At 36.0% G+C, this 61665-nt stretch overlaps 1 protein-coding gene and 1 long non-coding RNA gene across 5 annotated transcripts; one reads left to right on the forward strand and one right to left on the reverse strand.

Moving 5' to 3' along the window:
* Window positions 1-7758: 7758 nt before the first annotated feature.
* LOC147846462 (uncharacterized) lies at window positions 7759-12081 on the reverse strand. 2 transcript variants are annotated; one of them, XR_015478789.1, is made up of 6 exons: window positions 12027-12081; window positions 10672-10777; window positions 10477-10547; window positions 8888-9072; window positions 8520-8724; window positions 7759-8117 (listed from the first exon to the last, which is right to left on the reverse strand). It is a non-coding gene; the product is annotated as an uncharacterized LOC147846462 (long non-coding RNA). The 2 variants fall into 2 exon arrangements; XR_015478790.1 differs by lacking the exon at window positions 12027-12081 and adding an exon at window positions 10868-11006.
* Window positions 12082-12936: 855 nt separating this feature from the next.
* Window positions 12937-56954, forward strand: crlf1a (cytokine receptor-like factor 1a). Of its 3 annotated transcripts, none has more exons than XM_087239249.1 (8): window positions 12937-13261; window positions 18009-18287; window positions 26940-27069; window positions 28496-28665; window positions 41374-41531; window positions 42804-42972; window positions 47271-47456; window positions 55883-56950. In XM_087239249.1, the coding sequence occupies exons 1-8, from the start codon at window positions 13204-13206 to the stop codon at window positions 55897-55899; spliced, it is 1167 nt and encodes a 388-aa protein (XP_087095375.1). In that variant the 5' UTR covers window positions 12937-13203; the 3' UTR covers window positions 55900-56950. The 3 variants fall into 3 exon arrangements, 2 of the variants coding, with proteins under 2 accessions (XP_087095375.1, NP_001002650.1); NM_001002650.1 differs by having other exon boundaries at window positions 12959-13261; window positions 47271-47452; window positions 55883-56954; XR_015477685.1 differs by lacking the exons at window positions 41374-41531; window positions 42804-42972; window positions 47271-47456; window positions 55883-56950 and adding an exon at window positions 36713-37512 and having other exon boundaries at window positions 28496-30041.
* Window positions 56955-61665: the final 4711 nt, after the last annotated feature.

The raw sequence follows: 61665 nt of genomic DNA on the forward strand, positions 1-61665 counted from the left end.
ACAGTACATAGTGAATACACTTTCATTTTGGGTGAACTATCCCTTTAACACGTTACCATATGAAACCCATTGTGCTTGACTACTTCACAGATTAATTTGTAATATAGACTATATTAAAGCAGTTTTTTCATTTATTTGGTCAAAAACAATATTTAATTGTTTTGAATTTGTTTTTCGTCCAGTTACAGTTAAAATATTTTTACATCTTTTTTATGTGATATCTGAGGCTGATAACTGTAGAGAGTGCACTGAGAGTGTTTCTCATTTTTGTCATTTTTAACCCTGGAAACCTTGTCCAATTGAGGTAAATACATTGTGTTTGTGCTCCCTCTAATGGTTGCCACTGCATAGCACACAACTCAGTTGCTACAGATTTGATACTTTATGTACACACTGTTACTTTGTAGCTGTTGTTGTGCTTTTCAAAAATTTAACCTTTTGAATAGTACAAAACATAATGCTTTAGTTTTGTACTTTTTAAAAGATTAAGTCAGTTGAAAGCTTAACAACAGCTACAAAATAACTGTACAGAAAGCAAATCAGTCTAATCAACTGTGTTACACTCTCAGAAATAAAGATACAAAAGCTTTCACTGTTTCCTCCTCATTTTTTACCATAAATGTACATATTAATATCTAAAAGGTAAAGTATAGTAAGATTTTTAGATACACTCTTAAAATGAGGTTTGCTGCTATTTATTTCTTATGTAAAATGAGCTGAATCGACACAATTCTTGTTTTTTTCTAGACAACTTAGTAGTTTTATGTTCAATCCACTTTGTAAATTAATAACTTAATTCCTTCATGTTATCCCAACACAAATTGATTGTGTGGAATCCAGCATTTTTTACAGTGTACTAATGTGTATTTTTATACTACTATGGACCCTTTGTGTGAAGAAATTTTAAAAGGTGCCGCCCCAGTGACCGATTTTATGTCTGAGACTACATCTGTCAATATTACACATTAACATTTAGGACTGTAATTCATGGATTTGAAGTGAACATCAATGCATTTCCCTACATATTTATGACTTCACCAAAGCCAGGTGCACACTGTACTATTAATAATAGACATATAATAGCTTTTCAGATTGTACAAACATGTTCCCATACAGCTTCAAGCCATGCAACACTGTAGGGATTTCATTACAGAGGAAAAAATGATGGTGATGGTAATTAATGTAGTGATCAGAGTCTACAGATTTTAGCCTAGAATTATAAGAATCAAGTTCCACCCTGGTTGAACTTAGATGTGAATGTTTACCTGTCACCTTAGAGATAGAAGTACATTTAACTTTGTTTTAACTCACAGTCAAGATAATGGTTTACTCTAATTTACATTTTTTAAATATTTTAAATAACTTTAAAATCCAAAACTTGTCACAATCAAAATAAAACTGAATAAATAAGGCAGGCTATCATGTTTTACATACACTACCTGACAAAAGTCTTGTTGCCTATCAAAGTTTTAGGTAAAACAAATAAAAACTTGACTTCTAGTTGATCATTTGATGTCAGTTGTGGCTTCTATGAAAGGCAAAGGTCTCTTACATTTGTTTTACTTGAACAAAATATGATCATGCCTTGATTTTTAATTATTTAATTAGGACAGTAAGGTCTGACTTTGCTTTGACAAAAGTCTTGTCACTTAACAGAAATAATGTACAGTATAGAATATAAAGTCATGGTGCAGTGAGAAAAGAATTAATATTGTGTATGACTCCCACAAGCTTGGAGGACTGCATTCATACATCTCTGCAATGAATTAAATAACTTAATAAATTCATCTGGAATGGCAAAGAAAGCGTTCTTGCAGGACTCCCAGAGTTCATCGAGATTCTTTGGATTCATCTTCAATGCCTCCTCCTTCATCTTACCCCAGACATGCTCCATAATGTTCAATGGTGACTGGGCTGGCCAATCCTGGAGCACCTTGACCTTCTTTGCTTTCAGGAACTTTGATGTGGAGGCTGAAGTATGAGGAGCGCTGTCCTGCAGAGGAATTTGCCCTCTCCTGTGGTTTATAATGTAAGGGGCAGCACAAATGTCTTGATACCTCAGACTGTTGATGTTGTCATCCACTCTGCAAATTTCTTACATGCCCCCATACTGAATGTAACCCCAAACCATGATTTTTTCTTAACCAAACTTGACTGATTTCTGTGAGACTCTTGGGTCCATTTGGTTTCCAGGTCTTCTACAGCAGGGGTTCCCAAACTTTTCAGCCCGCGACCCCCAAAATAACAATGCCAGTGACTCGCGACCCCCAATATCCTCTGAGGTGGTTATAAATACAGAAACCTTGCATACAATGATGCAGACACACCAATTAAATTTGTGTCAGTGCTTTAAATGTGCCAGAAAGTATAATCTGATGTTATAAAATCAAAATGCATCTGACGCCATTGCTGCCTTTAATATAATGTAATTACCCCAGGGGTCGCAATCCAATAGAACTAGTAACTATAAGCTACTATAGTAACTAGTATATAATAACTATAAACGACTATTTTTATTTTCAGTATAGTTATGGATAAAATATGTTAATTCTTATGGTTTAATAAAAATAAATAGATTTTTGGAAATCACCAGGCGACCCCCCTTCATTGCCCCGCGACCCCTACTTTGAGAACCACTGTTCTACAGGATTTGTGATGATTGGGATGTAGTTCAATATATGATTAATCAGTAAAAATCTACCTTCTGCCACTTTTCCAAATGATCAACTAGAAATCAAGTTGTTATTCATTGCTCTTACATCTGAGATTGACAACAAGTCTTTTGTTAGATGTGTGACTGAAATACTGGAACTTCTGCATGATTTACATAACGTAAAGAGGATAGAGGAAGCACAGCTTATGAGAAATGAATAAAGAATTGAGAAAAAAAGAGAATAAAGCATGGATATATTTGCTTTACCTATATTCTTGTTTGATTGCTGATGCTTTTCACCCAGTACATTGAATCCAGATGGAATGAGGAGAAAGAGCAAGTTAACAAGTCAGAGTCCCGTGGGGATTTTGGCTACACATTTGCTAGATCTTGCCATCACTGAGAGTATGGTTGATATACATCTGTCATGCATTATTTGGGAGGGGGGGGGTGCTTTTCCAAAGGTGCTTTTCTGGCTTTAGAAACTATGTCAGGGGTATCAGTCAGAAATGATGATCTGAATTGTCTTTCTCTGACCGTTCATTCCATGTTAATTCCCATTAAGCCGTTCTTTAAAAGCTAATAGGCCGCAACATACAGCGCAATATAAACAAAGCTTAACCAAGTCTGGAAAGGCTTTGACCCTACTTCAAACAAACATTTTCTCCCAATCAGTGAGGATTGTACCGCTGGGGTCAGTGACTGTCTCTGTGTATTAAGAGGAAATTGCTTGATTTACAGTGATTTCAGCACATGTTTTTCCAGAGCTGGAGCCTCTCCCAGCTTTTCAGACGTTTTTAAGAGGGTTTCCGTGTCGGCCAAGTTGATTGGACGTAAAATGCTGAGGTGTGTGGGACTGAGGTTTAACCTCCCCCTTGGGTAATCATCATTATATTACTGCCTGTCCAATTTGAGTTCCTTGGAGTGCTTCAAAACAAAGCAGCCAATGCTTTCACACTCCGCTTGAACGCTGCGAGTCCAAGCCTCTATCCCGAAGAGAATTCCTCCTGAAATCTTTATGGTGGGATAATTTGTTCCACATGCCAGAGCTCACCCACTAAATCACAAGGTCCCAGTAATCAATGCTTCCCTGTCTCATTATGGTGTGTTGTACTGTCTCAGAGCAGGCTTCTGGAGGATAAATGTCCTCTTAGATACAGACAATTCCTCGAAGTGTAAGTCATGTTCTGGATAGGCATCATCACCTAGTTTAGGGTATATTCATGTGTCCAATAAGACGCGGTCAGCGAATCGGCTGAGAGATTTACGCTGTAATTCATTCGCCGGGAGGAAGTTCTTGTTTGCGTTTCTGTTTCTAACTATCTTTGTTGTGCCGTCTCCAAAGCAGAACTCTTTTAACACATTAGTCAGATACGCTACTAGAGGGAAGAAAAAACACACATTTCTTCTTCTTCCTCTGCTCTAGTTTGATCTGCATAGCTAATGTTTTGGATTATTTCCCCATCTTTTAGGATTTAGTGAAAAGCGTAATCACTTTTGGCCTTCAAGTTGATCCAAAGTCGTTTAAAGGACTGGATTAAATTGCTAAAGATCTGAGGCGGAGGATAGTAAGGCCATTTCCTCTGAAATCTGGAGGTTGTTTTCGGTGCAAAATGACCATGCGTGTTGCTTCCGCTAGTCTTGTGTTCTCAGGAACAGCTACTATACTTCATTCACAGATAATTATACCTTGTTGATATGTTTGTGCCACTGAGGTTGTTGTGATTACAAAACATTGCGATTTGTAAATGTACGTTTCCTGAGGTGAGCTATTTATATGGCTTAACATTCTTAAGCACGCATTGACTCCCACAAGGCATACGCATGCATGAATAAACAGTTTGGAATATATTTACTTCTCTTTTAAATAACAGTTTAGATCAAATGCATGAAGTTGAAGGAGAAGGGCAGGATTAATGAATGTGGTGGGAGCTCTGGCTTGAGGGCTCTGGCTCTGGGAGATGAATGGTCTTTGTCTCCAATCACAGACTTTGGATAACATCCCTCTTGTTATGGCATTGTTTGGTGATAACTGGAAAGGAAGTCCACTCACTCGCTTACGAGACAGAAGCAGCGTGGGGCTAACGGTAAACCCGTCTTTAACAAGCATTTATTTTCTACACCAGATAAAGCACTGCTTTGTGGCTTGCTGACCCATGGGCGAACTGACTGTCATGGTTATTGTTTCAAAATATACATTCTCACCGAGCGAGTGACTCAGTGACTAGGACTTCGTCTCTAACTGCTCATAAGGATCATTAGTCAAGCGTTAGTCAAGTCATGACAATGTTGAGGCGTTGGTATTGAATTGATATTAATTTTCCATTCATTTAAATTTACACACGCACACACACACACACAAAAAAAACTTTCCAAATCTTTTATCTATCTTTCAAAACTAATCTTATTATTTTTTTTTAATGATGAGTATATTACATATATTATCATATTGTTTTTTCATAGGAGCGGCACTCAGTGGTTAGCACTGTTGTCTCACAGCAAGAAGGTTGCTGGTTTGAGTCCCAGCTGGGCCAGTTGGCATTTCTTTGTGGAGTTTGCATGTTCTCCCCGTATTGGCGTGGGTTTCCTCTAGGTTCTCCAGTTTCCCCCACAGTCCAAAGACATGCGTTATAGGTGAATTGAACACACTAAATTGGCTGTAGTGAATGAGTGTGTGTATAGATGTTTTCCAGTACTGGGTTACGGCAGGAAGAGCATTCGCTACTTAAAAACATACGCTGGAATAGTTGGCGGTTCATTCCGATGTGGCAACCTCTGAAATAAAGACTAAGCCGAAGGAAAATGAATTAATGAATGTTATTTAACTATTTTATTGTGTAATTATTTTACATTTGCATTTAATTACATTTGGCTTATCAAAGATAAGATGTGCCATTTTGGTTTCCCCATCAAATTTAATTTAATTTAGCAAAACTGAGATATTTATGCAAAACTAAACAGCATATTATTATGAACTGCACTTAATTAAAGTCCAAAACAGTAATCATACCAAACTTTATTAGATTTAAATAATTTAAAAAGTGTCTTGCTAATTCATATTTTGGGACTCCACTGTAATTCTGAAATGTTCTGTTGGGGATATTTTCATCTCTTCTGGGGGGATTTTAATTATTAATTGGCCAGAACCTTTTTTGTGTTTCAGCTTGCCGAATGTTTTTTAGTGACAAATATTATTTTGACCCATATTTTGAAAAAAATATTTTGAATTTGTCCAAGACTGTGATAAAAAAGTAAAAGAAAATCAGTCCATACAGTAATTGAAAATATGTAGTTTTGTGTGTGTGTTTTTCACCAAAACAGTGACATAATTTGTGAACTTGGCAATTAAAGAGTTATAATCCTGTAATTCTCTAAACAACTTCGTAGTTTTGATCAGGACTGAGGCTATTTAATAGATTTATGCAAAACAAATTGTAAAAAAAAAATATCTGATGCATTTTTACAGCAGTTAATTTTAGTGGATGTTATTACATAACAACAGGGTAGACATTTTGAACAGTGCACGAGGGTTATTACATCATAATATGATTGTTATTGTAAATATGCATTTACTAATACATTATTAAAATCGAAATCTGTGTTTGTTAAAGCCAATTAATAAATTAATTGATATATAAATACTCTAATAAATGTATTGTTCATTGTTTGTACATCTTAGTAAATATTTTATATATCATTACTAAAGGACTGTTATTTTAAAATGTTACCTTGTTGTAACTATTGTTGCACTTAATGACTTTGTAGTGTGTGCCCTCTGTAAATCATGGTAAAAATGTGTGAAAATCCTTATTTTTGCTCAGAAATTTTCAAATTAACTGTACTGTAACTGTACAGCACACATACCAAAAAAAAAAACATTTATTATTGGGTACATGTGTTTAAAAAGACTTTTAATTTTTTCATTGATTTACATTTCCAAAAACAACAGATTAAATAAATGAAATGAAATGATGGTACACATTGACTCTACTTTTGACAAAAAAAAAATTCTGCCCTATTTTGAGTAAAAAAATATTTTAATATAGGATCACAAAACCATCTTTATGTTTCACAAACATATAAATATAAATATATATATATATATATATATATATATATATATATATATATATATATATATATATATATATATATATATATATATATATATATATATATATATATATATATAAACCATAAATACTTTGTTTGGATGAAAATTATCGCTTTTCTTTTATGCCACAAATTATTGGAATATTAAATAAAGATGTTCCATGAAGTTATTTTGTACATTACTGTTAACATTAATATAACTTAAGAACTAGGCAAATTTTCTCAGTATATTTTTATATACTGAATATAAATATTTTAAACAATCATATTCCAGCTTTTCAGATTGTGGTATATCAGCCTAATATTGTCAGCTTATTTATTCATATTTTTTTTAGCTTTCATGGAATGCATAAATACATTTATGACAATTATGGTTTTGCTTTTCAGGGTCACATTTTGTTTCTGGCTTTTTGAGGCACATTTATGTCTGTTTATTTAGCTTTAATCATGCTTATGGTAGTATTCAAATTCAATTTTTATGCTAGTCAAAAATTCATATTGTAAAAAAGGGGTGGCAGACATTACATATTCATTCCAGCAAAATGTCCCAGAATGTACCCAGATAGCAAAATACACTCGGGCCAGTTCCGGCTAGATTGTCGCCTGCCGGAGACTAACCCCTCGGCCCAACTTCGGCTGCCGGACTCGGGCCGGATGCCTGTGGACTCACTGCCCGATTCCGGCCCGAATCAAGCGGGCCAGATGCGGCCGCCGTAAGCGAGCCGACGCTGCGCATCCGCGCCGGAATCGGCGCGAGGGTAATGTGCGCTGCGGCCCGGAGCTGGCGCGACTCCATATTTATACACCTTATAAAACCTTTTGGTATTACATTGGTACTTGATATATGGTATTACAACCATTTGAATTTATATAACAGCAAACACAGGCTATAATGTAAACACAAAGTGTAAGCACTGCGTTTAACCTTTGAATAAAGTGCAAACTGCATACATATTCTGTAACGAAAATAATCAGACAAATGACAAAATAAATAAATGTTAAACGTTTATTGATTGCATGAAAAAAATAGTACAAAAATTTTATAAATAATTTTGTAGTGCACAAGAATATCAATATAAAAACAACAATAAAACAACACAATAAAGACACACAGAAAGATTTAAACAAAAACTCTAAAAATTACACACAAACACAGATGTTTTTTTAAAACAACCCTGTTTTCCCAATAGACTTGAATTAAAAATTTGTAAAAAACAGCTAAATTTTATATAAACCTAAATATAGAAACCAATTTAAGATATAGCAAGAAACATCTTAAAAATACCAATGACAATCCGTAAAATATCCAAGTCAAACTTGTAAAAAGTACAGCAGAATTCTGAAGAAACATCTTGAAACATTTTTTAATAAAACATTAAAATAATAATAATAAACAAACAAATATATATATATATATATATATATATATATATATATATATGAATAATTGCAGAAGTATAAAGTCAAACTTTTTTTTTAAATAAACTTGAACAAAAGCAATTGCACAAACAGCAAGACATGAGTGAGATGATTATACATTTCATATATATACACGTCTTGTGCAATTTTATATTTATAATTTTATTTGTATTACGTTTATTAAAAATGTATCAAGATGTTTCTTCAGAATTTGGCGCACACACATACATACATACATACCATACATATATACACACACACACATATATATATATATATACATATACATATATATATATATATATATATATATATAAATGCAAATGAAAGAAACAAATTGTTCAAGTATCAGGGAACATCCTAATACACATAAAATGTTGTTTAAAAAATAAAACAAAATAGTGATGTAGACATTTGACACATTAGCTTTCTCTTCTTTCTTCCTCCATCCCTGTCAGGGGCAAGTTGTAGCTACCTTGTAATGCATTTTTACCACTTCTTTATCAGTGGCGTGGTAAGGACATTTGTCCTCACTCCATCTGTGATTAAAAGATAAACAGATAATTAGTAGTGAACAAGTACTAATGTAAAAAAAAAAGAAAAAATTAGGAAAAAAGTAGGCTACCTACGAAGCAAAAAAACTATAAAAAAAAAAACAAATAAACTTAAAACACTTTGAAATTAGCAAGAGCTTGAACTTACCAGTTTCTTCATTTGTTCGGGCTGCTCCTTTAGTTGATTTTCAAGCTTTTCCAAATCAAATTGGCCAAAGGAAGGTCAAATGTGTTTACATCTGGAATTTCATCACGTCTGTTTTGGTTTTGTGAGAATCAGGCCCAGCTGCTGCTTTATGACGTTGCATGATTTTAAAACTTCAGTCAGTCGTGCTAAAAAAGAAAAATAACAGATTAGTATAAATCAACCTGTAGCTTATTCTCATACAACTTCTGTAAATACAACAGTGGGTTAGACACTGCTGATATTCTCTAGTTGATCTTTACTTTCTAGCTGCATTAAACCTTAACAAATTTAGTGATGTCTTCAATTCTTACAAAGACATGACGAGTTGCAATAAGTTCTGTCTTGATCTCAAACTGCACTAGAACAAAGACTGTAAATGTTCATAGGTGTACTGCAGGAGTGTCCAAACTTTTTGGGCCGAGGGCCAGATGCAAAAAAACAAACGTTGTCGCGGGCCAAATTTTACACATATATATATATATATATATATATATATATATATATATATATATATATATATATATATATATATATATATATATATATATATATATACATCTATACAGTTGAAGTCAGAATTGTTAGCCCCCCTAAATTATTAGCCACCGTTTATTTTTTCCCCAATTTCTGTTTAACGGAGTTAAACATTTTTTTCCACACATTTCTAAACATATTAGTTTTAGTAACTCATTTCTAATAACTGATTTATTTTATCTTTGCCATGATGACAGTAAATAATATTTGACTAGATATTTTTAAGACACTTCTATACAGCTTAAAGTGACATTTAAAGGCTTAACTAGGTTAATCAAGTTAACTAGTCAAGGTAATTAGGCAAGTTATTTTATAACAATGGTTTGTTCTGAAGACTTAAGGGGCTAATAATTTTGACCTTAAAATGGTTCATAAAAAAAATTCAACCGCTTTTTATTCTAGCCGAAATAAAACATAAGTCTTTCTCCAAAAGAAAAAATATTATCAGACATACTGTAAAAATGTTCTTGCTCTGTTAAACATCATTTGGGAAATATTTAAAAAAGATGAAATAAATCAATGAGGGGCTAATAATTCAGACTTCAACTGTGTGTAGATAGATAGATAGATAGATAGATAGATAGATAGATAGATAGATAGATAGATAGATAGATAGATAGATAGATAGATAGATAGATAGATAGATACAAACAGACAGACAGACACAGACAGACAGACAGACAGACAGACAGACAGACAGATAGATAGATAGATAGATAGATAGATAGATAGATAGATAGATAGATAGATAGATAGATCATAACAAGAACTGCTGCTTAATTGAATGCATGTAATAGCGACACCCGGTGGTTATTTATTGAATTACGTTCATTTTTGTATAGCGGGCCAGATTCTATTGATATTTATAAAAAGCCTCGCGGGCCGTAGTTTGGACACGCCTGGTGTACTGGAATGTACAGTATCTGTGCATGTTGATGGTGGTCTTAAGATTTCTGCCATAGTCATTGATGGTGATGGTACTTGTGGTGCTGCATTGATTTCTGAAATCTTCATACCTGCCTTTTATCCAGCCTCTTTGTTCCAAGTAATTTTTCTTCATCATGGTATAGATGTGTCCATACTGTCCCTTAATCAGATACATTTACAAAACAAAACATCACTTTAGTATAGTGCCAGGGCAAAACTCACAGGTTGTAATAGATCAAGGACATAATGTTGACAGTATGTGTTTAAAATAATTGCAAACAAACCTGTTCTGTCTTTAGATGTATGACAGGCGATCATCATCTTCATCTGTCTACCAGTCAGAAATCACAGTTGCGTGTGGATGTTTGAGTCGAGCTTCCTCATATGCATCTATAATAAAACATCCCATTGTTGTTAACCTCCCGTAAAGAAAAGTTCAAATCCTGAAATACTATCAAAGTTAATTAATGCATATAATACCTATAGTGTAAATAATCAGTACACAGAAGGTTGCACAAGATTTATTCGGAGATTCATGCAGAGTGACAGCCTTATGAATCTGAGACATAGATTTGTAAGATGGTCAAGCACATGCATTATTCTGTACCCATGAAGATTAACCTACCATTGTGAAAAATGTTTGATGATGATAGCCAATAACAATAAACCATTTCAGCTGTTTGTGAAGCAATTAGTAATGTAATGTCTGAAAAGCTCAATCTATGTTGAAAATATATCAGCAGTTTACAGCTTATAATGGACTTTTAGCACACAACTATAGCATGCCTATTCACGTTCAAAAGAGTGTGCCATTGACTTCTTTGGTCGTGATGTGCTGCAAAATGATCTCACTAACCTTTGTTAAACAAGAACAATGAGACTTAACCAACAAATATTGTTACCCATTCATTTAAATCAGAATTTATCACTGTCAATAACATAAAAAAAAACAAAAAAAAAACATCAAAATCTGCTTTAAGACGTTCAGTTTTACATTAACTGATCATTACAGCTTGAACAAAAGATATAATTGATTCACATAGGCTAACACATATGAATTAAAGTGCACACTAATATATTTCTCTTGGATAGTTTAAAGAGAATAGTAAACAGTCGAGTTTCCATCATTTTTCGTGACTAACTGCATAAACAAGATAAACAATAATATTTTATTAATCCAAAACGATTAGTTTTTATTTACACATAATCACAGAATTAATACTGTTGGATAAGTATACGCCTGTACAATGATTTTTTCAACATCCACAGTACTTTATAATGTTAAATCAGGAAAAAAACACGTTTTGCCAAGTTAGTTAATGGATTCGTCTACAGAAACTTTCTTTAACGCAGTTAGCATACACACAAATTCGTTTCATGTTTCTTTAAAATAATTAAAATAGTTTTCAGTTACTACACACGTTACAATCTAACATTGTGTAAAAGGAAAAGGAACTTTTAGACGTGTTGGTAACTGTTAGCGTTAGCATACATTAGCTCCAGTCGTGTTTCTTAAAGCAAGTTACATTTCGTATCAAACTGTTTTAAATTACTAAACGCTGTTACAACCAAACACCGTGGAAATGTTTTAAGCTCTAAATTCGCTAATTATACAGTACACAAGCAGTAAAAAGCTTACCTTTCTGACCGGACTCCACGTGAAATGTTTGAAAAACCAAACTTTTTCTTCTTGTGATCTTCGTGCCATGGTGGTTGACAACCAGCTTTTTGGAGCATTACCGCCACCGTCTGGATTGGAGTTTGGATCATGAGTTTAGTCACGCATGTGTTTATTATGAAACCAACTTCTGCTTTATAAAAAAACAGTCAGCACAGGAGCGTGCTATCTCAAAAATAAGCGAATTTTACATAGTTTTTCTCTAGATGACATGTATAATCTATTTATAAATAATATTGTTTTGTTTGCGTCTAAACATTGCGACCATCCACACTAAATATTCTTTTTTTTTTTGCTATCGTACCATGAATATGTTCTCAAATTATCATTAAACGTGGAGCTAACAGATTACTAGATAAAATAAGAACTTAATCGGTTGCCATCAGCCGAGTCCTTGCCAGAAGCGGCCAGGACTCTACAGACAGACTCGGGCCGGATATGGTTGACCGGAATCGGGCCAGTGCTTTACAGCCGCATCACAACCGCATGTGCGCGAGCGAGCTGCGGGCCGCACTCGGCCCGGATAACACTCGCCGATGCCGAGTCGGAGCCGGAGGCACCGGAGGGCAGCCGAGCTCGGGCCGATTACTGCCTGCTATCTGGGTAATTACTCAACTTCAAAATAGCTTCACATAATAAAGGCAGAAGTGGAAAGGCTTCCAATTAAGAGATTGCTCTAACCCACAGACTGAAGCTGACTGATTCAAAGACACAAGAACTTCTCCAGACCTGCTTAAGAGACAAGAGGAGGGCACATACAGAAGGAAGGGAGGAATAAAACGAAAGAAAGAGGCAAAAATGACTTGGAGCTGTGTGGGAAGTAATGGGAGGAGCTTGCGAAGTATAAACTTGGATGTTTCCTAGCAGTGGAGAGCCTCGGCACGGTAAACGATGCCAAAAGTAAATGAAGAGGACGAATGCACCGTCGCGTTAACAGAACATTTGGCGGCTCTTATGTAAAGTTCAGTGTTGTGGAAGATCCGCGGGACGTGAGCAGCTCAGGAACCGACGCTGGGATCAACTGTTCGGGTGCACTGGAGCTGGACTCGGTGTGGCATGCGTGGATCTTCAGACACTCCTGCATACGCCAATAACACGCTGTCGTGCTAATAGAAAGAAAGCGAACATTCCTCGTAAGATGATCTGCTTATTGTTTTTGCACCTCTGTGCTGCCGGCGTGTTGTCGTCTTCCACCCGTGAGTACATTTATAGCTCTCTGTTTGTGTGTGTATGTATGTGTGTGTGTTACATGTGTTCTTACGTACCTTCACTAGTTTCCGAACTTGACGCGTTGGTAGACAGAATAGGCTAGTTCAAATAGAAACTTAACGTTATTATAATAATATGAATGAAGTTAGTGGATACTTCATAAGTATCTTCAAAGCACAATATATTGTTTGTGTGTTTATTAATAACAAGGGAGAATGTGCCAGGTTGTCATGTACCTATTTTATAAATATTGGTTTGAATTTATAAGCTTCATAAATGTTGCATTTGCATTTTTTATCAACAAAACAGCTTAAATTTTAAGTGTATTTTATTAAACAAATATAATAGTAGTAATATTTTGGAAAAAATCCTGCAGTTTTGATGGCTCGCCTCTTTAGCCTATTTAATTTCTGAACTTAATTTGGTAAAAACTTGTAATAGAAAAAAAAAAGCCTCTAGAAATTTTATATTTCTTGTTTAATATTTAACACAATTCATATTTTTGACCAGTATTTTATAATAATAAACACATAATTTAGTAATTACTAATTTGATAATAATAGTAATATTTTTATAGTCATCTGAAAGTTTTTATCAAAGATGCTGAGCCGAAATTTTCTGGATTGTCTTAATTTTAATTTTAAACTGAGTAATTTAAAACATTTTTGAGCATCTTTAAATTGTATTTAGCAGGTTTAATAAATCTAGGATTGTAGAAGTTAGTAAACACCATTAAATGCTTTATTATTATTGTTATTTATAGTGCTCAGCATATAGAAGTACAACCCCTAACGCATTTTAATATGAAGCTATACAATATTATATTTGTGCATATACATTAGATTAGTCAGCACTGAAGCCAAATCTGGAGCTAATCTACCAAAATAACTTAGGATTACGGTCCTAAAACTAGTACAGTAGTACAGTTTATATATTAGAAAATTATTAAATACAAATTTAAAAACAGGAAAAATCAAATCAATGAAATTTTGTAGGTTGTAATTTATTTTTGCAATATTTTTCTTGAATTTAATTGTATAACCTTTCAGTTTCTAAGTTTGTTTGGTGACCAAAATATTATTAAAATAAATAGATCTGTTTAATAAATCTGTTTTGTTTAAATGCACCAAAATACATTGCCTATATTCACGGATAAAATTTTTCATTTTCAAATTGTGGTGTACTCACTGTATGCATTGCAATGCTGATGATATTGCTATCAATGCATGATATTGCACTGCATTGAAAAGCCTATTGTTGATTAAAAAAAATCCAAAAGGTCAGAGCTTAATTCATTTAACACATGGAGACTTCAGCCCTGTAACCCACGGCAAAAACCCGGACATCATATTTCTTAAGCTTGTTTTTGTAAAAGTTCACCTCAATTCAACACAATCGCTGTGGCTGAGCGTTCTGTTCGTAGTACGTTTCGGTGTTGGTGAAATATAGGTGTTTGTGAAAGTTTAATTTGCTTTTAATGAATCACAGAGAACAATGTATAACAGGATCAAAAGGCAACATTGTGTTGCAAATAACAAAGGGCTAAATTATTAATAGCCATTGTGAAACGCATTTACAATGCAAGCGTTTAGGACATTCCCCTTACGTGACATTCACAGGTGTTGGTGGAGGGGAAGATTGAGACTAATTACACCTAATTAAGTATTGCCTCATTCACACCCTCAGTGCCAGGCAGGGGATTAAGAAAGTGAAGTGCGTTACGTCCACTGATGATGGTAAACTACACTTCCCTCTCCTCTTGTCACACAGTTCACATTAAACGCAAAAGCGTCAGGCGGACTTTTTCTGGGCCTCAGTGAAATATAAACAGAGTTAAAAGGAGGACAAAAATGTGCCGGCAGAAGTAACCTTTTAAAAGATCATCGCGGTTTGACAAAACGGGAAGGAATGTCCAAAGGGTGGTCCCGCTGTTCAGCATCTCAGCTGTGAGATACTTTACTGCGTTTCCCTCGCCTTGATGACAAGATGAACAAGCTTACCTCATGGCTCGAAACCCTCTGATCTGAAACCAAATATCTTTCTGCTGATTTCCTATTCAGGTAAAAAATTATTTCTAGTGTCATTAAATGCACTGAAAAAAGGGATTCACTTGATTTACTACGGTAAATTTATATGGGTTGAATCTAAACAATCAAATTGAGTTGAACAATACTAAATTTAATTTGTTTGTTAAAATTTAGCCCATATAAATGGTTTCCAACCACTTACCTTAAAAGAATTTAGAAAATTCAATGAATCTTTTTTCCAGTGTGGTTTCAGTCTTAAAATTCTACTTAAAGGAAACAGCACCAATCAAAATTAAAAAACATATAGTGAGCCTTGTCATGAGATGAAATAACTGATTTGAATCTTTCCTTCTTTGATAATGATAGAGGATTTCAACCTTTCTGCTTGTTTTTTTTTTGTGCCGAATATGTAATCTCTGTCTTTTAAGGTTAGTCTGTCTATCCATCTTGATGTAATTACATGTAATCACATGGCAGATCACTCATCACTTACATTACCCAATTGCACTTTTTTTTTAAAAGGGATTCCACACTGTCACATTACAAGGGTGATAATGAACTCCAACAGGGTTTTTGAAATGACATTTGTGTGCGAGATCCTGTTGTGGAATTTTATATGCTAATTTAATGGAAGCGTTCAGTGCAGTGATAGATGCTGTTAGAAGTTTTGATGTGTGTGAATGTGTGTGTGATGTGTGTGATGTGTGTCTCCCGTGTAAAACGTACGTTGGAATAGTTGGCAGGTTCATTCCGCTGTGGTGACCTCTGATAAATAATGGACTAAGCTGAAGGAGAATGAATGAACGACACTGGAAATGTTCATTTAAATACTGACTATTATTAATTAAGGGGAAATCAGCAGCCATTGACATCTATAGTATAAACGAAAATACTATGGAAATATCTTCTTTTGTGTTAAACAGAGGGAAGAGAGTTGAATAGGTTTGGAATAAGTGGAAGATGAGAAAAAGATGACAGCATTTTCATTTTTGGGTGAACTATGCCTTTAGCAACATTTCTTGTTCTAAAAGTGCAAGCGTAATTTAATTAATGATTAAATGTAGCATGTTAGAAGGACATTTAAATAAAGTGTTACATCTTTTATTCCAAGTAACAAAAATTATTTTAACTGCACGGTTTTAATTTTTTGAAAGCTGATACTGATTGGTCTTTCACAGCTTTGTGTGGTCAATGTAAACGCTAAACTTGGTGAACAATATTTTCTACAATATAGTTTATAGTTCTATAATTTATTTTACATTTATTGGTTTATTTTAAAAGGTGGCACAGTGGCTTAGTGGTTAGCACTTTCACCTCACAGCAAGATGGTCGCTGGTTTGAGTCCCGGCTGGGCCAATTGGTATTTCTGAGTGGAGTTTGCATGTTCTCCTCTTGTTCACATGGGTTTCCCCCATAGTCATAAGACTAAATTGGCCGCAGTGTACTGTATGGTGAATGAGAGAGTCTATAGTGTTTCCCAGTATGTTGCTGCTGGAAGGGCATCTGCTGCATAAAACATATGCTAGAATAGTTGGTGGTTCATTGCGCTGTGGCGACCCCTGATAAATTAGGGACTAAGCTGAAGGAAAATGAAAAAAGTTCATTTGTTTTGTTTTAATCATGCTTAATTTAGCTAGCAAATAGGTTTCACTTTACATTGATGCTCATATTAAAACATGCATTTGATCATAAATATCTTTGCAACTTGATGTCAACTATTATTAGAGAATCAGCAGAGGTTATAATATGATAAGTTGACATTAAAATACATGCCAAGTTACTTATAGGTCCTCTTGTACCTTATATTGTCATGCATTTACAGTGATCCAGTCAAGACGCTGTACAGTTCCATCTCTTATTATTAACATGCATTCAGATGCATCTCTTATGATCACTTGTGTTGGGATTACTCACAGTTAGTTTTATGATTTAAATAGCCGCATTGCAAAATTAATGTCAGTTTGTTTTATTTCACCCTCTACTCTTATTTATAATGTATGTTTCATATTTTTTATGCCACTGTGTGAGTGATCGGTTTTGGAACTGGCTGTGACTGCATAGACAATGGAAGGGGTGGTCTAGTTGAATATTTTAGACCCCATTTACACCCGTATTCAGTGCCATCTGCTTGTGGTTGAATTGACAAAAGCACATCTTAATACCAGATGTAAAACATCAGTTAGGCAACCATAAAAACATTAACCATTAAATATCCATCTTTGTGAAATAGATAGAAAATCTCTCATCTGAATATCCATATGTAACCGTGGAAAACAAAAACAGTCATAAGTGTATTTTGAGATCTGAAAGCTGAATAAATAATCTTTCTATTGATGTATAAGTGTTAAGATTGGATTATATTTGGCCGAAATAAAACTATTTAAAAATCCGGAATCAAACTAATCAAAAAACTGAGAAAATTATCTTTAAATATGTCTAGTTATAGTGCTTAGCAATGCACATTACTAACCAAAAATTGAGCCTTGATATATTTATAGTAGATCATTCTCAAAATATCATTATGGAACATGATTTTCACTTAATGATTTTTGACTTCAAAGAAAAATTAATAATTTTGACACCCTCTATTTTTAGCTATTTAAATATATCCATGCAACATAATGTTGTATTTGTGGTCAATGAGCTAACTATGTCTCCTCCCTAAGCGTTAAACCCGTAATAACCAAACTGCCTCTTTCCCTCTCAGAGGTGGCTACAATCTACCCTCAAGACCCCGCCCTGCTCATCGGCTCCAGCCTGACAGCAACGTGTTCGGTCAATCCAGACCACGGCATCCATGCAGGCTCGCTCTACTGGACGCTGAACGGCAAGCGTCTTCCCAGCAGCACCTACAGCATCTTAAGCCCCACTGTGATCAGTGTCACCCTGCCCAGGCTCTCAGGGTCCCGTCAGCGCTCTGGAGACAACCTTGTATGCCATAACGGTGGAGGTCATGTGCTGGCCGGCTCCTGCATCTACGTTGGCAGTGAGTCCTGTCTACCATATTGTTCCTATTTACTACAGAGTGCGCTTAATTGGTGAATGTGCACGCAGTCCAACTTAAATACGATTAAATGGATTCTGTGGGTAAGCCTGGGGCCTTGGGGGAATATGGGTGAGACTAATAGACGGTCTTCATGCATTGACCCCCTGCCACTGAGCTGTAGTTTTTGCAGTGTTTAAAGCTGACATATATCATGAAAATCTGACTGTTTCTGTGGTTAAGTGCTGTAATCTACCAACAGAGAAAACATGAAAAAGGACAACCCAGTACTTTTGTTTTGTAAGACTTTTTCTGGGAGCATGAGAAAAAATGTGCTGCTTTAGCGACTTAAGGCTTGTTCACAAAAAGCGGGATAACTGTTTATATAAATAAAATGATCAACTTTACTCTGATGAATGATTAATGTTTAGTTTTAGTTTGTGCTTTTCTTTCTGTGTTAAATCCTAGGGCTGTCACAATAATTCGTAACACTTTACTTGAAGGGGTGTTCATAAGACGAAGTATCATTTGCTCAGTTATGACAAAGATGACATTGTTGTTATGTCACCTAAACATAAACAAATGCATCACAACCTGTTTTTGTCTTTTTTTTGTTATGACAACTTGTCATAAATCTGTCATAAACATGATTGTCGTGAAGCCATTGTCATTCATGAAATTGTCATGAATTTTTTAACACCCTCATTAATATATGTATTTATTTCCTCAACTACAGTTGTAAAAGCTACATTTTCCCTTAAAATGTCATTAAATATTATTGACGCTGTTAAACATTATTTGACTCAGTAATTACACTTTTATTGAGACATTTCAATGACAAATAAAGTTTGTTCTACGAATATCAGAAAAATATTCATGACACAATTATAATGCCTTATGACAATCATGTTTATGACAGATTTATGACAAGTTATGTTGTCTTTGTAATGTATTTGTCATAACAAACAGTGTCATCTTTGCATTTAAAATGACATAACTGAGCAAATGACACTTAATAACAGTTGTCAGTTATGCAATAAGCGTAATAATATTACTTTTCTAAGTAACGAGTAAAGTAACGCATTACTTAAAAAAAATAAGTAATAATAGTTGAGTTACTTTTTTGAAAATGTAACACAAGTTACTTTTTAGGTTAATTAATTAGGTTAGCTTTTAAAAATAAATTGCTGAATTAAAATAAGGTAGCCACAATGAATGACGTAGTCAATGAGAAAATGTTTTGAATGCATTGAAGAAAAGGAAAAGGGTATTGTCTGAATAGATAGTGATTTTACTTAAAACAAATAGTTCAAAAGTAGCAAACACATTGCTTTGAACTTTCAATAATCTGTATTAGAGCTGCACAATTAATCGGAAAAAGATCACAATCTCGATTCGACCCCCATAGACGATCTTAATCCAGCATTTCTACGATTCTGTTAATCATATTTTCAAGTTCAGGAGAGAAGCAAAGGCGGCTGCACGAGTCTTTTCATTGTTTCACACACGTTGCTCAGCGACATGGACACCTCCAAATGATGTTAAAAGATATAATTCCCCTAAAAACGTCATTTTTTTCTTCATATAATGATGTATTCGCGGCTGGGAAATCACAGGTGACGTGAGCTGCTGACTGTGCAGGCGCGCCCTACTTAATGATAGCATGTCTACTTTAGTAAACAGAACCTTCATATGCTGTAAATAACATGTAATAAAGTTGTAAATAATATTCAGTTTGTGGCACAGAGTGATCGTTTGAAAGCCGCGTTCGAAGTATGAACAGCACTTAGTGAAAATGAAAGCATGCACATTATTTAAATAATCACACAATTTAGAGTTATAACTGCAACAAGCATTTAATAAGTTTTTTCTTCTTATAGCGAACAAAGAGTTGTGCATGAAAATAAATGTTTACAGTGTCAGTATAACTACTCTAGCCTATATAATGTTGATTAAATGGTCTAAAAATGTTTTCAATGACAAATTGCGAGCATACATCACAAACCTAATTTAACATCAGAATTATTATAAGTAGAATAGAATTATTTATTGAAACCAGTAGACCTACACATAATATTAATATTGTTGTTTTACCATATGTTTGAGAAAAAACAATAATCTCATATTAAGCTTTATTTTACATCTACAGAATCGTGAGAAAATTGTGATCTTTATTTTAAGCAAAAAAATCGCGATTCACATTTTAGCCAGAAAATGTAAGTACAGGTAAGCCCTGAGAACATATAACACTTCACGCAGGAGGTGCCACAGCAATGATTGCAAATAGAAATGATCTAAGTTACAGTGAGAAGCTTCATTTTATCCAAAATGAAACATAATTAATGAAATCAGACCTGGCCCGTGACACATTTCATAAGTGTAAGTGAATGGCTGTCTCCTTGTTTTCTCTAGCTGGCAAATGATCTATTTAATTGTGTTTTGTTACTTGTAACCGCTTGTACTGTAACAGGTTAACTCATTATATTTTCATATCGCGTCTAATGCCACATTGAAACGCGACGCGTGCTGCTTTGTTTACAGATTTAAACGTGTTTGTGAGCTTGTGTTGCACTGCCGTTATTCATTGCTATGGCCACCGTCAGCTGTTCCTACACACGTGCTGTGGTCAAGGTTCAGAATACTTCAGCTTTTGCTGGTGTGTGGATTAATATTGAATGTGTTTCATAGTTAAGAATGGAGCAATATGCAGGTGTTTGACTACACTGGTTTTGGTGGTAAGGTGTCTGAATAACAGTGTTGAGTAAGTTTTACTATGAAGTGTGTTTCGGCGTCCGATGCGATTGCTATACCAATGTTGGCGACCCGGGGGCTTGACAAACCACCCTGGGCATTTGTCTGGCGCTGAACGCTGTCGACCAATCTAAACAGGCTGTCATAGGTCCAATCAGCGCAGATTAGCTTCGCGCTAAAGAGGGGTTTTGGAACAAATGAATCGCTGAATCGACATCTTTATCGATATAGCTTGGGTCTGTTGTTGTTTTACATTCCCAATTTTTTTTTTAACTCTGTCTTTACCGTTATCGTGCTTGGTGTGAACGGATCTTTAACATGCTTCTTGTGCAATGATCAGTTCAATGCTGTTTCTGGAAAAGTCAATACCAGTGTTTCGTGTTCTAACTCTATTTACAAAACAGGTATGTTAATTCATATTTTGAGAATGTTATCATTGTCCTACACTCTGTTCACAGACATTTCAAAGCCATGTCATTTGATCTTGCTGAAAACATGCCAGCGTAATTCATTCACACACATTTATTATACAATGTATAGTTAGATTTTCTGTGAGGACAAGAGAATTGAACTAATAGTGTAATGTTTATTTACAAATGAAAAGCAGGGGAACAAAGATACTGAATCAACTTCACAACAACTACATAAATGAATCCACTAAGCATTCAGAAATGTCCTGGTGCAGTCTAGACGTTGTAAATACTTCCTTTTTTTTATCATTGTCCAACTGACATGTTGGCTTCGTGAGAATTCTCTCGTTTTGTTGTTTCTGTGAGAACATGGTGTAAAGGCTGTGCCCTCTTTAGAAAGCAGCAGCTTATATGCTATTGATGAGATGTGTAAAAAACAAAATAGGATGTTGGTAATTAAACACAAATAGGGGCTAATTTGACAAGCTATAATAACAGATCTATGGTGTATTTCCAACTATTTGCATTACACACTGCAAATGAAATGCTTTTCTTTGAGTTTTTGTTTCGTTTCTAGTCTAAATTAAAGGTGTGAACCTACACTGGTCTCACGGTTCAGTTACGATTATCATGCCGTTGATTCAATTCAATTCAATATCTCTGTGCATCATGGTGCATGAATGATGCTTTCTATACACAGTTTTTTTTCCCCAGCAGCAATTCTTGTATTAAATGTATAAATATATTTAAATTTATGTAATCTTTGTAATACAATTTAGTTCTTTAATACAAACAGTCAGATAAATAAACTGTACCTTTAAACAACACAAGCATTTATAACAAATAAACAAACATAAATATCCCGCTCGCTTTCTGAGCCTTGTTCTTTCTTACACCCCTTTGATTGGTCACATGCTCAACAGAAAGGGCAGCAATTGGCTCTATCCCGCTGGCTCTCCTTACAGAAGAGTGACACTGATAAACGGCAGCGTCGATCACAGCTGATCCATGATAGACACGGTGGAGAAAAATCTGAAGTATCGCTGTTACAGCCGAGAGGAGAGGAAAAGTCCTGCCAGTTAGTCAAATGGGCCACAGTGCGAGAGAGAGAGAAATGGAGTCTACTTTCATTCACTCAATCGCAGTGAAATAGGGGCTTCTGCTTTAAGTGTCAGTGAAAGATTGTCCAGCAAACACACAGGCAAATTGAAACACATTGTGCACAGTTTCTGCATTTTAAGTAGTTGGAGCATTGTAAAATACTCACGCTCGCTTCCCTGGCCATAGTAAGCTACCGCGACATGGCGCATATGAGATAAAGGATATCAGTACATAATAACCGATTATGAAAATTACTAAACCGATACCAAATTGTCTGCATCTGCATCGCAGTGCATAGAGGATATGATTCATTTTGAATTCATTTTGAATTTTGAAATATTTTTAATAAAGTTTAAATTTTTATTTTTTAACAATTATTTTTTTCAGAAGAAACAATTAATTTAACAATTTAATTTTACACCCCTAATCTAAATATCTAAAATTTCTAATTTTAAATTTATAAATTTTTAATCGGCTTGCCAAGCAGGAAAAAAACTGCAGACGCTTGAGACCCGTCGACAGAGCTTAAATCCTCTCCTCTTTCAATGAAGTCACCGGTGTGGAAGTATTTTGGATTTCCAGTTAGTTATGTTGACAACGTTCGTGTTGTCGACAAAAAAAAAACAGTTTGCAAGTTCTGCTATGCTACAGTTGGGATAATAGACGATGGGCGCATCGCGATCCTCCGCCCCGCACCCGTTGCAAATCCACTCGCGAAAAATAAACACTCAGGCCCTGTTTACACTAAAATGTCTTTGTTTTTAAATGGCATTTTAGAACAACAGCGATCCACATCCACACAGGCGTGTAGCGTTTCTGAGCAGCCCTCCTTCCTCACTAAAAACGCACATCACGTGACCACACACACTCATTCACACACAGACGCACACACATTGTCATGCGCTCGAGACAGCGAGTCAAGGCCGTCAGCGGGTCTGTAGACTGCTTCCATCTTTTACTTTCACACAAGTACTTAGTCATTTTAGCGAACACCTCAGATACTGTTGGCTGGTTTCTGTTGGTTGTGCACCTTTTTTACCGACGCCATTATAACGACACAGATCACTGCCTATTCACGAGTCCCGCAGAAAAAAGTGATTGACAGGTTTTAATTATTTGTGTTACTTACCTTTATTCATTTACTGTATGATTTGTTTATGGGTAAAACAAAGACCATGCAAGTCAGGTAGTTTAAACGGTAGGCTACAAATAATTAATTCGAAAATCGAATCGAATCGTGACTTTAGAATCGAAAATGTAATCGAATCGAGGATTTGGAGGATCGTGACACCCCTAATTTGCAGTATATTATTTTTGAAAACAAGACCATATTTTTTGCTTGTCTACTCTAGAAAATGTGTCTTAATTTAAGAATTGTTTTAGATATTTGGACTAGTAACAAGACCAAAACTCTTTATTTTTTTTGCAGTGCAGATAACAAAATTTTTGAAATGATGGTCACCTTGTTTTCCCCCTATCCGCCAATGAACTTGAGAGTGGTTTTAGCCGCTTAAGATAGCTATCTGTTCCACTGTTATGCTTTTAACACCTGTGTGGTCCATTATAGACGCTTTTCCTCGACAGACACAAATGTGCCGCATTTGTCAAGTTGCATGGAATGGTGGCAGTATGGAAAATTACAAACGCAGACACACGTGGAAATTGAGGGAGCGAGACAAAGGCAAGGAAGCCAGTGTCTGTCTGGTCATTTGGTAAAAAGATTGAATGCCAGAAATGGAGAGACGTGGTTATGATAAGTGTGTGTGTGTGATTTAAGTGCTGTGTTGACTCAAGCTCTCTGTGTCTCTGAGGTCTTCTCTGTAAGGTTTGGTTCATATAATCACAGTCTTACACTTAGACGCAGTGTCTTTTGTGCTCAGCTGAATGGAATCTTGGCCCCATTCCTGAACTTAAATGAGGATGACAGCTGAAGACACTCATCCATTATTGAAAATGTTTTAAGTCAACACAAAGTCGAAATTGACCCTATTTACTTTCTTAATGCACGTTCCTCTGCTTATTGTGACTGATCCATTGGTGCGCGTTATTCCAAAAAAGGCAGCATTTATTATCTTTCATCAAAACTTAATAAGGCTTTTACTTTTGGAATGAGTTCTTTTTAAAGGTCTTCTGGTAAACAATACTGAATGCATTTGATAAAGGGAACAAAGTCGGAAATATTACAGTACTAACCACATCATTTGAATAGAATTATAAATGAGCCGACTTGATGCGTATTTTTATGCTCAAGCATAAACAAATAAATAAATACATTTCTCATTATTATCTAAAAAAATGGTTGTTTGTAATATTTTGTGAAAATTATGATACAGTTCTTTCAGGACTCTGCAAATAATAGAATTTTCAAAACAACAGCTTTTTAAATGTAAACAAAAACCGGCCCGGATTAAGAATTCAGAGGCCCCTGGGCACAATGTCTTGTAGGCTACCTAGCTGCACCCCTATAGTTGAATTAAAAAATAGATTAATATAATATTTTAAATAAACTTAATCTATAGCGTATTGCCTGCATTTTTAAAATAGAAATAAGTTACATTTTTGTATACTAGAAATATATGTACTGTATATTATTTAAATCATACTTTCAAAAAAAAATACTAATACAACTATTTAAAATGAATGGATTTTAATATACTTGTTTAAGTTAACACCTCTGCAATTCAGTTCTATGAATCTGAGTCTTCTATAATACACACACTTATTGATGATTCCTACTTGTCTTCCTCGTGATGAAGAGTAGGCAAAATCTGATATGTTGTGGGGAGAAAAATAAAAATATGTTCATCAGACACTGGATTCAAACCGGGTTCATGATCGATCGTGTCAAAATATGTTGCCATGCACTTTGCTATGCCACTCACGTTGCTGTTAGTTGCGCCCTTTAGTTATGTTGTCTTTTGTCAATCTAACGGAAATAGGCGTGAATCGCTCAACTAGCTTCATCCAACAAGTTGTGCTATTTGCACTTAGCCTAAATAGACACAATCAGCATTTTTTCCTCCCTCTTTTAGGGGCCCCAAGTGCGCACGGGCCCCTGGGCCTGTGCCCATAATGGCCATTGGTTAATCCGTACCCGAAAAAAACGTATGTGTTTACTAATATGAATTGATAGAAAGACATTATAATATCTGCACAATGGTGCTGTAACAACGGTAAATAAAAGGTTATTTTCAAACTCGGTCAACATTTAGAATGACTAATATTGGCTGAGCTAATAAACACAAATCCAATCCAGTGTTTAATATTATCAACCTTTTTTATATAATTCAAGTAATATTTTCAAGAGTGAAATCGTGTGAACATAAAAACATCCGTGGAAATAGCTACTGAAAAATATTCATTCCTTTATTAATTTTCCTTCAACTAAGTCCCTTATTTATCAGGGGTTTCCACCGAGGAATGAACCGCCAACTATTCTAGCATATGTTTTACTCAGCGGAGGCCCTTCCAGCCGCAACCCTTTACTGGAAAACACCCATAAACTCTCGCATTCACATACACACTCATACACTATGGCCAATTTTGTTTACCCCATTCACCTCTAGGGCATGTCTTTGTGGGGGAAACCAGAGCACCAGGGAGAACAGGCAAACTCCACAGAAATGCCAACCAGTTACCTTCTTACAATAAGGTGACAATGCTAACCACTGAGCCACCATGCTGCCCCTACTAAATAATATATACTTTTGTTTTTACAGTAAAATTAGATGGGTGTCAGATTTTTTTTATTAAAGAAAGAAAAGGAAAAAAACGATAAAAAAAGGAACAATGCTGTTATCATAGGGGTTGCAGTATGAAATCACAATACAGTTGATGCTCATTTTCACATATCATTTGCATTGGCATACTCAGTCAATTTTTTCCTTGTCACACTTTTTTAAGTCTCTTCATGTTAAACTTAAAAGTATCTCCTTTACAGTTCCTACCCATTGGGTCCTTGCTTGAGGAACCTGAAACCATTTTTGAGTTATGGCTTTTCTTCTTCTTGCTTACAAAAGTATTTTTATTAGGTATTTTTCATTGGCTGGAACAGTTTCTGGCATTTTCCCAAGGTATAATGAAATGAAGGAACAGTCCAATTCTTCTCCAGATGTTAATATTATTTTCATTTTTAATTGCTATTTTTCACCAAATGTGCTGTAAGCCACTGTTTTCTGACATTCTGTTCATGAAGCTTTTAACAGATTTTCTCCCGTATGCGTCTACGTACAGCATTTGGTCTTGTAAGTAGTGGAAACCATCATGGGTTATTAGTGTGCCTCTAATAAGGTGTTATAAGAGGCATGAGTCATGTTCCACTAACTCACTTTGACAGCTCTGTGAAAAGTCATTGACCTTGTCTGTTTTTTTTTTTTTTTTGGTGATTTTTTAGTGCCTCCTGAGAAGCCTGTGAATCTTACCTGCTGGTCCAGGAACACTAAAGACCTCACCTGTAGATGGGCCCCTGGGGGCCAGGGGGAAACCTTCATCAAGACAAAATACACACTCAAATATAAGCTCAGGTCAGTGCTTCTTCCCAAATTCACGCCTTATCTTGTTTGTATGTTTCATGTTGTCACATGCCCATTCTCTGGAGGACAGTGGAGGGATGTTTAAGGGTGTCTCAAAACCAATCTGTGCTAATCCTTCCTGATGAGCAGATGCTGTACACATTTTTTTTTTTTTTTGGTCACAGGGAAAATTCTGTAAAATTGCAATTACTTTAAACACCAGTATAATTTTTCATTTGTAATTTTAAATTTTTTTGCATTTTATCAGAATTATTAGCACCCCTGAATTATCAGCCATCCTGTTTATTTTTCCCCAATTTCTGTTTAACGGAGAGATTTCTTCAACACATTCCTAAACATAATAGTTTTAATAACTCATCTTTAATAACTGATTTATTTTATCTTTGCCATGATGACAGTAAATAATAGTTTACTAGATATATTCAAGACACTTCTATACAGCCTAAAGTGACAGTTAAAGGCTTAACTAGGTTAATTAGGTTAACTAGGGAGGTTAGGGTAATTAGGCAAGTTTTAATAAAAATATAGCTTAAAGGGGCTAATAATTTTGACCCTAAAATGCGTTTAAAGAAATTAAAAACTGCTTTTATTCTAGCCGAAATAAAACAAATAAGACTTCCTCCAGAAGAAAAATATTACCAGACACACTATGAAAATTTTTAAAAGGGAAATATTTAAAAAAGAAAAAAAATCAAAGGGGGGCTAATAATCCTGACTTCAACTGTAGCTAGGTTTAAGGGTGGGTTAAAGTGTAATGGATGGTCAACAGTGTTATTAAATATGTAATTACAGGAATTAATTACATGTGTAATTACATGCATGTATTTAATCAATTATAAGTACAATTTAAAAGCATGTATTTACACAATAATTACATTGTAACTAATTATTAATTTCATTGTAAGTACATATTAGTTAAGGCCACTTAATAAGAAGTGGGACCAAAAAATAAATAAAAATAGGACGACTCAACCAGTTATTGATTTCTTAACTCTTCTGAAGTTGGTATTGGTATACATTGGTATTGTGTTGTCTAAAATGAATATAAACAATATAATGTAAAAATATGGAACCTTTACAGAAAACCTTTTTTATTTAATATTTTTTAAATGGTTCCAGAATAAAATTAAAACAATGTTTTAATTCAACACAAAGCTGTAAATCGTAAATATAGAAAAAAATGCTGTCTTCATTTTTTGCCATAACATTATATAACTTCATGCCCAGTGAGCATACAGAATGCTGATTCCAGACAGCAATTATCATATCCTCATTCCCTCAAGGAATATGCAATAATTAAGGAATCATAACCAGAGACCATATTGCTGTCTTTACGATCGCATCACCACAAAACTGCTTTATCCAACCATTTATTGGTCCATTTGATAATAAATAAGCCTTATGTGTGCATCTATAGGTGGTACGGACGGGAGAAGGAGTGTGAGGACTACAGCACGGGAGAACCATACACGTGCTACATCCCCCGCGACCTCGCCCTCTTCACGCCCTATGAGATATGGGTGGAGGCGTCCAACCAACTCGGAACCGCAACGTCTGACGTCATCTACCTGGATATCTTAGACGTGGGTGAGTGTGCCTGACCTTTGACCCTTTTTTCAGGCACAAGCCCCAGGTGTTCTCCTTGTGGGCAGCACGCAATCCGAGAGGACCACGAGCAACGTGAGAGCGCCACTCCTTGGAAAACAGGGTGGAGGCATGACAAATCGCAGCGGTCCATCCAAGCGTCATCAGTATCTCTCTGTATACTGTATATCTACCCACCTACTCACACATACCTGCGGAGCCGTGCAACCCCCTCCTACACAGACCAGTGGAATTTTTACGAAGTTTCTTGCTAATCCTTGTACCGTGACCTGCCCGGGGCTACCGTTTAGCAGTGTGACTGGAAGAGGGTGAAGTCTGTTTTGTTGAGTCCTTAAGATCTTATGAGCTTTGAGTGCAGGCCAAGCTCGCACGTAATCTCTTCAAACAGACACTTTAAACTACAAGCATGTTCATAAAAATGGAATTAGCATTGTTTGGACTTGAGTCGGAGGGCCTTTTGTCTTGGCAAGACTTTAGAAAGCGTTTGAGATTGAAGTGTAATAGCCTGAACGCAAACGAAAACCCCATGTCCTTAAAGAGGAGATGAGAAAGGTTATAAACTTGGGACATCCTGCGTGGGTAACTGCACCTGTAGGGGGAGGCAGGGCGATTTTGAATGGAAAGTGCAGTGAGAGGAAGGTGGGTGCACCTCCAAACATGCCAGAGTTATGACACAGCAACCACACCTAATGCCTGCACCTCCTTAGCAACAGAGACAATGCTCATCTATGTTAGCACTTAATTAAACAACAGCTCAGGGATCCAGGCAAACTACAATTTCATGGAATTTTGAAGCATGTTTAAAGGGATGGTTCACTAAAAATGACATTTCTGTCACCGTTCACTCGCTGTCTCTCTTAATGCATACAATGAGCTCTTTTGTAAGGTTGGTGGCATCAAAAGTTAGTTTGATTTGTTGTGAAATAGCAAGTCAGCTAGATATCTAAGAGATCAGAAGCGTATACTAAAATGATTGGAGAAAGAATAATAGGTTTAAAACCAATCTGCTGTGTGTTTTATGAACCATTGTTTGTTGAGAGTGGCGTGACATTATTTGAACCAGCTTGTCTGTGCCACTTGTTCCATACAAGTTTTTGTTCTGTTGAGCAGCAAGGAATATTTAATGTAAGAATGTTGGAAAACTGTAACCACTGACTTGCGTAGTAGGATGAACAAATACTATGGAATTCAGTGGTTTCTGACTTTTGTGTTACGCAGAACAAAAAAAATTAAACTGGTATCAAACTGGGGTGCGTTTTCGAAAATCATCATTAGCCAGCTAAGGTCGCAAGTTGCGTCGTTACAAACATAGTTTGTTGACATTCACAAACTGCATCGCAAACTACACCTCTGGAGCTGTAGTCAGAAGCATAGTTACTGACTGTATTCTATTCCCATTTATCCCCCCTATGCCCTATTCCTTTAGAATGTTCTAACATTTAGACTTTAATTAGCAAAAAAAATAAAGTCATCTCTCTTGGGTGTAATTTGCTTTCAAAGTATTTTTAAAGTTCAGTTTTAGCGATTTTTTTTTTTTTTATGTTGCCTTCGCAGTGCACTTTGAAAACATTGATGTCATTTTGAACACAGCCATGGCTCATGACGAAAGCTATAGGTGACCTGTTATTTAAAAGCGGAATTTATGTCAAGTCTCCAAAGCTTGTGAAAACAAAGATATATAGCATATGTCAGTGGTTCTCAAACTGTGGTACGCGTACCACTAGTGGTACGCGGGCTTCCTCCTAGTGGTACGCGGAGGAATCGCTGAATAATGAAAGAAGCAATTAACACTTTTAATCCTTTAATGCGTAATATAACATTGATGTGATCGGCATTGGCTGTTTTGTGAAGCGTACGATCACAGCGATGTGCTTGGAGTGTTTATTTTAGTGCATTGTGTCATAAGCTGCTGAAAATCAGTTTCCGAATTGATTCTGAAGCGTGATTTGACTGACATGAAAAGTGGCCAATCACAGTCGACCTTGTCTAGTTGCGTGAAACGTAAGGGCGGGACAAAGGCTTTCTGTGTTGCAGAGACAGAAAAAACAACTTAAAAACAAATGTTTTGTTGGAATAATGCTTCTCGGATGTTTTCACTATAGAGATGTCTAGCAGAGTAATTAAACCGCGGACATATTTCCTGCCTATTTGATGATCTTCATACACGTTTCGCTCTCCGACAGCCAGTCGACTCGCCTCTGACCTGTCACTCCTCCAAATACATTCTGAATGGCGGCGCGGGAATGAAGGTATTGAGCAAATTACTCATTTCTGCAAATGCGGCGAGTGCTTTATTTTAACACGAGAGCGCATTCATGTGTGCAAATCGCTAAAACAGATATGCGAGCTCTTAAATAGGCTTTTTTCAAATGAACTGCAAGTGCTCTCATGATCGCGTGTGTGCTCAGATAGAATACAATCGCGATCTTTCCACTATTAAAGTAGACATTATTTATCTTTGCTCCTTAACTAAATTTAGTCAAAAGTATTCAAAGTTATCAAATATTTAGAAATAGATTGATACATGATCGATGACAATGCTAATGGTCTTCTTATTTGGCTGTGTTGTGAAGTGAAACTTACTTTTAGCAAAGGTGGAACATTTTTTATTTCTTTACGACAAAATAATTATGCTGGAAATGTTTCTGGGTGAGGTATTTGTGTGATTTACACATTTAGCTGTATTCTGATCTGTCCTAAAGCATTACAGGTCAAAGCAATCCATTGTTAGCCTACTTATTGTTTATTTATCACAATTTACAATAAGGCTCTTAAAGCACTGCTTTGATAAATGTAGTGTCGTCATATTTCAAATACCTCAAGTAAAATGAAGTCATTTGTTTTATTTTTTTTTACTAACAGTGTACTTGTATTTTTTTACGTTTCTATTTTAGATCAAGATCAAGTGTAAAATAAAATCTACATGTGATGTACAGCTATTTAAGAAACAAATTTGCCATATTGTAAAGAAAATAGTGTAAAATATGTAAATAAAAGGCTAAATTTAAATCTTTTTACCATATACTTTAATTTAACCTTTCAAAGCTTAAAAATATATATTTTTAAAAATGGGCAAAAAGTGTCTCTATGGCCTTAAAGATTATTTGGTAGTTTTACCAGTGCTATTGAAAAAGATTAATTGTCATGAAAGGAAAAATTGACTATACTTCCTTTGTTAGTGCAAATTATACATCTAGCTTTGGGATGTAAGCAATCAAACCATTAAATCAGGTTTACACTTAAAAAAAGTGATTTCATAATGAAAATCAGATTTTTTTTCAAAAGTAACCAACTAGTACTTTTTAAAAAGAGTAATTCGTATACCTAATATTAGTATTATTTACTAAATTTTTTTTTATTTTAGCAGTGTAATAGTATTTTTACTTGAGTACAAAAAAGATTTCACAAGCACTTAGTGCAGGTTTATTATATTATTAATATATGATTAATAAGTATTATTATTAATGGTTTTTATTTGTATCTATTCTTATGCAATGTTTTATGGGTTGCTGAGAATACATTTCAGGTCTTCAATACATAGCATGTCAGTCTTGAAAAAAAAATAGGTGCTGGAATTGATTTTCATTAGGCTGTGCCTGTATGAACCCTGTCATGTACATTTAACATGTATTTCAAGATTTGTCTGAAAGTGTATGAATATGACATATAGCCTATATTTATAAGGTCCAAGCAGCATTTCCAGCTTTTGATGAATAGGCTACTATGAATACTTTAGATTTAAGTACAGCAGTTTTCTTTTTACTTTTTAAGAACAGGGCCATTTTTTAATGAACTTTTAAAAGCACATTTTAACTAAAACTTTTTTTTTTTTTTATCTGCAAGCACAGTTAATGTTCAGACTATTTCAAATGTTTAAAGTGACTGACAATAATACATATTCTTACTAATAGGAAGTAATCTGCATCGTTTTAAAACTGTGCACACCTGTAGCTGCTTAATTAGGCTTACGACGCTATTTTTTAATACTGGTTAAAAAATAGCGTCGTAAGGTGGTACTTGGAGAGACGATTTTTTTCTAAGGTGGTACTTGGTGAAAAAAGTTTGAGAACCACTGGCATATGTCAATGCTTTAATTTATAGTAGGTTATTTGTTAAGTATCTGTACTGTATATGACATGAGCCTGTTGGTTAGAACATTTCTGCAGTGGTTTGCATGTGTCAAATTGTAAAAGTAGACTTTTCACAAAATAAATAATAAAACAATAATCATCATCATCATCATCATCATCATCATCATCATCATCATTATTATTATTATTTTTAAAGTAGGATTTTTTTTCATTTCCTAATAAATAATAAATATTAAATTTAAATTATTAATAAATAACCTCATTATTTTATTTTTTAATGATTTATATATGAGATTAGAATTCGTGTTAGCTTTTTGTAAGTGATTTTATGTTTTAGAATAGAATGTGTTATGTTCTCAATAATATTTGTAAAGGAAACCTATATAGGCCCTATATGTGTCATTTACAGAAATTTCAATTAATATGGAAAGCGAGTGCATTTTTTTACTAAAACTATTGGATTTTTTAAAAATGCATGTGCATGTAAAGCGATAAAATTTAAACAAAGAAATTATGGGGTTTTTCTCTAAAGAAGTTGTTACTTCACCCTATTTAGAGATTCATTATAGGCATTTTACGTTTTAACTAACGTGGTTCAAACGATGGATCTGTAACAGAGAAACTACGGGTTTTGGGAAACACTCAACACTATATCGTTCTTTTCCCAAACGATGCATCAAACTATGATAGTTCAGCCGCAAGTTATGTCATTGTTTGGGAAACGTACCCCAGGTAGAGAGAATTTCTTTGATGATTTACTCACCCTTTACTTGTTCCATACCAGGTTTCCCAAAACCAAAGTTGCTTTGTCGCAGATCCATCGTTTAAACCACGTTTGTCATAACATAAAATATCCATGATGACGCTGAAACGGGGTGGGGTAACAACTTCTTTAAAGAAGAAGCCTAAAATTTCTTTGTGCAAATTATATTGTTTTACATGCCCACGCATTAAATAAAATCCAATATTATTTTTGGTATGAACACGCACTCGTTTTTCATATTAATTCAAATATATGTAAACTGTACATATAGGGCCTTTGTTTCCTTTACAAATATTATTGAGAATATGGTACAAACACGAAACTAAAACACGAACTAGCTAACACTCATTTTAATTTGATTTATAAGTTTTATAATCACTTATGGTTGTAATTTACAGTATGCTATTTATCAAGAAAATAAAAAAAAATCATACTTATTATTATTATTATTATTGTTTATTAATTTGTTATTTTATTAATTGTAAAAGTCTACTTTTACAATTTGGCACATTCAAACCACTGCAGAAATGTTCTAACCAACAGGCCCATGTCATATAGTGATACATCTCTTAATAAATAACCTACTATAAATCAAAACATTAACGTATGCTATATATTTTTGTTTTCACAAGCTTTGGAGATGTAACATATTTTAAATAATAGGTCGTTGAAGTTATAGCTTTCGTCATGAGCCACGGCTGTGTTCAAAATGGCATTTCAAGAGTTCACACTTAGATATTGTTTGATAAATATTAGCAGGTTTGGCATGCTGTCTCGGGAGAGAACCCTGAGCTCGGAGATAGTTGAGCCCAGGGCTCCCGCCTGGTCAACAGAGCATGTAAGGGGAGTACGAGATCAGGTGGTTCTCGAGAGCTCCCCGCGGTAAAGGAGGAAAGGAGGAGAATGGGTGGATGGGGGGTTTCTTCGAAAAACGAAGGTAAGGGAGTAGTTCTAGCTAGGTTAATTATAGTGATTATGGATTAATCTGATTGGCTAACTAATGATTGTAGATGGGTGACCAGCTGCAGTCAATCATATCACATATTCCTCTCAAAATTAAGCTGCGGTCACACTAGAGTTTGTGCGTGCGAAATTCAGTCGTGCGGAGGTGCGAAAAGGGGTGGGATTAAACAAGATGATTAGACATTAAAAAAGTGAGCGATTGCTCCATGTTTTAAATTTCTGTCCAGAGAGGTCATGTTTTGATTCTCGATTAGTCTCACGCAATCAAGTGATGCGATTTCGCAGGTCAGAGTTCACCAAGCTTAAACTTTGCACTGTAGCAACCTTGACGCATGACGCAGCGTTTCCGGTCTGATGCATTCGCGTGCGTATGAATGGAAGTCTATGGGAGGAAAAGCCCAGTGTGACCGAATATATATATATATATATATATATATATATATATATATATATATATATATATATATATATATATATATATATATATATATATTAGGGATGTAACGGTATCAGAATTTCACGGTACGGTAATACCTCGGTATGAATGTCACGGTACGGTATTTATTGAATCATTTACAGGAAAAAACAAAACTTATGAAAATACTCCAAAAAAGTGCCAAAAGTGTCAATGACATACAAATTAGCCATCTATCTGTAAGCTTTGAAACAGGAACTTCAATTTTAATAACAAAAAATTATTAAACCATGTAAAAAAATAAAGTTTCAATTTAGTATTGTTAAAAACTCATCACATTCAACATTTAATCACACTCAGCCCATCTACCCAGATGAGAGCTCTGCTAGTCGGACTTCTCATCAAGCATCTCCCGCTGGATCTAATCTCACTATATTTATTAAACGGGATATTTCATTTATCTTGTTGTCTTTATCTAACGACATATTCCCTGACTTTGGGCATTGGAATCTATTACTTGTTCTCAGGTAACGTGTTTTGGCTGAGCGCAAAGATAAGTTAATGATTAATGTAACCACGTACATTCTGTATATTGACTGATCGCCTTTATTTCCTATAATGTATAAACTTATTGTATGTTATACTTTTAAAATGGCCATTATCGATTCTTAAAACTGATACTCAGCAAAAGAGAGGCTGTGTTTCGTATTTTCACTGAAATTGAAAGGAGGCAGTTGTTATCGGCTCCGTTTTGTTATAAATATCCACACAGTGAAGATGACGCTCATCTTATGCAGCACGACGCCTCAACATTTCTGCTGTCTAAGTTGCTAATATTAAAATGAAAATAGGCAGTTCCTTAAATCATGTTTACATTTTATTGTTGAGAAAGTGAAACAACGAAGCCAGGGTGATGTGAATGAAGTTATAAAGTACACTGTTCCCTTTGAAGATTTACCCGTGTCCTCGGTATAATCTGCTTTTCCATATCAAACTGAGAAGAAGAGACTGCAACCTTGATCAAACTTGCGAAGTCTGAACTTACACGGAGATAATGCAGGACTGAACTGTGCGTGTAAAGCAGGTCGCACACCAGAAGCGACGCTCGGCGGCGCGCCGCGCAGCGCCACGCAGCGCCACGTATTTTAGAATTCTAATCATAGGTTTCTATCAGGATACACACACCGGCGCCGCAAGTCGGCGGCTGTCGGCGGCGCCCGGCGACGGCTCAGGACGCAGTTCATTTTTCAGCCGCGCCACAGAGCGCCATCTGATTAGTTTCATGTTAAATATCATTCGAATGTGCGCGTCTGGTGTGCGATCCTTTAATCTGTCATGTACGTGCCGTGTCGCGTCGCCGAGCGGCGCTTCTGGTGTGCGACCTGCTTTAGAGTTTTCCAGCTCTTTTCATCCCCGCTTCTAGCAGCACACTCCATTTCCGCATTACTGGATCTGTAGCAACAACAGACCGCAAGGGATGATGGTCAAGCATGGGCTGATGGCAATTGTAGTTTTCGTTACCTCCCGTTCGCTTCATTCGCCTGAGCAAATTTTCTCAGAAGACCTATAGTTTTACCGAGTCATGCGACTTCGGTAATATCGAAAAAAATTAATATTGCGGTATGACGGTATTTACAATACCGTTACATCCCTAATATATATATATATATATATATTTTTATAATTCCAAGTCAAAATCTTGGAACGTTCTAAATGAATAGCATAGCATGCTATGGCATAGGGGGTTAACTGGTAATAGAACACAACCAGGAATTATGCTTCTAACTACACCTCTAGTAATGTAGTGGCAAGCATTCAAGTTTGCGACCCAGTTTGTGAATGTTCATTGCAACGACGGATTTGGGAAAGATCAAATCAACCATGTTTGTATCAATGGAACTTGCGAAGTTAGTTGGCTTACGCTGGTTTTCGGAAATGCACCCCAGTTTGAGTTTTTGCAATATTAAATTCAAGAATGCTGGAAATTGTAATTATTGACTTGCAAAGTAGGAGAAACAAAATACTACAGAACTCAATGGTTTTCGACTTTTGTGTGAAACAGAACAAAAAAAAACAATCTGGTATTAAACAAGTATGAGTAAATGATGAAAGAATTGAAATATTTGGGTGTACTATCCTTTTTAAGCTGTGTAGTTTTATAGCAGGCATTATCAACATGTTGGAACAGAAAAATGAGCTTCAAGTTGATAAGAGTAGAATTAAAATGACTAGGATAGAATTCTATAGGTTGTTTTCAATCACGCGGTTTTGGTGACACGCAAAATTCAGATGGAGGGCAGAAAGAACAGAATGTAAGCATAGAGGAAAGTCCATATTTTTGCGAATTGTACCATATTTCAAAGGAGATATAAATAAAAAACAATCACATGTGTTTGGCATGATCCTTATATCATGAAGAGGGATGAGTTTTCCACAAAACCAAAATATATTTGCCTGTCATTGATGCGGTACATTCTGTATAAGCTATTATGTTACATTAAAAAAAAAAGTAAATACTATAGTGTTTGGAAGCATACTATATATAATTACTTGAATTAAACTACACAACTGTAGTAATAAAAAAATTATTAAGTAGGCTTCTGTTTTATCCACTTTAATTATACACCATCACAGCACACCACTGTTTACACTAACAATATTTATTACAGTTTATCAGTTTACTATACTACAGTGTTCGGTAGCATTCATTAACAAAACATTGCACACAGCATACATTTTACTATGTGGTTCAAAAACATGTTTATTATAAATTACTATAGTTTTTCCCCATGCGGATATCTTTCAGACATCACCAAATAACAGATGAAAGCATTCAAAAGTGTAGACGCATAGTCTACATAATATTATTTATTTATTTTTGTAAGGAATGAACTTAATAAACTTACCATCAACATTTACCACTGCGCGTCTCTAACATTACGGTTGTTTATTCCACCATAACGCTAGTAAAGACTTGGAATATTGCAAAACAAGACAGATATTTGCAGCAATTACATGGCAGGGTACGGTATTTATATTCTTCTGGATTTTGTGTAAGTGTAGTGATGTTTGTATCTATCTTTTATGTAACATATTAACATATACACATAGCTAGGCCTGTACATAATCTTTATTGGTGCTGTCAAACGAATTATCATGTTTAAAAAAAGTGTCCACATGGATGTGTTAAATAAATGTTTATTACATGCCGCCTTCTCTTTCGTTTTTTTTTTTTTTCTTGAACTTTCCTCCCATTAATGAGCAACACTTTTGTAAGTCCATAATAACTGTTTGGCATTTCTTATTTTAGCCAATTTAAACTATTATAAATAACATATTATAAACAAAAACATTTTGATGTTCTGATAGCGACTCCAATGTAGAAGAATCACTTCCTGCCCTCCATCTTAATTTCGCAATGACGTCATGTGAAAACAACCAATATAAATCAAACAATATACCATATTTATTATGAATCGCAAGAATATTTTGTCTTGCCCATCAAGTTGTATTCACTTACCAGTTGATGGATAATTCACTCAAAAAATAAAGGTCATAGCTACTTAGCATCAGCAGATTTGTTGTGTTTGGCTAGTTTTACAAAGTGAAAGCTGATAAGACCTGCAGATGTTTCTCTTAAAGCATACAATGAGCTCTTTTGTAAGGTTAGTGCCATTATTTGATTAGTTCTGAAATAGCAAATCAACCAGATAAGAGATCAGAAGCGTATACGGAAATAATGAGCAGCTTTGGAGAAAGAATAATTGGTTTAAAACAAATCTGCTATGTGTTTTATGAACCATTGTTTGTTGAGAGTGGCATGACAGTATTTGAACCAGCTTTTCTGTGCCATTGTTTTATTGTTGTGTTTATTCCATACAAAGTTGAAATCCATGACCTAATAGAATTTGAATGTAAAAAAAAAGTAGAATAAATCTGCATGCAGATTTGTTTAGGAGATGATAGATAGATCCTATTCAGGGGCATACGCCGTATAAATACATATGCCAGAGTAATTAGTGGTTCAATCCACTGTTGCAACCCCTGAAAAGTTAGGGACTAAACTGAAGGAAAGCAAGTGAGTGAGATCCTATTCACCACTGAACTAGTGAGCTTTTCTCACTGCTAATATTTTCTGAATTATTCTGTACTCTTGTTGCACTTGAAAGAGTTAGTAAATATGAAATATTCTCTGAGAAATGTACTACTAGGTGCCAGATTAACACCAATAACTGAAAGTGTTCTCCATTTTTGACCAGTGTTCTTTTTCAATAGATTGAAACCACACTGAATTTTCTTTCATTTTATTTTTTTTTTAAGATTTAGTTTTGGCCTTTTGGCGTTTCAGACAGGGCAGGAAGTGAAGTGGGAGAGAGAGAGGGTAGGGTCGTGAAATGTCCTCGAGTGCTATGACACCATGTGTTCACACGCTAACCACTAGGCTATTGTGTCGACAACCCCAATGTATTTAAAAAAAATTTTTTTGGGTCTGGGGTTGATTCCCAAAAACCATTGTTAGCCAACTATGATGGCATGTTCTGTCATTACAATAAGTTTGCTGATTCTGTATTTCCCAAATCTATTGTTCCAATGAATGTTACATTTTATATTAGCCCTGGGCAAAGAGTAATTAATCACATCCATAATAAAGTAATAAAAGATTGTATTTACATACTTTACTGTTTTATATGCAGATTTATATATAACACACACATTTATGGATAACAAACACACATATCTTGTGTCAAATCAAGCTTTTATTTTGGAATAATTGTGGTTAATCTTTGCCCAGCACTATGTGCTGAAGTCGTGAAGTATGGAATACTGTTTCAGGGTCCAAGCCGCTTTACATTTGAAAAGAGGAAGTATATGTTTATGGCCACTTTTTAGTCTTATCACACATTAAAGTGAATTTTACATAAAATCATAGTGTACTCAACAGCCTCTGGGCTTTCTGCATCACAAATACCAAAATTATAACAATTGATCAAAAATTTATCAGTTTCTGGCCATCGGATATCAGGCATGGACATTTCAAAAGTAATACATCGCTTTGAAAATGTTTATTACTACCATTTGATGAGTCCCACTATACAGTTTGATGTAGTGCTTGGACCCGGAAGCCGCTTTGCATGACGTCACACTTAACAAGTCGACAGACATACAGACAGACAGACAGACAGACAGACAGACAGACAGACAGACAGACAGACAGACAGACAGACAGACAGACAGACAGACAGACAGACAGACAGACAGACAGACAGACAGACAGACAGACAGACAGACAGACAGACAGACAGATAGATAGATAGATAGATAGATAGATAGATAGATAGATAGATAGATAGATAGATAGATAGATAGATAGATAGATAGATAATTATATAAAATTAAATGATATAAAAAGTATCTGTTGTGGATGTTATCTAAAGAAGTTGTTTCTTCATACCCTTGTGGAGCGTATGGGTCTCTAACAGAGTTCAGAAAGCACTTGTCACTACATAGTTCATTTGCCGATTGATGCGTCATACTATGGTAGTTTAGCTGCAAGTTAAGTCGTTTGGGAAAATTGCTCAAGGATGGAAGGAAAACCAATCAATAAGGTCTTTTTTTGTCACAATAAACACTATCAGACTGGAGGTTTTGGATACCAGAAAATAGACTTTATTAAAGCCGAGATGTCTGAAAACAGCCCTTCGGGACAATCTGAAGTGTTTTGTCACCATCATTCTGCTTTTATACATGCAGTTTCACCTTGCGTGTTTTTGCTCAGCACATACAGTTGAAGTCAGAATTATTAGCCCCCTGAATTATTTGCCCGTTTATTTTTTTTCCCCAATTTCTGTTTAATGGAGAGAAGACTTTTTTCAACACATTTCTAAACATAATAGTTTTAATAACTGATTTATTATATCTTTGCCATGATGACCGTAAATAATATTGTACTAGATATTTTTAGAGACACTTCTTTACAGCTTAAAGTGACATTTAAAAGGGGCTAATAATTCTGACTTCAACTGTATAGGGTCGCTTGGCTCTCAAGCCTGCTAGCTAAGGTCTACGTAAGAAACTGCTTTCACACCAAAGATGTCACTTTATAGATGAAACTTCTTCTAAGTGTTTACATACATGTTGCATTAACCTAATAATATGTCACTGTCCTGAATACCGCTTACACATTTGGCTTCATATAAATGTTTAACATATATAATCAGTGCTTTACATATTCAGTTAATTGACATATTCAGTTATTCTTCAGCATTGCTTTCCTATAGCAGGCTCCCGTAACCGGCTCCAGCACCTCTGTGGGCTCATTTTACACAAACCCAGTTTTAGCCTGGCTCATGTTTACTTTTAGAAATTACTTTTAGAGAATACAAACTGCTTCACAATTAGGTAATACTCTTAGAGAATAAAAAGTCTTCGTCAGTCATTTGTGTCTTTTCTTCTCCCAGTGACGACAGATCCACCGACTGATGTGACGGTGAGCCGAGTTGGAGATCTGGAGGACCAGCTGACCGTGCGCTGGGGGACACCGCCGGCACTCAAAGACTTCCTATTTCAGGCCAAATACCAAATCCGATACAGACTGGAGGAAAGCAGCGACTGGAAGGTACAGAAGCTCTCTTGAACAGTGAGCACGTCCTCATTACTATCACCGCTACCATACCCGCTTGTTTTTCTAAAGCAAGCCATACAAGTATGCGAGTGAATGTGAGTTTCTTGTTTTTCAGAGTGGCGCAATGATTAATTAGAGCGGCTCAAAAGACAACAGACTTGTTTCAGTAGAATTTGGAGTGTTTGTATTACTTGTCCGAAACGTCATTTCCAGCTGTAGCCGAGCAGCACATGGTTTCCAGTCCTCTGGCCATGGGAGAGTCCGGCTAAACTTTAAGCCTTCAAATAAACTTAGGCTTTCACTGTCCCCATTTCGCTCATATGGATCCAATCAGTTGGCAGGTTTCCTTCTGAAGCTGGGCAGAGTTGGGTTACATAAGTTTCCCCCCCCTCTTTTACCCATCATTGTGCTGTCAGTTGCACAGTCCTACATAGTTAACAAAGTCAAAACATGACAGTGACCATCAAAAGCACATCACAGAAGACGACCTGCTGTTTTCAAAGTGTGTTTAGTGAGTTGTATTATCGCTCTCAACCCCACAAATTGCTCGCATAGTCTGTACGAAGGGAAATAATTACCCAGCATGCCTGTTACACGGCAACCTGATGATGTTAACATTCTGCCACTCATCACGTTCCAGTAGTAATGACGGTCCTTGGATTACAGAGCCGTGCATATTAACCATGTTTGTAGCTTTTGAAATGCGAGTCTGGAAATGGAGCGCGGAAAGGGACTGATTCGGGGGTACCGGGATTGTAAATAATTACAGGAGGCCCACATTCCTGCATTTGAATCCTGACTTTACCTCTGTCTGCTACACACAGGAAAGAGGAAGCATTGAGCCTGGCATTGGCCTCGTCTGCACGTCGTTGATGCTGTCTGCACCCGTGCAATTACTCAATCTGTATTAAGTGATAGATAACAGATTTTCTCTCAGGGTAGTGTCGGCGCTCGCTGTGTGTATGTAGAGCCAGAAGGCAGGCCAATTATTTATGTGTGTGTGCGTCCCTGTCATTTCCCTCCTGTCTTTGTCTCTGATATATGTTGGTGTATCCCCTTGGAGCACAAAAGAGGGAAATTTCTTTGTTCTCCCTCTTTGTAGATGAGCTTGTATGAACTTGCTTAAGGATTTTGAAAGTGAATGGCTTTTTTTCCTTTCTTATAGAGAACATTAAATATGCCCGGTAGGGTAACGGTGTGTGTGTGGTATGTGGCCGCTGGAGGTGTTTGATGTAACAGACGTGTTTTGGGTGTCTTTCTCTGCAGGTGGTGGATGATGTTGGAAACCAGACTTCCTGCAGGCTGGCAGGGTTGCGGCCGGGCACAGTGTATTTTGTGCAGGTGCGCTGTAATCCGGTGGGGATTCTGGGATCTAGGAAAGCAGGCATTTGGAGCGACTGGAGTCACCCAACTGCAGCCTCAACACCACACAGTGGTAAGAGAAGTCATGTTCACTTACATGGGAGCTAATGGCATGGTATTTCATTTCCAATTCCATGATAAATATCAAAATAAAATGGTATTACTGAGCATGTATTTTCAAAAAAATACTTAGGAGGGTTATATGCACAATAAAATTCATAAACACTTGATTAAAAAAATCAAAAACCACTAAAACTGTGTTATATATATTGTGTATTTTTGTACTTGCATTGTCCAACAAATGTAGAAAATTAAGTCATTTTAAATAATGCCAAGGCATGTGTCACCATGCTAATGATATCTTACACCGTGGATGGATTTCCGGATTTCTGGTTTTATAGAAAACACAGAAACAACAAAGATGCTTTAATATGTTGTGCGTTTTTTTACAAACTCCATTATAACTAAATCCTAAAGTAGGGCTGCATGATTATTCGAAAAAAGATGGCAATCTCAAATCGAGCCCCCACATGATCTTAATTCAGCATATCTACGATCTACGATAAGTTCGGGAGAAGCATAAAGGCAGTCGCACAAGTCTTCACGTTGTTTTATATAAGCTGCTCAGCAATGTTGACATCCAAATGGTGTTAAAAGTGTCACATACTGCATTTATATGGTATAATTCCCCAAAAATGTAATTTCTGTTTTAATGTAATGATGTATTCACGGCCGCAAAATCACACGTGAGCTGTTTGTTTACTACTGAGAAGATGCACGCGTATCCACGAATAAAGTATACTTTAGTGAACAGGACCTGCATAGGCTGAAAATAACAGGTAATAAAGTTGTTCACTTAGTTTTTTTTGTCAAAGTGACGACATCCATGACATGAGAGCACTCGGCAGCGAAAGTGAAACCAAAACCTTGCATATCATTTACATGATCACATTGTAAAATTATGATTATGACAAGCATTTGACACTTTTTTTTTTTTAAAGCAAACACAAAGTGTTGTGCATGAGAATAAATGTTTAACAGTGTCAGTATGTCTCATTTTACCAGTGGAAAAAATGGTCTAATTAGGTTGTCAATGACAAGTATATGTCTCAAACATACTAATTCAACTTCAGAATTATGAATAGTTCTATTCTGATGTCATCAATTTACCATGCATTAACAAACAGGACACATTTAAAGTCTAGTCACATCTTCCATTCCAATTCTATACAAAATTTTGCGATTTAACCAACATTAGACCTGCACATACACCTAATATTATTATTGTTGTTTTACCATATGTTTGAGAACTACCAATAAAAATAGGCTACTCATATTAACCGTTATTTTACATCTACAGAATTGTGAGAAAATCATGATCTTGAGTTTTAGCAAAAAAAAAACGAGATTCTCATTTTAGCCAGAATCGTGCAGCCCTACCCTAAAGAGAATTTAGTATGATAAAACAGTACTTTTTCTTCCCCGTGTGATCACGATCATGAGAGGCTGTTCAAACAGAATTTGTTTTATCCTTTCCAATGCAGTTCTTTTCTATTGTTTTCAATGTAAATGCGCTGGACGGACGTGTTTGACCATTACGCTCTGTTCTCACATTTTTTAGATGCCTTGGCAAGTTACAAGATCTTCAGCTTTTACACACATCACAGCTCATTGCTGTCAGGCCCAAAAGTAGCTGTTGTTGTTATATCGCGCCATGTGGATCTCACACTAAATGGCATATTATAAACCCATTTCCGAGCAACGCGTCTAGCTTTTTTCGAAGCAATGTATGAGTCCTAAGGGCTGATTTTTTTTTTTATACTTCTGCGTCAAGCACATATGGTCCGGTGCAGACTTCGCACGATCGCATAGCCCTCGCTGTGGCTGAGATCGACACTGATGCCCACCTCTCAACAAAATGTAACTACACGTGCCTACGATGCGTAGCACAAGCTCTGTGATTGGTCAGCTTGGTAGTGCTGACAAGCATGGGCGATGCTGATAGCTGCGAGCCCGATGGAGCGATTGTTTACAAGTGTTGAGTCCCATAAAGAAGCTCCAGATAGAAACTTTTGTTTTGTGTTTACCTTATGATTAACGTTGTTGCACGTTCGCCGGTTCCCACCTCTAAATGAGCAAGTTATAGCTACTTCAATTCAATTCAGCTTTATTTGTATAGCGCTTTTACAATGTAGATTGTGTCAAAGCAGCTTCACATAAATGGTCATAGTAACTGGAACAGTGTAGTTCAGTTTTTTAGTGTTTAAGTTCAGTTCAGTTTTGTTTAGCTCAGTTCAGTGTGATTTAATCATTACTGAGAGTTCAAACACTGAAGAGCAAATTTATCGATGCGTAGCTCTACCAATCCTGAACCATGCGAGCCAGTGGCGACAGCGGAGAGGGAAAAAAAACTTCACCTGATGGGAGTGAAGAAAAAAAACCTTGAGAGAACCAGACTCAGTTGGGCACGACCATTTTAATTTCTTCGCTGGCCAAAAGTCTTGTGCAGAGCTTTAGTCGCCGTGGTGAAGGCTGGAAGCTGGCCTCAGCGAAGACTCGTCTTGTAGCGTTCAGAAAAAACAAAACACCCGTGAAGAAACTCGACACAGAGGAACATTAAAACTTACTTAAGTGTTAAATATTTGAGCTCATCCATGATCCTGATTTCTGCAGGAGTCCCTTTGAATGTAATGAAGACCACGACTCCCATAATTCCACACTTGGCATCACCAAAATATGTCTTTGTTTGTTGTGTATATATGCCCTCTAGTAGCAGAAATTATGAATTATGTGCCTTTAAGTGAACTTGCACTCGCAACACAAAATATAAAACGTTTTACAAGGAAGTGACCATTTGTTCTTCTGAAAACACTGGATAGAAATGATGTTTACTGACAAACTGTCTATGCGATACAAAAAAAATGTATTTGCTATAAACAGCTGGATTTGTGTTAAAGGGATTGTTCACTCAAAAATGAAAATCAGCACATCATTTATTCTCCCTCATTTGGTTTTAAGTCTTTATGAGATTCTTTATTCTGTTGAACAAAAAAGAAGATATTTTAAAGAGAGCTGCTTGCTGGTTACCATCGACTTCCATAGTAGGAAAATAAAGGACTGTATAAAAATATAATTGCTGAGTAAATAAGTTTTTATTTTTGGGTGAACTTTCCTTTTAAGTTAGCAATGAAATTTGCAAAGACAAATAAATAATGTAACAAATGAGTTACTCATCGTTAGTTATGTTAATTACAGTAATGCATTACCTTACATGAACTATTGGGACCTTGTGTTACCAACTAATTTTTATGGAAGCAATACACCACAATTCACTATCGTTAAAAGGTTTAGGCACTTAACTGCATGTCATACAGCAATCAACAGCAAATAAATCAAAACAGCCTAACATTACTGAATGAAATGTTGAACCCATAAAATGTTCTGTAAACTACTTTGCGAGCTTTAGGGGCGGTGATGGACTCGATATACTTGATTTATGTTTTGATTGTTGCTCTAAATCCGATTCTGGCATAGTCTCTGACAAAAACGAAGAGAGAAAAAAGAAGCTAGAAAATTTTTAAGGAGAGGCTCAGCTTTATATTTTGATATATTGCATGAATATGTGAACATACAACGGAACATGAATTTTTGGCAATGAAATGTTTTTTTCCTGCCACTTGAAAAGAGTTCAAATACTATAAATTGTGCATTTCTGTTTGTTTTTTGCATCCATTCTTAACGATTATGAAGTTATATTTATTTTTAACTACGCCACATTTTCTTTTGACTCGAACCCCAACCCCTCTTCCAATTACTTTCTGTGTCATTCACAGATTCGTATTAATAAAATGACCAAATCAACATACCAAAGCAATAAACAAAAAAATATAGCCAAGGTCTAAATAGTAGCAGCGAGAGTTGGATTGAGCTGTTGCCATTGCTGTCTTTCATCATATTTTCACATTTCGAATGTGTCGTGCAGTCCATCCTATAATCAAATACATATTTCCAAGACGATGCTTAGTCCAGCAGACACCAACCAGCACATGCAACGCATTACCTCAGTCATACATCTCCTCATTTTGTGGCTTGCCAGAGAGTCACGGGGGAGTTTTGGATGTATTTTTTCAGTCGATTGTTTCTGAAGATTAACAGATTAACTCCTCTGCACATTAACTCTTGTGGCGCGGCCCACATCTGGAGCTCAGAAACCTGCTGTTTATTTAAAATGGAAAAGGATTTATTTTTTATCCCAACTTGTGTTTGGTCGGCTGTGTAAACTGCGGCCTGTATCTGTGATAAGCTCGACGCTTGTATTAGTCTCCCAAGATGCACACGTGTTGATTTTCTTTTTGTTTTTTCATCCCACAGAGCGGTTGTTGACAGGGTCATGCGACTCGAAGGCCGGACAGCAGAACTCAACGCTACGGCGGGATTTAAAGCAGTTTTTCGGCTGGGTGCGCAAACATGCTTACGGTTGTAGCGGGATGAGCATCAAACTTTATGATCAGTGGAGGGTCTGGCTGCAGAAATCTCACAAAACTCGCAACCAGGTAGGTAAGCAGCTTTTTTATTTGCATTCTACATTTGTCTTCTTAAACTATACTCTAAAAAATGATGTTTGTTGTTTGTTCAAATTACAAACTACATTTAAAATGAGCTGAAACAACAGGGGGACAGCTTAATTGTTTCATGTTCAATCCACTTAAATTTGCAAACACTTTTTAATTCACTTAAGTCCTTCATTTTGTCCCAACACAAATCAATTCTGTTCCAGAGAATTCCTTTTTGTTGTCACTATATAACTGCACTATAAATAATGTTACTAAAGGCATTTTTTTTTCAGTAAGAGTAATCAAATGTATTACAGTTTCCCCCGTTAAAATGCCGTTACCGTTACTGACACAATAAAATGTGCATTACTGTATTCTGTAATTAAAATAACTGAAGCCGTTTTCATGTGAGCAGTGTGTATCTCAGCCATAGGACCTCTTTCGCTGGGGTGTGTGTCAGTAATACGTTTAGTTTTACAACAGCGTTTTAGAATGAAAACGATCCGCATCCACATTGGCATTTCACCTAGCGTTTCTGAAAAGATCTCTATCCACACTATACTTCTGAAAGCGCTCATCACAAGGCCACACACACACACTCTGGCATGCCCTGCAGCATGCACACCTCTGAGCTGTAGGCATTAGCGGGTGCTTTGAGCACACCTCCCCAGGTGAGAGCAGCACACATCCAACCGTTCATCAAGGATATAGCGCTGGATCTCACTATAGTTGTTAAACGCGATAATCACCTTGTCTCTATCTAACGACTCTTCAGTCTTATGAATCTATTACTTGTTCTCAGGTAATGTTTTGACTGAGTGGAAAGTTAGGTTAATACAATTTATGTAACTACGTACACTCATTCTGCACATCTGACTGATCGCTTACCTTTATTTCTTATATTGTATAAACTTAATGCATGTTCTACACTTTCATTATGACCGTGTTGATTATTGAAACTGATATTCAGCAAGAGAAACAGGATATGTTTCATATTTTTCAATGAAATGAAAGGAGGCAGTAATGTTATTGGCTCATTTTTGTTATGAATATGCATCCAGTGAAGATTCAGATCATATATATGTAGCTACATGATGCCTCAACATTTTTGTTGTCTGTTATGTTGCTAATATCAAAATAAAAATAGGCAGTTTCTTATATCAAGTTTCCATTTTATTGTTAAGAAAGTGAAACAACGTAGCCAGGGTGATGTGAATGAGGTTATAGAGTACATTGTTCCCTTTGAAGATTTACCCGAAGGATGCAGGACTGCACTTGTGCACTTAATATTGATAAAAAAGCCCCATTCAGAGTGATGAATGTCTGCAGGAACGCCTCTATTTTCAGATGTCTCCATTTTCCTCCATCCACACTGCCACGGAGCAGCAGTGTTTTAGACCAAAACGGCCTCTTCAGCATTTCCAAAACGCTCCTTTTTCAGGGCTTGAAAACTCCGGGGTGGTATGGACGGAAGGCGTAACTGTAGAAAAACGTGTTAATTTTAAAACTAAAACGTATTAGTGTAAACTGGCCGCCAGCAATGATGATTGGTGTGTCTGTAAATGGGGTGTCACTGACAACATGAACATTAAACGTGATCAAGATAGTGATCAAGTCCGTTTACATTGGTTGCCAATCAGAGGCAGAGTAGTGCAGGCGTTCACACACAAGCACACGCACAGTCAGTGGCACACTCCAATGTCCAGGAGAACGATGGCAAATCTAACAAGTTCAAAGGTAGCTTTTGCAGACTGGAAATATAAGCACTACTTTTCCCTCGTTGAAGCAAGAATGTTTATGTGCCGTGCAACATATGCCCTGGAAAAAAAAAGGTTTCATTGATTCGGTGACAAGTAACTCTAATCTAATGAAGCACCACAAGTCTTCTGAGTTGTGGTTTGTGCAATACTTAAAAGTTTTAATCCATCTATTGAGTTTTATTGTGCAACTATAGTAATGAAAATATTTATAATGATATGTTGAATTTAATGTTTGTCTCTCACATTGTCCCACAGCAACATTAAAATAGTGTAGTTTAATGTGCAATGTTCATTTATTCATTTTATTGTCGGATTAGTCCCTTTATTAATCCGGGGTCGCCACAGCGGAATGAACCGCCAACTTATCCAGCAAGTTTTTACGCAGCGGATACCCTTCCAGCCGCAACCCATCTCTGGGAAATAATGTGCAATGTTTTATATTTGTTTTATAGTCGTTTGACAAATTAGATTTTTTTTAAGTAACGTGATAGTTACTTTCCCTGGTACTTAGTTACTTTTATAATTATGTAACTCAGTTACTAACTCAGTTACGATTTGTGAGAAGTAACTAGAAACAATAACGAATTACACTTTTAAAGGAATGTGCCCAACACTGGTTGTCACAACACAAATAAATTAAGTTAACTTAATCGTTATACAAATTTAAGGGGATTGATCATCAAACAATAAAGTTGTCCGCCAAAAAACCTTAAGAATTGTGCCGTTTTAACTCACTTTTAAATTAGCAGTTTGAACAAGCAGCAAAAGCCATTTTTTGAGTGTGGATTCCCATTAATCAGGTTTAAGTGTCTGGTTTTCTTCAGCTTTAACTGTTATGCCAGGAATATTTGCTCTCATAACAGTGCGAGACTGTATCCATTGCCTTAAGTTATTGGAGTTGCCCGGGTTAATTGAATTAAAGTGCTCCTTGTGTTATTGTACCGCGTTTCCTGTGTTTTTCTCGGCAACCACAGATGTAAATAACATGAGGCGACTCATATGATTTCAGGTAACTTTTCATAAACCACTCGAGTAAACCGGACTATTTAAATAAACGTCTGCGCACTGAGTATCATTCGACATATGCGTTCAGTTCTGAGTTCACATCTGTCAGATTCCGCAGTAATCTTGTTTTGGAAATAACAAGAATTGTCCTTCATTTGAGAATATACCCAATAGAGACATGCTCCTTTCATGTCTCCCTAGTGCACTGCGGTCTATGTTTTACGCAAAAACATTACCCGAATCCATGCCAGCATCGCAGATGAGTTTCTTAGATGATCCGCCGGCATGTCATGAAGTTACCAATGAGAGATATAAACCCACAGCAATTACTCTTCAGTATATCTAAATTTCCAAACCGCAAAGACTTTTTAACAATAAGGCAATGTGCCAAAGTCTGTCAACAAAATTATTTAGTTGTATGCAGTACGTCCATAACTGTTTTCTGTCCTCAAACATCACTTCTAAGCAAAAGATTTTACAGAATTGATTATAAAGTTATCCTCTGCGTGCAAAATATTTTGTAAAATGTAGCTACTTTTATTTTTAATATTGATAATATTGAGTTATCAGACCTATTTGTATATTATTTGTGCTGGTTTCCCAGGAAGTGACATCGCAAATTAGATGAGAAATGAGAAATCTGAAGCTAATGAGAGATGAATCCACAGCAATTACACTAAGAACACTCGAATCTCTGAACGGCGAAATATGAGCAGATGCTCTAACTATAATTTTGTCATCAGTGCACACAGTCTCTAATGTTACTTGAGTCATTATTTAATGCCTGAGCCAAAGTTTGTCATGAAAATGATTTTCTTAAATACTTCCAAGAAATTGTTTTGCTCCTTATTAGTCAGACATTCAAATTTATTTATCAGAAATTTTTTAATATGAAATAGAATTGACTTTCATTTTATACTTAAAAAGTTAGTTCACCTAAAAATGACACTTGTTATTAACTACTCGCCCTCATGTCGTTCCAATCCCTTGAGATCTTTGTTCATCTTCAAAACAAAATTAAGATACAAAATCGAACAAAAAGTTCTCAGGGGTAGCTTAAACAATATGTTGCTGCTCTTTAATCAAGGGATTCATCAGAATAAACAACAAAATCAGTCCAAGCCACTTAAAAAATGTGGAAAAAGTATTAAAAAGCCTTTATTCACATGGCTAATCTTCAAAAAGCCTTTTTAGTTTTTTTTATTTTTAAATAAAGTTTTAGATGAAATCTGAGAGCTCTCTAACCCTCTATAGCACAGGTGTCAAACTCAATTCCAAAAGGGCCGCAGCTCTGCACAGTTTAGTTCCAACCCTAATTAAACACACCTGATTAAACTAATTGAGTCCTTCAGGCTTGTTTGAAACCTACAGGTTATTGTGTTGGAGCAGGGTTGGAACTAAACTGTGCAGGGCTTCGGCCCTCCAGGAATTGAGTTTGACACCCCTGCTCTATAGACAAAAACGATCAAGAGAAGTCCTGAAAGGAAAAAGAAAAAAGAGAGTAAAGCCTTGTTTACACTAATATGTTTTAGTTTTAAAGCGTATAAGTTTTGCGGTTACTACTTCTGTCCTGAAAATGGAGTGTTTTGGAAACGCTGAAGAGGCCATTTTGGTTTTTAAACGTTGCTGCGCCGTGTCAGTGTGGATGGGGGAAAATGAACAAATCTGAAAACTGAGGGGTTGCTGCAGACATTCACCTCTCTGATCGGGGCTTTTTCTCAATATTAAGTGCACAAAGTGCAGTCCTGCATCCTTTCCTTGTCAGTTCAGACTTTGCAAGATTGATATGGAAAACAAACTCCAGAGGACACGTCGGGTAAATCTTTAAAGGGAACAATGTACTTTATAACTTCATTCACATCACCCTGGCTATGTTGTTTCACTGTCTTAACAGTAAAATGGAAACATGATATAAGGAATGCCCTATTTTGATATTAACAACTTAACAGACACCAAATAGTTTGTGTAGCTATATATTTATATGACCGTCATCTTTACTGAATGCATTTTTATAACAAAAATGAGCCTATATCCGTTTTATTAATCAATAATAGCAATTATTAATAAATTTATATTTATTTAATGTATTTAAGTTTATACAATATAAGAAAATAAAGGCAAGCAATCACTCAATGTGCAGAATTAGTGTACGTTGTTACATAATTTAATATATTAACTTATTTTTGCGCTCAGCCAAAACACGTTACCTGAGAACAAGTATAGATAGAGAATAGAAGCAAAACACTGAAGACTTGTTAGATATCGACAAGATGAATTAAATATCAAATTTAACAACAATAGTGAGATGAGATCCAGCGGTAGATCCTTGATGAACTGATGCGCTGCTCTCACCTAGGGAGGTGTGCTTAAAGCACCCGCTGACTGCCTGAAGCTCACTCGCATACCAGATTGTGTGTGTGGTCACTTGATGTGCATTTTCAGTGGTGTAGTGTGGATGGAGATCTTTTCAGAAACACTAGATGAAATGCCAGTGTGCAAATCGTTTTAAAACTAAAACGTATTAGTGGAAAAAAATTTAAAATGGCTGTCATGTCTCTATATTAGATTAGGCTATGCTTTTACTACAGTTGGTACGATGCTTGCATGTTATGCTTTTGATGGAAATATTTCGTACTGCCAATAGTAAATGCAGACCCTGAACTGACAAGGAAGACAGGACCAAAGCAAACAAAACATTTTTACAGTTTTTGTGCAACCCAAGATCTTCTTGGAGCTTATTTTGATTACAGTTTTGGATTCTTTTCTGGACTTTAAACCCTCTAAGACCATTGCTGTCTATGGAGGATGAAAGAGCTCTCGCATTCAATCTAAAATATCTTCATTTTTGTTCTGAAGAGGGCAGCATGGTGGCGCAGTGGTTAGTACAGTCGCCTCACAGCAAGAAGGTCGCTGGTTTGAGCCTCGGCTAGGTCAGTTGGCATTTCTGTGTGGAGTTTGCATGTTCTGCCCATGTTGGTGTGAGTTTCCTCCAGGTTCTCTGGTTTGCCCTACAAGTCCCAAAACATGCGGTATATGTGAATTGGGTAAGCTAAATTGTCTATAGTGTATGTTTGTGAATGAGATGTGTATGGATATTTCCAAGTGATGGGTTGCAGCTGGAAGGGCATCCACGGCGTTAAACATATGCTGGATATGGTGGCGGTTCATTCCGCTGTTCCGACCCCAGATTAATAAAGGTTCTAAGGCGAAAAGAAAATGAATGTATGAATGAATTGAATGAAAGTGTTCTGAAGATGAAAGAATGTCTCAGGGATTTGGAACGACATGAGACTAATTAATAACTAATTAATAACTAAATTTTCTTTTTTAGATGAACTAAACATTTAAATGCTAATCATTTGAGTCAGTTTTTAAAAAAGTGACCAAGTTACCAAGGAAAAATGAACACCACAGCGGTCACACTTAGAACATTTACAATTCTAAACCACAAAAATGCAAAGGCTTTCTAACTATCATTTTTTGGTCATCAATGTCAATGCGCACACCAAATGTTGCTTTAGTCATTCGACAATGCCTAAGCCGAAGTCTGTCATCAAAACAATTGCGTTAAATCCCTCCCTGAAGTATTTTTCGCTGCCAAACATCAGACGTCTGAATGCAAGCTAACACAACAATGTTTGTTATTGCACGTCATCTGCATGTTCTTGAAGCAGAAGTCATTTATTTTGAATGAAGCATGTACAACAACATTAAAAACATTTATTTATAAATGCATTTACTTATAAGTGCTGTACAAATGTTCAAATAGATCTACACTATTAAACTAGGTTAAATTAGGTACACCTGTTCACCTGCTCATTTATGCAAATTTCTAATCAGCCAATCACATGGCAGCAGCTCAATGCATTTAGGCATGTGGACATGGTCAATACGATCTGCTTCATTTCAAACCGAGCATCAGAATGGGGAGGAAAGGGGATTTAAGCGACTTTGAATGTGGCATGGTTGTTGGTGCCAGAAGGGCTGGTCTGAGTATTTCAGAAACTGCTGATATACTGGGATTTTCACGCACAACCATCTTTAGGGTTTACAGAGAATGGTCCAAAAAAGAGAAATATCCAGTGAGCGACAGTTCTGTTGGTGAAAATGCCTTGTTGATGCCAGAAGTCAGAGGAGAATGACCAGAATGGTTCCAGCTGATAGAAATGCAACAGTAACTCAAATAACCACTCGATACAACCAATGTATGGAGAAGAGCATCTCTGAACGCACATGTCGAACCTTGAGGTGAATGAGCTACAGCAGCAGAAGATCACACCAGGTGCCACTCCTGTCAGCTAAGAACAGGAAACTGAGACTACAATTTGCACAGGATCACCAAAATTGAACAGAAGATTGGAAAAACATTGCCTGATCTGATGAGTCTCAATTTCTGCTACAAGATTCAGATGGTAGGGTCAGAATTTGGCATCAACAACATTAAAAACATGGATCCATCCTGCCTTGAATCAACAGTTCAGGCTGCTGGTGGTGTAATGGTGTAGGGCAGTGGTTCTCAAACTGTGGTACGTGTACCACTAGTGGTACGCAGGCTTCCTTCTAGTGGTACGCGGAGAAATTAAATATGTGATGTACATGCTACACACATTTCAAAATTTATCAAAAATGATGTACATGATAAGCCATATATGACATATAGCCTATATTTCTAAGGTAATCTGCCACATTTTTTAACTGTGCAGAGTTGTAGCTGCTTTACTGGGCCTACTAAGCTACTATATTTCAATACTGCTCATTTTGGTGGTACTTGAAGAGACAATTTTTTTCTGAGGTGGTACTTGATGAAAAATATTTGAGAAGCACTGGTGTAGGGGATATTTTCTTGCCACACTTTGGGCCCATTAGTACCAATTGAGCATCGTGTCAATGCCACAGCCAACTTGAGTATTGTTGCTGACCATGTCCATCTCTTTATGACCACAGTGTGAAGTCTTCTGATGGCGACTTCCAGCAGGATAACGCGCCATATCTCATAGCACGAATCAACTCAGACTGGTTTCTTGTACATGACAGTTCACTGTACTCAAATGGCCTGCTATCATGTCAATATGGACCAAAATCTCCTGAGGAATATTTCCATTAACTTGTTGAATCTATGTCATGAAGGATTAAGGCAGTTCTGAAGGCAAAAGGGGGTCCAACACAGAACTAGTATAGTATACCTAATTAAGTGGCCGGTGAGTGTATGTAAAAGCTAAAGTAGTGTTTAATTTTAGATTTACAAATGATAGGGGAGACCATTCCTGAGTTTGTTACATTTAAAGCGACACCTTGGTACAGTTAAAAGCAGGCAACCTAACAACTTAAGTGTCTGAGCAGGACAGTATGGCACAAGAAGATCAGAAATGTAACTATAGCCAATATAATTTGAAATTGAATAAATCATCAGTCCTTTTAAATCCTACATTTCTAGGAAAGTGACATCAGAGATGAGACTTTTTGATGAAGAAATAAGCCTGTAGTAATTACTCAAAGCGTATAAAATCTCCAAACCACCAGATATTTTTCACCCATCATATTTTTCATTGTTGGTGTTGATGTTGTCATCACTCTCCGTGATCTCAGGTTGTTTTTGAATGGCTATTTGAAGCCTTTCATGTTCTATGGGCGTTTATCTGATTACTGTAATATTGTCTGCTTTCAGGTTCTTCAAGGAGATAAATCATAGCACGTCGCTGCTGGCAGGCAGAAAGAACACTTAACAACAACAGCACACTGTGGAAAAAACTCACATTTTCCAGACCGCTGCTTGACTCAGTGCAGGAAAGTTAAAGTACAGCTGGACTCACAAACGGGATGTTCAAACAACAAAAGGTGACGGGCATTTGGGGCTCTTGGACACAGATTTCATTGTGCGGTTCGCTAAAATGCCTTATAATAACAAAAACAAACGGTTAAATGTTTTTCTTTGACATTAGCCATGAAGATCTGGTGGACTATATCCTCGCAACTCGCAATCCGTGAAGATTTTTTGACCATGTCGAGGAAGCAATTAATTAAAGGTCATAATTTGCACATGTTTAATAAGGATGACTTCGATGTGACACATGGTCTGAACGCGGACACGTGGCGTTTTCTGATCTGTGTGCTATAAGCGATTCATCCTCATGGACAAACGGGAAACTTATGAACGTTTTTCAGTGTAACTTTAAGACAACTGGACGAATAATAAGGCCATCCAGTTTTACCAAAGGTATCATTTATGAATGTTTGAGTGTGACAGACTTTATATTCCAGCAGAAAATGTTGACAGGTATACCTCACAAAACACTTTGTAGTCTGCTATTTCGTTAACTGGTACGTGCCATATCAAAAGTTGATCCCATGCAATGCTGAAAATATCATAAAACTAAGTCTCGCTGCATTTGAAACTCAACCACAAACATTGGAGGATTTCAAATTTGACATGTTGGATCCCCAAAGTGGACTCAAAAGTGGCCACGAGGAAGATTTTGGCCAGCCAATGTTCTCTTTTGTTTATACATGTGTTGCCGTTAGCAAACGTCAAGTGTGTTTGTAGCATTGAACTGTTTGAAAATAATTTTATGTATTGAGACATTTTACTACTTTTATTTTTGTACTGAATTTGTATCCACATATTTAAATGTAAAGTTATGTTTCGATTCTTAAGTTATGTGTAGGTAGATTATATTATTATTGACTGAATTGTTAAGCTCTAATATTGTGCATAAAATCCTTCTTTAAGATCCGACTTATCAACTTGTTCCTTTCTGAGTTTTTATTTGAATTTTTCTGTCATATTAAAAAGATCAGTATTGCCAGATTGGGCGGTTTCCCGGTGCGGGTTTAAAATGACATAGGCGGGTGTAAAAAAATTGTGAGGTTTTGCAATGGAAAGCCAACACTAACATGTTCACACAACTGCTTTTCGTGATTTTCGCGTTGTCGCGGCCCCCCACACACACACCCCGCCTTTTCGTGATACTTTTTGGGCTGGAATTAGTCAGCTACATCTGGCAAAACTGGCCAAGATAATACTTTAGTTTAGGAAACTAGTTCAAGTTGAAGATAAGATAAGACTTGTTATTGAGAAAATAAGAAGTTGTTGATAGTGTTTTTATTTTTTTGTTTTGTTTTACACCCGAAAAAAGAGTTTTTCAACCATCAAAACAATACAAAATAAATGTAATACAACTATATTTCCCCCTTCATATATGAGATTTTTTCTAAATAAAATAGTATTCATTTTTACAATGTTTTAAAACCACTAAAAAAGTCAGAAAAACTATGCTGTTTTATTTTTACATATTAAGATGTTACAATTAATGAAAATACAATGTTATTCGACCCATATTTCGACATTTTATTTTGACAAATCATATTTGAGACAATAAACCAAATGAATTACTTGCATTGAATAAGCTATGCAGCTAAATCACTTTTGTATTGTAAAAATGTGACGTATATGTGACCCATAACATTTTTATTATACATTTTTTAATGAAAGATGAAATTTAGATATATGCAGTAAATCTATTGCTTATTTCAGGTTATTTAAAGATGGATAAAGATTTTTAAAAAAGGCTAAAGATATCCATTTTTTTCTTATTTTGTTAAAATATATATTTTTCCTTCATTTAGCACTGCCCTTCATAACAGACAATACCTGGATTATTCCCAAAACACATGCTCTTCAGATTCTAAACATTTTACCCCCCAGGTCTTAATGCCTTGTGTTTTCTTCTGGAACATCAGTAAGGGTTTAAACCAGGGGTGCCCAAACTGGAGTCCTGGAGAGTAGGTGTTCTGCAAAGTTGAGTGTCAAACACCAATCAGACACACCTGGGCTAGCTAATCTCTTACTAGGCTTTCTAGAATCATCCGTTCAGGTGTGATGAGGTAAGTTGGAGCTAAAATCTGCAGGACACCAGCCCCCTAGGACCAAGTTTGGACACCCCTGGTATTAACCTTTTTTAGCAGTGGTGTTTGACTCCCTCAATCATCCTCAATGTGAACAGATGGATCTCACAATCATACTGTCACTGCTGGAAAGGGTTTAAATCTGCAGAAGATGCTGGAAAACTGAAGAATCTGCTGAAGATTGAGTTTTTTTTTTTGAGGAACAGCTGTCAGTTTAACAGTTCAGAACAAACAAGAGACTTATAAACACTTCAATTAAATTCAATTAAATGTTTATTTCTATAGCGCTTTTACAGTTTAGATTATGTCAAAGCTGCTTAACATAGAATTTCTAGTAAAGTTTTCAGAGTTGAAGTGCAGTTTAGTTCAGTTCTGTGTGCTTTAAATTTCACTGCGGAAAGTCCAAACACTGAAGAGCAAATACATTGATGGGCGGCTCTAAAAATCCCAACCAAACAAGCCAGTGGCGACAGTGGCGAAGAACAAACTTCATCATAAATACATGCGAATTACAGAGGGGTTTGGGGGGAGGGGTTGTCCCCTATAAACGATTGAGGACATTAAACAGTAGTTAAACAGCAAATAAAAAAATATGTGCTGTCTTTCATGGTCATCAATTAGCAAACCTATCACCTTTATTTAATATCACAAATGTCATTGAGAATCACTCAATATCCCTCAAAACACTAAAAGCATAATGACAAGTTTGATTAAAGGAGTGGTGTATTTTTAGAGTGTGGTTGTGTTTATGGGGTGCAAAGCAATGTGTGCTCATGCTTCATTTGTAGAAAATCACGTTATTTTTTCATATATCCTACTTTAACTATATAAAGAAACTCAGCTAACATGAAAACGAGTGTCATATTTCCTAATTCCTCTGAAAGGCCCACCGTCAAGAGGCTCTGATTGGTCAGCTAACCTAATGTGCTGTTATTCATGATCGGCTCCATGTCACGCCTCTACAGGCATGCGCTTTTGCACTTTTTAAACAATAGCTGTTAGCCATAATCAGACAGAGAATGAAGAGCACACAGCCGAACCTCACACCTGCTCTCTAAAATAAATAAAATAAAAATCTGACAATAAAAGTCTGACAACTGTCTTTCACAAATATTCGGGTCATAAGCATGTGTAAGTAATATAAAACGTTCACATATCTTTTGCGAGTTTGTAATTTGAGATGTAGAATGCACGGAAAGTGTCTGCATGGAGACACTGAAAGTGTCCGCATAGAGAGACACTGCAGCGCTGCTGAAGATAGTGTGTGTTAATAGCGGTTTCACTGATGAATATAATTTTGTAGCTAAATTGCTAGTGGAGCCAAACAACATTTCCCATCATTTACCTCGTTTACACCCTTGCTACAACATACCATTAACGCTAGAAACTGTGCATGTAATAGATCAATTTTAACAAATAAAAATACCTACAGTTTCACCATCCACAGCTTTGTCGGTTGGAGGAGTTTTTAGCCGAATCCAGCCCTGAGCTGGGAGAGATTCTGGTAGCCCTCCTTCAAATGCTACAGCTATATCTTTTTTATAATTCTCTGGAACATAATTAAAATCAAATTGTTAGCACTTCTCTCTTTGTGTCGTGTCCTTTGGAAGCCCAAATACAGAAACGGAACAAGCTCTGTGGAAATAGCAGTGTTTGGACGCCATTTTAGCTTTCTCTGCTATAACACATAGTACATATGCACATAGTGAATGCATGTAACCTGAGGCGTTTGTAATCTCACTACCCCAGATGTATTTTTTTTTGTAGTCCCCAAACTTCATTCGCTGTAGGCTTTGCTAAGCTAACTCTTTAAATGCTAATGTCTCCCTTTGCATTGAACTTTGAGTGTATTACATTCAGAGATGTTGTTTATGTTCACACTGCTACATTAAATATTAATCAAAGGCGGCAACACCAAATCTCCAAAAATACAAATTTATTAAATTAAAAAAGCTGACACAAAGCGTGTAACGTTTCGAGCCACACAGCTTCTCATCAGACACACTGCTACATTACAGATCAACTAAAGTTTAAAATATGATATCGTAGTGGACCGCCCCTTTAATAAATTAAATGTAATTGAATTAAATATACAAATTTGGTTCACTGATGCATATTACATTACATGACTGAAAAATGTAAACCCCCTGGTCATCAATATATAACTCGCACCCTGCTCATATACAACCATCACAAAGCAGAAAAAGCACTCGTAGATCATTAGGAAACCACACACACTATTGAAAACCAAGAGGTGTGTAAACTTTTGAGCACAACTGTAAGTTGACTAGAAAAGTTTAACTAAAAAAATGAAGGCAGCAAGGATTTCTGTTGTGTGTTTTGGTATTCTCTAAGCATTTACAGAACAAGAAACTAAAAATTCAACCATCTCCAAAAAAAAAAAAAGGCAGAAATCCCAATTGCAGAAAGCTGAAGTGTTTTGCCAGAGCGTGCTCCTCTACAGGGAAAAAGATGAATGTGTGTACGAGCAGTTGTCTGGTTAAATTAGCGCTCTTACACTGGCCTCTTCCACGGTCAGTATTTCACTTCTCCCTAAGTGACACCCACAAAGAACAAAAAAAAAATTAAACTCTTTAGGCCATTGGGTTTACAGTCCTTAACATTTCGGTCCTGTGACTTCCAAACACGTGACTGAAAAATGACAAAGTTCATGCGCTTGACCAAATAAAAAATATGACCTGTGACCTTGATTGTAATCCCTGTACAGGTTATTGGAGCTTTTTTTTCACAAATTCGTGTTTGTAAAGTGAGACCTCTGGCACTTTCATGGTACAAGGATCAATAATATGCTCAGTATCGAGTTGCAGATTAACATTCTCTGCTTTTATTTATGGTACTCTTGCTTAACATGAGTTCATATGCAAGTTATATGCAAACTACTCATGTGTATATGCGTATTCACTTTGCTGAACTCTGGGGGGTAACTTGACCTTTCTTTTTTGTGGCTTTGAGGTCGGCTGTGGTGTTACCTGCTTCTACATCAAGCAGGTTAATGTTTAATGTCTGCTCAATTCACTCTGCTTGCACAACACACATTTTCTTAGCATGCTAATGACATTTGTATTTCGTATTTTGTCAGGTTAGAGCTGGTAATGGAAAACAGCTCATTGCGTCATTTGTTTGAAGTGGCTTCTCGCTGTTAAATCAGAGTAATTAATGCTGCAGAGCAACCTGATATGGAGATCCTACTGTAAAGCTATGCCACAGAAACGAGAGCAGCTTTCTAGAGGATTCATTTGCGCTGTGTTCTGGGTGATGGACGTGTCCATGGGAACATAACATGTATTTAAAGTAAAGAAAAAAAAACTATCTAATAAACACTATAGAATGTATTTGATTCGTTTAACACTAAAAGCTGGACTAAACATATAAACTACAGGTTCATTTTAAAGAAGAATTAACATATATGTTTTGTTCTAATTCCTTTTGAAATGTAATTTTAATAATTAATTAAACTAAATGTGAACGTTTTCAATGGTTGTTATTGTAGTTAACTAAGACTTTTTAAAACAGAGATGCCAAACT

This window comes from Danio rerio, chromosome 2, assembly GCF_052040795.2.
Source record: "Danio rerio strain M-AB ecotype USA chromosome 2, GRCz13ab, whole genome shotgun sequence".
NCBI classification, from domain to species: domain Eukaryota; kingdom Metazoa; phylum Chordata; class Actinopteri; order Cypriniformes; family Danionidae; genus Danio; species Danio rerio.

Coding starts and splice junctions, on each gene's coding strand:
- crlf1a (NM_001002650.1), top strand. CDS start 13,204: ATGATCTGCTTATTGTTTTTGCACCTCTGTGCTGCCGGCGTGTTGTCG. Junction 27,070..28,495: donor ACACTCAAATATAAGCTCAG/GTCAGTGCTTCT, acceptor GTGCATCTATAG/GTGGTACGGACGGGAGAAGG. Junction 41,532..42,803: donor AGGAAAGCAGCGACTGGAAG/GTACAGAAGCTC, acceptor CTTTCTCTGCAG/GTGGTGGATGATGTTGGAAA.